Raw genomic sequence first — 72,089 nt, forward strand, 5'->3', positions numbered from 1 at the left:
ATTGGTGATGGGAATGTTACACTGGTGATGGGGGGTGTCATCTTATATGACTGAAACCCAACCACAATCATGTTTGTAACCAAGGTGTTTAAATAAAAAATATTAAAACAAAAGAAAAAGAAAAAATAATCTCCCTAGTGTTACTAGGTATCACTCTGGCTCCAGCATATCAGAATGGTACAAAGAGGGTCAAAAGATGCCTATGTCCAACCATTTGGAGGAATAATACCTCTGTTGACCCATCAATGGACTGAGTTTCTGTCAGTAACAGTGTAAAATCCTATGGATTTTAGCTATGATAAGTGAGTGATGCCACTCAAGAAAGCAGAAGTGTCAGCAGCAAAGAGAATCCTCTTCATTTGTTTAGCATTTCTATTTTTAAGAGAAAGAGAAGAGCCAAATGTTCTGACTCACCCCTACTGCTGGGCATCTCACATCTCCTGGACTCTGTCAGTTAAAAGAAACTGCCAATAGAAGCCAGAGTGGAAAGGCATCATTTTGGCAGCTCTCAGTTAGTAGCTCGTAGGTTGATGGTATCTGTTCTGTTCTGTTCTGAACCAATACTTTAAGCTAGCAGTTTCTCAATTTGACAATCCCCAAAGTAGTTGCCAAATGTTTTGTGCCATACCACAGATTGGAAGAGTTTGCTCAGCATCTTCTATTCTAAAATCTCCAAAATTTACTGTTTCCTCCAGCCAGTACCCATGGACTTTTTTCCTCAACCATGCCCAAGGCAAGGTGGAATCCTCTTTTTCCTCTCATTCTTTGTTCTCTGGATCATGTGAACATGTCAGGAATTGGAAGAGATGAGGCATTTCCAAAACTCAAACTCCTGTTTGGTTTGACTTAAGGGTCTACACATGACTAAACTCTAAGTAAAATAAATTTAAGGAAGAGTAGTAGTTGCTTAAAGCTCTGTTCCAGTTCAGTGTAGAAATATCATCACTCCTATTTTACATGTAAAAAAAACCCCCAATATCTTATAAATTAATCAATTTGCTAAACTAATTTCTAACTGAAGCTTAAAAGCTAATAAACTTGCTAACGCAGTTTTGTGCATATCCTAATCTTCCACAGTGGGGCTTTTTCAGAGTTTATTCATCACATTGATTTCAGTGGTAATTTTATCAGAAAGTGAGGTAAGTCCCTTTTTCATTTCTTTTTTTGTTTGAATATGGATAATTCAACTATGTAAAGGCTGAAACTTGATTTGTCCTTTTGAACATAATGATACCACACATGGCACCTTTTACCTCTTTTTTTTTTTTTTGGTAACAAGTTACTAACAAGATAAAAAAATGTTAACATTATTCCAGGTATGCAAAATGATTATACTTGTCAATTTAAACTGGAACTTTCTTCTCCTGCAAGTTTGAAAGAATACTTTTAGATCTGAGTGATCCCCAGAGAAGTAAATAAGTGTCAGTCAGTACAGTGAAAGCCTAATACTTTCAGAATGATTCCAAATATGTAAAGTCTCCCTGGAATAAGATGGAAATCAAAGAAAATGAGCATATTTACAAATGTGAGACTAGGAATTTGGTCTCTTAAAAATATTAACTATATCTCCTCTTTTACTCTAGAATAAAATGAGTCTCAGGAACTGTTTAAGGTCATATAAGTATAAAATACATGCAATTCACTTTGTTCTCAGAGAACAAAAATGCATTTCATGATAAATAATGCAATATATTTTATTAGTCAATACTACTAGTCTGTAATATTTGTGTAGCTACATATGGCTATGAAGTAATTAAATAATAGAAGCCCGTTGTAACTGGAAATAAAATTGATAAATCAGAGAAGAAAATAGATTCTCTGCAAAGAACCATTTAAAAAAAACTTTAAAATATTTTGAACACTCTAGAAAATTTTCTTACTCTTTTTGAAAAGAGTAAAATACTATTTTTGACACTAGTAATAATAATCTCACTGAAAGACATGTAGGCATGAATAAAATAAGTTTATTTTTATGCAGAGTAATATGATTCAGATAGCATTTTGAAGAACCTCTCAAGCAAGAACAATTCATTTTATAAATTATGTGTTTGTGTGGAGGAAGGTGGGGCATGGAATACAGGGCCACAACCTGCATTGCTGGGGTGGGTCAGGAGGGTACATAGTGCCGAGACCTTGTCAAACAATCAAGGCATATGTTTTACCACTTGAGTGACATCCCTGCTAACTAAATAAAATGTTTATTGATTTATAATTAGTTTATAATAGGATATAAGTTTTGGAGTCAGCATCATACCTCAATATGTTTTTGTACTCAACCATTCTCACCATCATATTTCCAGAACTGTTCCTATTATCAGAATGATCCCCTTTCTACGTAGCCCTCCTTCTCCTTTTTGTCTTAGTCTAGGGGTTTATTTTGTTTTTGTTTCTTGTTAGTTTACTTGTTTTGTTTATTCATATTTCAAATAGGAAAATATGAGTAGGACCATGTGTTTTTTGTCTTTCACCTTCTGACTTGTATTTCTTAGCAAAATTGTTTCATGGTTGTTCTGAGTTGTTCCAGAAGACAAGATCTCACCTTTTTAAACAATTGAGTTGTATTCCACTGACTATATATACCATAGCTCCTTTACCCACTCATCTGTTGTGAGATACTTAGGTAAAAGAGCAATTCTTAGAATTCATCATTTAATATTTCCATACAGTGGCTATAATAGGAACATTTAATTTCTCAGACCACTATTCTTGAAGTGTGACCCTTTTACAAAAAGCAATATGTGGTGGATTCACAGACCTCAAAAGAGATCAATGGTATAGGACACAGAAGAAAAATCAACTTACTACAAAAGTAGCAAATGAAGTGGTACATCCAAAAAGAAACATGAAGGACCAGAAGGACTGGCTCACTATCTGAAGCTCACCACAAAGAGTGGTGAATGCTGTTAGGGAAATAACTACTCTATATAATAATTACTACAGCTAACATGACAATGTTAAAGAATGAGAGAAGTAGAATGCCTGTCGTGAATACAGGCTGGGGTTAGGGAAGAGGGGGGGCATTGGTGGTGGGAATGTTGTACTGGTGAAGGGGGGTATTCTGTTTATGACTGAAACCCAACTACGAAGTTGCTTGTAATCATGGTGCTTAAAGATTTATATATTAAAAAATTTCACCACATTTCCCTATACTTACTTCATAAATATATATTTTTGTAATTGCTAAAATTGTAATTCTGTATGTAATAAAATATTTTATTTTTTAGAATAAATGATCATATTTAATCAACATTATAATTTTTCTTATATCATATTTGTATCATAAAAATAAATAAATGACTTCCTCAGTCACACACACACACACACACACACAAAGAAACATGAGGGCCAGGAATAGAACATGAGGGCCAGTAGAGCATGTGTCGCATATGTGAGTTCCTGGTTCATTCTCCAGCACTATGAGAAATTGGGAAAAGCAAATTGAAAGAGTCATGAGATAAGGTAATTAGGTACAAAGTGGGAGAGTCACAGCAGTAGTAAGCAGATAAGACTTAATTATCTACTATAAAAGAAAGGGGATGTTTGTACAAAAGAGTTACAACAGAAATCAAAGTTTATAAGAAAATTATAGACATTAAAAATAGAGAATCTGAAATGAAGAAATCATTTTATGACTTCAGTAAAAGTAGACCATACAATATAGAATTTATATACTTAGGGGTCAGGGAAACAGTACCGGAGATAGGACACTTGTCTTGTATGTGTTAAACCACTTTTCTCTTGGGGTTGTGCCTTAGGCTCTGACAATTCCCAGCATCCATATGGTCCTCTAAGCTTGTCAGGAGTGATTCTAGTGCCCTGAGCACCACCAGATGTGGTTCCCAAACCAAATAAGAATAAGAATAAGAATAAGAATAAGAATATGAAAACAATAATAAAGCTAATGGACATGAAATCAAATGATAAAAAGCCAATTTAGTGGACTGGCTAGCTGCTTCAATAAGCTGAGCACATGATTTGTAGGAAACTAGATTTGCTTCCTATCACTACATGATGCTCCACACACACTAAGACAGACAATATTTAGCACTGAATTGGGAGTAGTCCCAGAACATTCTGGATGTTGTCCCACTAAGATTTTAAAAATCTGAATCTAGTAATTTAAAACATTATGGATCAAATTCTTGTTCATATCTTGGTTGTTGAGTGAAAATAATTTAACATTCAAATCAAGGATATATTATTTTACATGATAGTAGGGATAATGTTCTGTTGGAACATCTATCTACAGCTCTTACTTACAAAGAACAAAAAATTACTTTTTATTTGATTAAAAGCATTACCCCTTCAGCCCCTCCTAGGTCCAACCCACTGGAAAGGGACCCCAGACAAAACCTGATAGCAAATGCTATCCTCTCAGCCCATTCTGTGTATGTTACAAACAAAGATACCTTCTCCTAAACCAATTAAAGGGGTGTTACATGGAGGGTGTTACACAAGAGAATTCCACTGAGCTAGTACCAACAGAGGAGAGGGGAGTTTAGTACCCAGGCTCTAGTTAGTTTAACTGATTTTATGAAAATAAAATAAAAATAATGATTTTATAAAAAATACTGATTTTTTCTTAATACAAGGAAACAAAAAACTAAAGAAAAAAGAACTTTTTCACTTAACAATGTAAAATATTTTTGTTCAAATTAATAGCCAATTAAAATATTCAATTAAAAAAAGAAAAGAAAACAGAGAACTTTTAGTTTGGAATTTTTGAGTTATTTTACTATCTATTTTAGCATCTACTTTATTGTATCTTGATTTCCTTTATCATGTCATCTGTATGAGCCCACAAGGCTCATACATTCAATTGAATGAAACCCTGATGGGCATTAGTTTCCACCACCTTCTTAATTCACAGGCAACGTTTTGCAATCAAAGTTTATAGTTGAAGACTAGTCAGTATGCAACATAGCCAGAGAGATCAGCTCAAAAAGAAAAGGGCCAGCACACAGGTTATTATTTTTCACGAAAGTATATCCTATGTCTTCTATGTACCATCAGAAAATATGTATGAACTTAAGATATGCAAAAGAACCCTCTAAAAAGCAATTTTGATTGAGGTACTCTCGGGAGATAGTATAGGAATTTCTATTAAAATCCAATTCTCTACTTCTCATTCTTCATTCATCTTTCATTTCTGACTTTATTTTGAGGTTTTAGATTTTGTTTTAAGATATGAAAACCTCTCTTCCGAGCTACACTATTGTGTCTTTTTTTTGGGGGGGTGTCACACACGAGGACGGTCAGGGATTACTCCTGGCCATGTGCTCAGAAATCGTTCCTGGCTTGGGGGACCTTACTGGATGCTGGGGATTAAACCGAGGTCCATTCTGGATCAGCAGCGTGCAAGGCAAGTGCCCTACCACTGTGCTACAGCTCCAGCCCCTGCATCTTTTTTATTTTTAGCACAAACAGAAAAGTATCTACCTAGGGTTGGGAGATAGTAAAAGGGGTGAATCATATATAGGCTAGCATGTGGTACTAAGTCCTGAGTTTGGCTCCTGGCACTACATGACCCTTAGAGTTCTACCAGGCATGGTAAACATTGCTGTGCTGAGTATCACTGGTCTGGGCCATGAACTATCATCAAACCTGCACCACTAACCAGACATCAGCACTGAGATTGATCCTGAGACCCTGAGCATCACCGAAGAGGCCCCTACTAAAATACTTCTTTAACTGCTGAAAATGTGTCCAGGTGAAATGCCCTACTTTCTTAGAAGCACATGTCCTGTCACAGTGTTGGGCAAACAATGGCTTTCCCTTAAGAGAGCTGACTTAGAGTCCTAGTTGGTTGGGTTAAGAAATAAGTATGACTGTAGACAGGGTGGCTTGGCTACATTCATAAGCAGGGAACTCAGGGATTCCTAAACAAACAGGGTTTTCTGAGAACAATTGTTTTCCCATCTATTTTCATATTTGCTGTAAGATTTCAAGACTTGTAAGATAGTCAAGTAGCCAGTGGGCTTTTCTATGACTTTATCTGGCTTTCCAAGCAGGGAGATTCTCAGAACTTATCATTATTTCAGGTTTAGGTTCAAGTTCTATTTTTCTGCTTTCATGAACCTCCAAAAATAAAGTCTAAAGGGAATGGCTAATTCCCTAAGGCAAGAGTTGGGAAGATACAATCCTTCTTAAATTACTATGATGAAAAGGGGCATCTAGACAGGTGAAGAAGCAGTTGTGAGATTTGCATAATAATGAAGTATCTTTCTCTTCCAGTTCTCCTTGTTCATCTTTCCATAGACTCAGTGCAGTTTCTGAGCATTTGGTGTTCAATATTGAGCAAACTCATGCCTGTTCTGGGCCACCAAGGAGCACCCCAACAGTTGTCAAATCAGAAGACCTCCCTCTAACAAATCAGCCTGTAGACTGGGAGCTCTAAGGCTGTTCACCTGTAGGTCTTAGTTAAGGCAACTTGTCAACATCTAGCCACATACCAAACTGAAAAAGATGCAACTCATACTTAACCTTGTGCCAGAGTTCCAGGTCATTCAAAAGAACCAGAGACCCCTTTCTAGGCAATGAGGCAGCTGATCTGCCTCTGTGAAGCAATAGCACCATCTACAGAGCAATGTGTGTGTGGTGAGGTTGGGTGGGAGGAATGACAAGAGCTTGACACTAAGAAGTCAAACTTAAGAACATCGACAAATTTTTAATTATTGATAGTGAATATTTCTCCATATTAAAATAATAAAAGGGAAATATGAAAATGAAAGAAGGGAGAGAATAAATTCCAAATAATAAAACAATCTGTGTGTGTGTGTGTGTGTGTGTGTGTGTGTGTGTGTGTGTGTGTGTGTGTGTGTGTGTGGATCCTAAGTGATCTGGGCTGTGAAGCTGCCAGTAAATAAGGGTGATTTTTTGATTCCTCATCTTTCAGACTTCAGGAGAGGAAACAGATTCCAGTCTGGCCTCATCCACTTACTGAGGTGAAGTTCTGAGAAGGCTGCCTAGAACCTAATCCTCTGGGATGCCCACAAATATTGGGAATCACCCCCAGATTACTGAGGAGCCTCCTCTTCTGCCAGACATTGGATTTGGACTTGAGATTAATGTAATTCAATTCTGTGACAAAGAAGTGGAGTACATGGCTGGTGGATGCACATTACTTATGTGGGGTCTGATGCTGCAGCTTCCACAAAAAAAAAAAATAAATAAATGTATTCTTGGCCCAGCTGCTCTATAGAGGCAGCGCCAGGAATAGGAAAGCCTCCTCTCATCCTTTATTTACCGTATTAAATGGACATATAATGCCAAGTATAATGACAGATAGAAAAACAGAGAAAATTAATCTCTTGGCTGATGCCAGGTCATGGTAAAGTATATCATGTATATCATGGAGTATACCATGTATAGTATATAGATACTACTATAAACTTTCAGAAATAGAAAATTATGTAAAACTTAAATCATTTAGATGGAAATAATCCATATCTTTAATACTAAAAACCACGGAAACCAATTTCAAGAGAAATAAAAAATTAAATAGGCCTATAATGAAAGATTGAATAACAGATTATTCAGTGTTCAGAATTCTAAGGTGACCAAGGTTATTTTGGGGTAGATGGCAAACCAGAATGATTTTTATCTAAGCCAGAACAGTGACAACTCTTCTCCTGAGAGACAGCCCCACTCTGGAAAATCACTGACAGGGCACAAGCCCTGGATTTCCTGTCTAAACTCCCTGGATATGACTAATCATGATCTCTAATTCTTTCAGAGGAATCTGGGCCTGCAGGAAAATGAGTGATCTGAAGAGCACAGCTGCTATTAAAAGAAGGTGAGAGAGAGTGAAGGGTGAAAATAGCTGTGCAAAACAAATGCGGGGAAGAGATGAAAAACTTAAAATGTGCTTAATATTCTTCAAGAAATGCTAGTAATTTTAGTGATATGAAAAGAAAATAAGCACTCAGTATAGAAAATCATAAAATTTGAAGTAGAAATATTTAAAAAATTGGAATCCAAAAGGCAAAGGAAACACATTTTTGATCAAGAATATTAGATGAAATGGCCAGAGTGATAAGACAGAGGTAGAACATTTTCCTTGCAGGCAGCTGACCAGGGTTTCATTTCTGGCACCCCAAATGGTCCTGTGAAACCTTTAGGAGTGATCCTGAGTATAGAACCAGGAGTAAACTCTGAGAGCTATACGATGTTACTTCCCAACCTCCCCTAAATAGGTTAAGAAATTATTTCAGGAAAAGAGATAGATTGTCAAAGGATTACATCAGTATGTAAAGGAGTGGTGCAGCAAAATATCCAAATCAGAGTCAATATACTGTAAACAAGAGATCAAACTTCAACAACCAAAACTTACAATGTGCCAGGTGTCAGGCTGGGGATGGGGGTGGGGGAGGGAACATTGCAGCTCTGGTGAAGGGAAGAAGACACTGGTGGTGGGATCGGTGCTCGAACATAGCATGTCCAAAACCCAAATATGAATAACTTTGTTATTGCTTTAATTAAAACTGTTTAAAGAAAAGCAATTCTTTCCGAAGACACGGGAGGAACTTAAAAGGATGAAAAGCATCCTTTACCACTGAGAGACGCAAAGAGACTAAGACACACATGGCTGATTCTGGTTGATTCTCAGCACCTCATGTTTCACCCCAGTATCACCAAATATAGCCTGGAAGCTGTCAGCATCACAGTGTAGCCTTGAGGGACTTTTATCACTGTTGGGATGGCCCTAGGTAATCTCCAGCACCCCAAGACCAGAGCTCTAGCATGAAACTGCTGCCCAGTTAGCTGAGAATTGTCAAAATGGACCTCTGGGTCTCAAGAGCACTTTTTTAGGAATTTCCTTGTCATCAAAAATGAAAAAGACCAAAATTCACCACTAAAAATTTGAATGAAATGGAGGCAAGTTGAGCAAATCTAAGGGCTACCAATCTGGAAGAAAAGAATAATTAGAGAGAAGAAAATGCTTGAAGCAATAATACAATTTTTTTAAATACAAGATTTAACAATCTCAGCATGAAAACAATCTCAGCATCCAAACAAGCCAAAAGGGAAAATAAAAAAGTCAAATCAAAATGCATAGTAGAAAATGTCTAAGGCAAAGAGCAATTTTGAAAGAGAAAGAAACCAGCTCATAGAGATGTCAGAATTATAAACAGCCACACTTGCATGTTTTCATGGATAAAACATTACAGATGTAGAAGTACTGAAGGAAGTGAACTTGCAGCAGAAATTCTTCTGCCCTGACATCACTCTTTCACCATAAAATCTTGATTGACATGTTTAGCAAACACACAGCACTAGATATTCTTTGCCCCTCCAGAATCACTTACTCTGCTCTGTTCAGGGACTCATTTGCATTTGGGGAATGAAGAATCTGAGCAGAGCAAACATATAAGCAAAGGCTCCTGACATAAGGAACCCATTTAGATTCCCCTCCTAACCTGTGCACAGAAGTAGGCTTTCCACCATTGTTCCGAAAGACAGGTGCTGCCCTAGACACAAACACACTGTCCAGGTCCCAGAATTGCTTCCCCCAACCCTGATTATTCATTTGGAACCACAATTCAGTTTCATCATTAAAACAAGCTTATTCTGGGACCAGAGTGGTAGTGCAACAGTAGGGCTCTTGCCTTGCATGTGGATGACCCAGGACGGACCTGGGTTCGATCCCCAGTGCCCCATATGGTTCCCCCAAGCCAGGAGCGATTCCTGAGCACATAGCCAGGAGTAACTTCTGAGCGTCACCGGGTGTAGCCCCAAAACAAAACAACAACAACAAAAAAAAACAACCCACCTCCAAACACACACACACACACACACACACACACACACACACACACACACAACAAGCTTATTCTGCTTTCTTGACTGCTTTGCTGACCATAGCTTCTCCAGCTTCTGTGATAAAAATCCCTGTTTGGCCTCTTTGAATGTTCCCAATTTGACATTCCTTACAGTAGGCATAAGGTGATGGGTTAAATATGTGGCCAAAGCACACTCCATGACTGTAAAGGATAGTCCAGAATGGCTTTGTGCCTTTCCACAAAGTCCTGACTTCCATCTCTTGTTTGTTTGGGGGCAGGGGCTACTACATACTGTATTCAGGGTTTACTTAAGAACCTTATGTGGTGCAGTATGCAAAGCAAAGGTCCTACCTGCTGTACTATCTCTCTAGCCCCAATTCCCATCTCTTTCTCAGCATGCACACACACACACACACACACACACACACACACACACACACACACACACACACACACACTTTCTCTTTTGCTATCCTTCCCTCTTTTTTCTCTCTGCCTCTTTCTCTCCTCTCTTTTATCCTCTCTTCTCCCCTTTCTCCCATATCTTCTTGTCTCCCTTTCTTCCTCAGAGATGGAGGGGTGCCCTGCTATGATTAATAGCAGCCACTGCACCAAACCTTTATCAGTTCTTTCTCTTGCAGTCTGATCACTCCTTTTAACTGGTCCCCTTACCAATTTCACCTTAATTTACTCCATTTGAAGTTGACATCTGTCTCCAGCTAGCACTCTGATTTATAAAACCTCCTCAAGCATTTTTTCATGAAACATACTTTAGTAAGTACTTTGCAAAAACATTTTATAAAGGTTTTCTATTAAGTAGTTAGGAAATGGGGGGGTAGTAAAGTATTTCATTTCCATTTCTGCAGTCTATTTTTAATGCATGGATTCCTTCTGCTACCTTTTGCTACCATGCAAAAAGATTTGCTTTATGGTAGAAAAATAAAATCTTGAATGTCTGTGTGAATCCAAGATAGCTCTTCTGTAAATGGGTTATCAATTACTTCTTTCCATTTCAACCTTCTCTCTCACTCTCTAATGCACAGAGCAGTGAAATAATCCAAAATTTGTAGGCTTCTGCTAAAAAGATCAAAAGTCCCATCTCCTACTGTATTCTACTTTGGTTGTACTAGGATGGAACCCCAGGGCCTATAATTAACCATCACAACCCATTCTCAGCCCACTGAAGATGGATTCTAATCTTTGCCTTTTGCTTTGTTTCATGATTATAATCTTCATAATCAACACTTTAATTTTTACTTTCAAGAAATGTGTTGCAGGACCAGCGAGCTGTACAGAGGCTGTGGAAAGGCTTTGTATGCAGCCAATCTGAGTTAAGTTCTTGGCAGTACAGGTTCCTTTGAGCATCCCCAGGATGAGACCAATATGGCTTTGCTGTCCTTGGGCACTATCAGACCCTCAAAGCACCACATCAATACCCTCATATTGACCAAAAAATCTCGAAGTGATCCCTGGACCTTACTAAACAGTGTTTGGGAGGTCTCTCTACAAGGGGAAAAAGAAAAAGAAATGTATTGAAAACTCTTCCCCATTTGGGCGGGGGTGGGGGAGATTGGGCCACACCTGGAGGTGCTCAGGGGTTACTCAGGGCTCTGTGCTCAGAAATCGCTCCTGGCTCAGGAACCATATGGAATGCAGGGGATTGAACCCACATTCGCCCTGGGTCAACCATGTGCAAGGCAAACTCCCTACCATTGTGCTACCACTACAGCCCCCTGTTCCCCATTTTTAATGTGACTCCTTTTCCCTTTTCTTCCTTATGGTGGGCCCATCATTCTGGTTGCTCCTTTATTATCATCCTGGCCAGATCTCCAAGGAGAGGAAAATATGTTTTTAGTTTGCCATCCTAAACAAGAAATGATTTCTTAATTACTTTTGATCCTGCTCAGATGGTGGAGTTTTGACAACTGTTATATTTGAAAAACCAATTTCCTGCAGAGAAGAGATATAATCGTAGGTTTCTCAGATACCCTTTTCTTTAAAACAAATTGCCTTTTCCAGTTCATTAAATATTTTTATTTTTTCTATCTATCTTTTCAGAAGCTAATTAGACATTTTGTCAATAGAGTGGTGTCCAGTCAAGGAACATGAAATCTAAGTTCATTAACTTTATTCTTTTAATTCTAATGATTTATGTAGGAACATCTTGATATCATTTTATCTGTTCCTTTCTGGGTCCTTCCCCTTTTTTGATTTCTGGGTCATAGCAGCACTCAGGGGTTACTCCTGGCAGGCTCAGGGACCATTTGGGTTGCTGGGGACCGAACTTGGGTTGGCCACATGCAAGACAAATGCTCTATCTACTATGCTATTGCTGGGACCCCATTTCTCCCCCTTTTATAGCTTCATCATAATCTCATTCTAGAAAAGAAAGCTTTCGATGATCAGGAGAAAGATGGCTTGAAAGCTAAGCCAGGAAATATGTAACTTTTTAATACTTAATTCTTAATAAGGTTGTAATTTTTTTTGCCTTAAAGGTTTTACTTCTATTTTTCTAATACCCTATTTTTCTAATGTTCTTTCCCATTCTTTCATTTACCAGAGAACCCTATTCAGATTATTCTGGTTTAGTGTTGAAAGGATTTTCTTGGTGTTGAAAGAAAGGTGTCTAGGTTTGACATATAGTGGAGGCTTGAAATGTATTTGAGGAATCACTGAGCTAGCATATTTCTTATCTACACTCTAACAGGTAGGTCTGTTTTTGAACATTTTTAAAGAACTCATGTTCATCTTATAAAATTTATATTTACTACATTTGAAAAGTAGCTGCTTTCTTCACTGTCCACTTGTAGCTGAAAAATTTTTCCATGCCTTATTTATAGTTTTACAGATAATGGAATTAAATGGCCTCACCTTGAATTTGAGCGCAATAAAACAGAAAATCATGTTAAGGTTTCTTTGGGAAACTATAGAAATAACTGTGATTATGTGATAAAGGAATTTTACAGAGTCAAAGGGGGGTTCTAAGAGGTCAGATTGAGTATAACGAGGAATTTTTCTAATTGGCCCTTTACATGTTGTTGGCATGATTTCATCTGCTAACTGTACAAGCAATAAATGTTCCTTGAAAATAGAGCCTGTAGCTATAATGTTAAATTTAGGGATCTTCCTCTCCCAGTGTCACTCTACATTTTTCATCTCTCTATTTCTCTCTCAAGTTAATATTTCTATGGCTAAGCAACACCTTATTTCAAACCGTCTTAAATATAGTAAAAACTATCTTTTAATAATGTATTTCTTGTCTTTAACAATGTCCTGTTTGCTACTACAGGTTAAAGGGAAGATTTTGGAGCTGAAGTGGTGGCACAAGCGATAGGACATCTGCCATGCATGTGCTAACCTAGGACGGACTGCGGCACAATTCCCCCATGTCCCATATGGTACCCCAAGCCAGGAGCAATTTCTGAACACGTTGCCAGAAGTAACCCCTGAGTGTCACCGGGTATGACCCAAAAAGCAAAAAAAAAAAAAAAAAGAGGAAGAATTTATTTTTTTGCATGAGTTAGTGTAAGTCCTGAAACAAAGTTCTTTTTAAAATTGTTTTGAAATAGAATAATGAAAGCCAAGTTCATCTTTGTTCTGGGGAAATAGTTTCTATGGAAGCCATCCTTTGAACTCAATCTCCACTACCTCACAGCACCCATCACTATGGTTTTCCCCAGCACCACTGAATGTGAATAATCATTAGGAATGTCCTGCACCCCAAAGACCACTGGGAAAGCCCCTTAAAATATGAGCCTGTCTAGAGTACAGGTGGGGGGGTGGGGATGGGGGAGATTTGGGACATTGGTTGTGGGAATGTTGCACCGGTGAAGGAAGATGTTTTTTACATGACTGAAACCCAACTACAATCATATTTGTAATCAAGGTGTTTAAATAAAGATATCAAAATATAATTTAAAAAAAGAAGAAATACAACCTCTTTTTTAAGAAAAAAAAAGTGTGCCTTCAAGGGCCAAATCAATGCAAAGTGAAGAGGGCTTGCCTTCTTGCTTTGTACTCAGCCAACCTGGGTTCAATCTCTGGCATCACTGATGGACCTCTGAGCCCTCCAAGAGTGATTCCTGACATTAGAATCAGGAATGATCTCTAGAGCACCACTGGGTAACTCAAACTGCACCTGTACAAAACTACTTAAGAGAAGGTAAAGTGTTCTTTGGTCAAGGGAGCAGACACAGAACTCTTGGTGCTTAATCATTAAACCAAGGGCTCAGTGTTCTAAGCATGTCTCTCCCACTTAGCTCTCACTAGCTTCATACACAATTCACACTGATACTAGCAAATGGGTGATAAATTATTCGATATCCCTTATTCCCCTCACTGCCTCTGGGAATCCAGATACCTTTTCAGTTCTCACTTTAAGCATCCAAGAAGGAAAAATGAGGCAAAACAGAATTAGAAGCCTAGGGCAGAGAAACAAAGAAAATTATATCTGAGTGTGAGGCAATGGAGTTAGGAGATCCAGGGAGCACAGACATTAGGGAAAAGAGAGAATTAGGTCTTCCCAGAGGTCCCAGGGTGCCAAGATGCATCCTCTTTGGCAGCTACTTTTGTATTATTCTTAGGAGTCAGGGGCCAGGCTGCACTCAGAGATATTTTTTATGACCTTAGTAGTAATTTTTCCAATAGGTGAGACCACAAATTCTCTTCTAAAACCTTAATTATAGAGCAAAAGGACAATAGTTTAAAGGATAAAAAAAATTAGGTTGTAACGATTTTGTTTTCTCAACAACATTAAGGAAAAGGGAGTAAAAGAAGAAAAAGGAAAACTTTTATGGTCTGTCTGCACATTTTGTGGTAAATATTTAAAAACATTTCACATCTAAATTCTTTCAATCAAGAAGTTCCAGGTTTAGAAATTTTTTTAAACTCTAATTTTTGGTGGTCAGAGTGTTTATGGATCTGTTTTTCTCTTCAATCATATTTAAAGTCTTAAACCTCTATTTTAAGAAGAGTCCATAAATCTTTGATAATTAAGTAAGTATAATCAAAACCAGTGACACTGAATATTTTCCAATGATTTAATGATGAAATTTTTATCACTGATTTGCTACAGAATAACTAGCCAGGACAGTGGGTTAGAGAACATAAGTAACCCAAAATTTCAACACAACTACAATGTTCTTGCCTTGACTCATTTTTCTGTGTGAAGATAATTTATTTATTTATTTATTTATTTTGCAATTACAAGCACTGTTTTTCATTTTTGATTTTTAGTCCATGGTTATATTAGCACATTTACATAATAAAATGTTTCTCTCTTCAGAGATACAAATGGTCTGAATTCTCTATGGATCCCAACCTTAAAGTATTTTACAAGTGAAATACCCTGAAAATTCTTGAAAATTCTCTTCCTTTCAGTAGCCTGGCTAAAAACATCAATGCTGGAAAATCAGTGGCAGACCCACACTTGGGCCATGGGGCTATGGCTGGACTTTATAGATCTCAGCTGTTGACAAGAAGTGAGAAGACACTAGGATGGGGGTCAATGAGAGTGATGTTTGGGGTTAAGATGAGAAGACTGAAAAGAGAGAGAATAAGTTTAAAGGGAACTTTAAGGTAAGGAATAATATATATCTATAGATATAGATATAGAAATAGATAAGAGGAATCCCTTTTTTCCTAATGGATACCATAAAAGTCTATGATTCCAAAAGTGTTTTTCTCTAGCTATTCTACTTCTTAAAAGCCTTTCACATTAAAAAAAAAATCCTTTCATTGCACTAAAGGAAATAAAGAGTCTGAATACATCAATGATTTAAAAGGTTATATAGGTCAAATTATAATTGAGGTCCCAGATACATTTAATTTGGGGGGTTGCAACACCTTGCAATACTCAGAGAGTACTCAGAGCTTACTCTTGATTCTGTACTCAGGAATTACTCTTGGTTAGGCTCTGGGATAGTGAAGATCAATCCTGGGTGGATCCTACTCAAGGCAAATACCTTACCCATTGTAGGTTCCACTCTGACCCCCCAGGAAAAAAATTTGATACTAGAAATCAGTTAGAAAACCAGTAAAAGGAGAAAATTGAACTAAAGTATGGTAAGTTTCTGATAGGAAATGGAAACCAAAAAAGGGAGCTGTGAGACATGAAGAGCTAAAATCATGTTTCATATGTTGAGGATGCCTGAGAGAAAGAAATGAGCAGTGCTTGCTTTTCTAGTCTCATCCTTTTCTGGTTGGCACTTCATGGAGGAAAGAAAGTTCATCCCCACTGTCACAGGAACTGGGGAGACAGGCAGAGTTTCAGCGAGTTGCTTGTAGTCACAGCAATGGTAGCTAATGGTAGCGAGCAGTTTAGGCCAGACACCTGCATCTCAGTTGCATTTTCGTGTCATTCCCATCTTCTTCAACCTTGTGACTATTAGGATAACTTCATTTACAGGAGACTTAAATAACTGAACTTCAACAGGAAACTAAAGCTTATCTGACAGGGTTCAACTTTTCATTGTGGGCCAGAAAAAAAGGTATAATTTTTTTAAAACAATTTTTTTCCTCATCGAGTTTGGCAATAAACAGAAAACCACATTACATTAACTGCAAGCAGAAGAAAGTTATAGTCAAGAGCATTTATTTCTGCACATGATTTTAAAATTCATTTTAATTATCTGCAAAAATTGTGCATTCGCTTTTTTTTTCAAAATGTGTTTTTGTATAGATTTGTCATCATCTTTGTGGAGAAATGGTATAAGGTTCCTTCTTTTCACCATACTAAGACTTGAAAAAACAACAGCTTGATCTTTGTGCAAAATAATTTCTTTCCATGTTAAGACATGAATAATGAAGCTGGTATAATTACTAATGCCCACTGCTTAAAGCAGAATTTTCAGAATGTTCAGAATTAAACAGGCTAAGATGTCTCTTGGGATGCTTTTTCTCCACTGACTGTTCACACAATTTGACTTCAATAGTGCCATCACTGAATGCTTCTCCTTTGGTCTCTTCTACATGATTTTCTCTCCTGGAAAATGCTGCTCTCTTTTGCATCAGAGTTATACCTGAATTTCCATGCCTTCTAGCTGGAGAGAAGTTTTCTCTCATCAGGCAGTAACAAACTGCAGATAAAAAATTTTTCTTGAAATTTTCATTCATAAATGCATAGACAATAGGATTACAGATGGAATTGGAAAATCCAATTATTTGCACAATAGCAAAAATCATCTTGATGGTAACATCATCATATTCCTGTTCAAAATTACCTGAAATGAAAGCAGTACTTTAGAATTCATAGTTTATCAGGGCTGGAGAGATGGTATGGCAGGTAAGGCACTTGCCTTGCCTGTGGGTGAAATGGATTTGATCAACACCACACAAATGGTTCTCTGAGCTGTTAGAAATATTCCTGAATGGACAGCCAAGAGTAAGCCCTGAGAATGACAAGATGTGACCCCAAACCAAAAAAATAATCCATATTTGTGTTAGTGAGCATAAAATAAAATATTGCCCTCTCATTGGCTTCTACCATTCACAAGTGAACAAAAAATTAATGGTGTGACAAATTCTAAAGGTTGTTTTGAAAAAAATCATTGATGCATTAAAATTTAAAATACTCTGGGCAATAATATCTGGCTCACCAGTTCAATTCTGGCACTCCTATAATCTCACTGAGCCTGGCAAGGAGTAATCCCTAAGCAATACCCTGTGGAGGGAATGGGGAAGATAGGGAAGGGGGGAGGGGAGAAGGAGGAACAGAAGGAAATAAGGAAGGAATGGAGAAGAAGAAAAGGAACAAAGGAAGGAAGAAAGGGGGAGAAAGGAGGTAGAAAAGAGGAAAAGAGAGAAGAAAGAAAGATGGAAAGAAGGAAGAAATGAAGATGAAAGGAGAAAGGGAAGGGAAGAAGGAAGTCTAGAAGAAATTAGGGAAGAAAGGGAAGTAGGAGGAAAAGAAGGAAGTAGGGAAAGAAGGAAGGAAAAAAAGTAAGGAAGGAGTGGAAGAAGAAAGGAAAAAAAGAATGAGGAAAGAAAGAAAGGAAGAAGGGGAAGAAGGAAGTTAGGAGGGAAAGAAGGAAGGAGGGAGGGGGAGAAGGTGGAAAGGAAGGGAGGATAGAGGGGGAAGGACAAAAAGAAGGAAAGAAGAAAGGAAGGAAGCAGAGAAGGAAGGAGGGAAGGAATCTAGGTGAGAAAGCTTTGAATTCTGACCAAAATACAAGAGGGTTGTAAAATGGTGGGAAGCAGGCCTCAGGTATAATTGGGGGACACTTTCTTTTCTCTTATGGCTCCAGCCCCAAATAAAGTAGATGTTTAAGAGAGTGCCACATAATTTTTCTGAAAAAGAGGCAATAGACCAAATCTGATTTAGAATCAAAACTATTGTCTCATGTCCACAATGGATTAGGAGACTCAGTACATTCCAAACTTCTTGTAGACTGGATGCAGCAGTTACTTTTCAAATATTCATTTGTGGACTAGAAATTCAAACACCTGAGAACCATTTAAGTCTCTGGTTATCAGATAATTTTAGAGACTGAATGAAACTTTGGGTGTGTTGACACTCGTGGGGCTCAAAACAGAGTTCTAAATAGGGAGCTGGCAGAGCTTGTCTCACCTCCCAAAGCATAGCAAGAAGAAAAGGTGAAGCCTGAACTAAATAGCAAAAGAATTTATCTTCTATAATTACTATAGTAAAATTTAACACTGCTTTACTATAGTGATTAGAACAGTAATTACTATCATTGTGATTCTTGATTACCTAAACACCAGGTGGTAGTCTTGAAATCTCAAATTTCATCACATAAAATTGTTATAGACTTTGTGCCAAATTTTAGGATGTTTCATTGTGTGAGGCTGTTGGGAAAAAATGTTCCTAAATACTTAAAAATTGACTGCTATGGCCAGAATAATAGCAAATAGGGTGTTTTTCTTTCATACAGTGGAATTAAGTTCAATCCCTGATATTCCATATGGTTCCCCAAGCCTGCTAGGAGTAATTCTGAGTGCAGAGTAGGGAATAACCCCTGAGCATTGCCAGAAATGCCCCCCCCAAAAAAAATCCCAAAAATAATTTGTAAAGGTTCAGCAAATATTTTCCAAATATTTGGAACGAATAAACACATTATTTGTTATGGATTTGTTCATTCCACTTGAGAAAATTCACTAGAGTGCAATAAAGTATGAACTTAAAAAAAGTTAATCTCTGTATCCAAAGATTATGTGCCCCTATCCTTGGTTGCTGCTCTGTTTACCTTTTAAGCAACATGATGAACAGAATTACACTATGAGAAGCTTACTAGATGAAAGTTTATAAATACATTTTTGGACTAAAATAAAAACCCAAGGTGCAATGTTCATGCAATAACACATGATCTTAATTGTCCGATGTTTTGCCATCCAGGTGAATGGCAAGACATTTCAATGATTTCTCATCCACCCTAGTAGCAGGAAATGAGCTAGAACTGCCACCACCACTCACTGTATTCAACCATCATGTGGACGGTGTGGAAAGGTGCCCAGCACACAGCAAAGAGAGCTACCACGGTCACCATCATAATGACAGCCCGCTTCTTATTCCTGGACAAAAGGATTCATTGTGTTAGTCACCATGGCAACTAAATATAAAGTCACTGTAAAAAAGTTTGAACCTAGACCACTCTCGACCTTAGTTTTTCTAAATACAAATGAAAGTCAGGAGAGATTTGTATGGACTGTGTCTCATGCTTTCCCATTGCTAGTCTCCTCATTCATATATTTCTTGCTCATAAATATTCATAGGCTCCTGACTGGCTCTTGAGGCCAATGAAATTCTGGTACCTCATTGGCATGAATTAACTCTTCCCCAAAAGTCATTGGACAGATGTGGAAACTGAAGCCCAGAAAATATTCAATCTCTTGCCCAGTCAAATGGCCAATAAAGGAATGAAAATTCATAAGCGCGAATTTGGGTGCAGTCTGCTTCAGTGCCCTATTAATCATCACAATTATTATTAATCATTTGTTATTTTTATTTAAGTTATTTTTATAATTATTAATAATATTCAGTGCCCTTAATCATTATTTTTGGCCACACCCGGTGACGATCAGGAGTTACTCTTGGCTCTGCGCTCAGAAATTGCTCCTGGCTTGGGGGACTATATGAGACGCAGGGGATCGAACCCAGGTCCGTCCTGGGTCTACCGCATGCAAGGCAAACGTCCTATCGCTGCGCTATAGCTCCAGCCCCAATCATTATGTTTTTAACAGTGTTCATGCTGGTGAAAGATATATTTCAATGGTTATCGATTATAAGAAGCCCTTAAGGTAGAATTCAAATTTTTATGTATCCGAATACTAGGAGTAAAATTCAACCCAATTTTTTACATCATTTCTGTCTCGGAGACTAACATATAAAGAGATATAACCATTTTCAGGACATGTGAAGTTCATGAGAGGTCATATTTGTCTTTTCTTATTTCAGCATGATAACCTTTTCTTACAAGAAAGGTGGAGACAGCAGAAAGTGCTGAAAGGTCTAGGACCCTGAAGGGTGAGACAATTATTTCTACAACTGGGCACTAGAGGGAGCTATCCACTTATAGAAATGATAGACTTCCTGGAGGTTTAGTTGGTTTTGTTTCACATTATTTTCAATCCTTAAGAGATTTCATTTTAAATTGAGTTTAGGTAATATTATTAAAATGGTAATAGATTAGCTTCCATGGTTTTGATATGCAAAAATTCTGTACCCGCTCTATCACCAAAATGCCCAGGCTTATCTGTGCTTATTTATCACAGAACCAATTCTACTCCACCTCTTCTCTCTTCCAACTCCCCCTACTGCTTACCTACCTCACTGCTGCAATCAGAGGCCAAGGGTTTGACCTCGTCACATCAGGCTCTTTCCTTTAGTTTTGTTTTGAAAGAGTGATCTAGTGGAAATCATACGAGCTACAAGTACGAGCAAAAAATTGTGTGTCAAGAAGTTCTGAACATCCTGCTCAGCCAACAAAAGCCACTGGGTAAAAGTATATTGCTGATAATGAAGTTAAGAATAGATCCTCTGGCTAGAGCAATGAGTCCAATGACCATTTTCTAAAGGCCCATATCCATAGTGGTGGTTTCCTCTTTGATTTGGAATCTAGTGGTCTTATTTTGGTTTCCTGCCATGCAGCCATGGGGCTGCAGAGATAGCACAGCAGGGAGGGCATTTGTCTTGCATGAGGATGAGCGAGATTCAATCCCCAGCATCCCAGATGGTCTCCTGAGCCTGCCAAGAGTAATTTCTAAGCTTAGACCCAGCAGTAACCACTGAGCACCACCAGGCATAGCCCACAACAAAATAAAATGAAAACAAGCAAACAAAATCCACAGTTTAAAGTCAGCCTTTACCCAAAACTTGAGATTTCAAGTGATATTTTGACTAGCTGGCCTGAAGATTCTGATAAATATCTCTTTCCACACAACCAAGAATAAAACAATCTTGAAATAGAAATAAATATATCCTGCAACAGACCTGGCTATTTTGGACATTTCCTTTCCATGAATAGTTCGAAGCACAGAGCCATCCCCCACTCTTTTCTTAATCCACAGCTCATAACCAATCTTACTGTACAGGACAAGCATCAGCATAAGAGGCAGGAGGAAGAGGATGACAAGGATAAAGGTTGTGTAGACTTTCTGGTGCACAGGGCTGGCCCATTCCTCCAAGCAGCAGACATGTTCTTTTTCATATAAGAAGTCATACTTAATCTTTAAAAGAAGGACAATGAGTTAGGAGAGCCCAAAGTTTGTATCTGGAAACAAAAAGCCAAGAATTTCTAGGTGATACACTTTTCAGTTCTTTATTTTCCTTGGGCATGTCATATTTCTAATAGGATGTGATTTTAATTGTCTTCTGTGGTAAATTAATAATGTCCCCTTCGTTGCCTACACTCTTTCAAGTTTTTTACTTTCCTTTCAATTTATGAGGTTTCACACCAAGCAGTTCTCAGGGATCACTCCAGAGAGGCGGGGTTCAGAAGACCAAAGTTGGTATTTTAGATCAATGTTTAATTGGTGTTTTTAGATTGACTGCCTACAGAGCAAGTGCTTTGCCCTCTGTATTATCACTCAGCCATCTTTTCTAATGAAACAGAAAATTAATTTCTATTTTAAATAGCATATGGTTCTTTTTTTTTCTTTCTTAACTTTTTTACTTTTATTTTTGGCTATACCTGGTAGCACTCAGAAGTTACTTTTGTCTCCGCAGTCAGAAATTATTCCTGGTAGGCTCAGAGATGCTGAGGATTGAACTTGGGTCAGCCATATGCAAAGCAAATGCCCTCCCTGCTATACTATCACATGAACCCTTCTTTCTTAATGTTTGAACCATAGACATAATGGGGTGAAGTAATTCAATGCAAAATATGTATGAGAAAAATACTCTAATGCAGACATGCCAGTTACTTTTATGTTACTTTATTTTTGCTCCAGTGCCTTTTGTCATTGCATCAGCTATTTTTGAACTCATGATGCTGAAAATCCCAATTTTGTTACTGACTATTGCTATTTTATATTTTGATAATTGGGATACTTGTTAAGAGACTAAAAATAGTGATTGGCATTATCAGGAGATATTTCTGAGCATAGAGCCAGGAGTAACCCCTGAGCGTCACAGGGTGTGGCCCAAAAACCAAAAAAATAAAAGTGATTGTCATCTTTTAGATTCTGAAAGACAATTTATGAGTCAAATGGATGCCCACCTACAACTACATAGACTCATTCATAAGACTTGGTCGTTGATATTCTACAGAAAACAAGTCTGTGTCTTAATATGATTCCTAACAGATGCATGACTTTACCTATATCATCAATAGTAATAGTAATCATCTATGCTTAAATGGGGCATATGAAACACTTCAAGCATATTACGAAGTCATTTATCTGGATAACAGGAATGAAAGTTAGAGAATGTATCAAGATAATTGGAGCTTTGCATTTAATCCTTAGATCTTAGATATTGTTCTTGCTCTATTTCCAGAATATTCTATCTCCAGTCATTAATGTCAACAGAAGGGGAATCAAAAAGCTTTTTGAATTTTGGTGTGTTCATCCAAGCTGAGAATATTCAAGTCCAAGTGAGTAGGATATTGAAGAACCATTTACTCTGATTCCATCTAGGCAGTGCCCTCAAGGACAACCAGACACCAGAGCAGCCATATGTAGCCAAGTCCTAAAATTGGACTTGTCCATTGGGTTCATGTTATCCTGGGGACAATTAAAGGCATCCTAAAGGCATGGTTGAGGAGATGAATGAAAACTAGAATCAGTCCTTTCTTTTTCAAATGTACATTGTCCTCAAACTCCATTGCCCTGTCAGGTTGAGAAATCCTGTGCTGTCAGCTTAGGTCTTACCCTCTCCTAGTTACTGTCTGATCATATCCTTCCCACTGACTCAAGTCTTTTCCCCAAAATATATTCTTGGTAGAGTGTAACCACGACAAGATGGTTTAGATTCCTGAGATTAGGAACCAGAGCTTAAACAAAGCATTGCACAGGACTGATTTTTGTTCAATCCTATCAACCCATATTGTCCTTTGAGTATTGCCAGGAGTGATCCCTAAGCACAGAGTCAGGAGTAAGCCATGACCCCTCCAATCCCCCAAATTACTGAGATCATTGTATCCCCCCAGACTAAGGCCCATACTTACCTTCCTCATAGGACTCTGTATTTTTCCACAGGTTAAATATTTTTTCATTTAGAGCAAAGCTGGGCATTGGAAAAGAAGGTATTTTGACAGATGTGGAGCTGTGGTACACTCACATTTTTCAGATGTGAAGGGGAAGGAGTGATGAGAAATCGAACCTAACTACCCCCAGGCTGCATTCATCGAGAACTGTCAAAATAGCATCACTCCTGAAAACCAGCCTGCCAGGGCACAGCAGAGGGGTGCACTGGGGAGAAATGAGAAAGTCAGTGGTCTCTTTATCCTCCAGGTGAGAACTATAGGCTCTGTGTCACCTCACACTTTCTCACTCAAAGTTTGGGAGTGATAGGCTGCTTGGAATGCCTATTCATCCAGTTATTTAATGTGAAATTGATACAGTATTCAGGACAGAAATCTAATTTTGTTGAATTGACTGACAGTTTTGCCAATTAGATTATATACTTTTTTTTCTTACCAACCAAACAGGGTTAGAATGTATTTAGCACCTATGATAAAAAAATAGGTGGAATAACTGGACAGAAGTTTCTGGGTTCTATAGGCAAAAAATGGACCATCCCAAAGGTGAAATATGTTTGGGAGAACCCCAAATGTTCCCATATAGCTGTGCCCTGCTGAAAGTAAAGCAGGCCTTGGAGATAGGAGCTGACAACTACAGGGTCTTGGGGTATGTGGAAGGGTCTTTATGAGCAGCTCACTTATAAAGGATAACTGGTAGCCTAGATGCTAAGATCTCTGGAAAGTTCACAAAGGAAAGCATCATGATGGGCAGCCAGCCTATGCAGAGAGTACTGATTCCAGAAGGTTCTGCTCATATTGACTCCAAGCAGCCAGTAGAGAAGAGTATGATAAAAAGAAGTGCAAAGCAGCAGAGCTAGGGGCTTGTCCCCACCTCAAACTGTAGAATTCTAGGCCTAAATATGCCCAAGATGAATATACATATATATATTTGGGGTGTGTGGGTGGAAGCATATCTCTTGGTGTTTGGGGCTTACTCCTGACTCTGTCATCAAGGATCAATCTCAGAGGGACTGGAGAACCAAATAGATATCAATGATTGAACCAGGTAGTCCACGTTCAAGGCAAACACCTTACCTACTGTGCTATAAATCCAGCCCTAAGGAGTTGTTCTGAAGTGACTGAGATTTTGGACAAGGATGATGGTGCCATTGGATCATCATGTGCCAGGACATGTTAGGATCAGCTCTGACATTTTTCTTGTGACTGAATGTGGCAGAGGGGGTACCACTGGCTGAATAACTAGAAGAGAGTTCCTCCCTCCACATATTTTCAACAAGCATAGGAACTATTTAAGACCCATTTTGAAATTTAAAAGCAAATTTTCACAATGGGTAGAGCAATTGCTTTACCTGCAGCCTACCTCGGTTCAGTTCGCAGCATCCTTTACAGTCCCTCGAGCCTACCAGGTGTGATTCATGAGAATAGAACCAGAAGTAATCCCTGAGTAACCTGGGTGTGCCTCCCCACCAAAAAACCAACCAACCAACCATACAAACAAAAACAAATCCCACTTCTCTCCACTTTGTTGTTTCTGAGGTGACTAGGATTGTCACATACCTAGTTGGGGTGCTTATTGACTTACTTATGCTACTTGCATGATTAATGCTTGATGTGTATTGTGATGGTGTGTGGAGGAAATACCTTTTTATTGTGTTGCTCAGTCACTTGGTCATGATGTGCCATCAATCAAACAATTTTTGTGGTTCCTGGGACTTCAAGTAGCAGTACTGCTTAATTGTACTTGACATGAGAAAGAGGTCTCTGCTGGGTAAAATTATAGACTTTGTGTTCACAAGCTAGAGGCTATGTCATTGAGCCTTCCTCCCCATCACATTTTATAGGCAGCCAGGGAGAGAATAGAATTAGAACAGAGTTACTTTGTCCTTTAATCCATGGAGTTCAAGTCACTCAACATAGCAATTCCAAAAAAAAAAAATGCAACAGGATTTTTATATCCTTGCCAACAGACATGGAATACCCAGTAGTATTACATTTGTCCATGCTGATTAAAGGATGTACAAAAAATCTGTAATTTTAATCCCACTTTTACTGGGAATGTGAGCAAGCAACCTTTACTGTCTTTGAAGAGAACCAATGATTTAGATCACTGGGCAGGTCATGTTGATGTATATCCTAATGGGTGGTCAGGCTCCTTAAAAAACACATGGTGCTCCCTTCACTTCAAGGCCAAGACCAAGGCTGGATCTAAAGATTTTTTGTATCAGGTGATTTCTCCACAAGGTTTCAAATGGAGATGCAATTTACTGATAAGCAGGATAGAGAAAAGAAAGTACTTGTGGAGTCTGGAGAGAGCACAAGAATCAGGTATACATGGGATAGGTCCTGATTTGATCACTGGAACCACATGGTCCCTAAACATTGCTGTATGAACCCCCGAAAATCACCAGGGTGTGTCCTGTTCCATCCTCAGTGCTGCAGAACCTGATAGCACCACTTCCTGAACTCCCAGCCTCACTGGCTAAGAATCATCAGGTGGGCCTCCCTTGAAAAGCACCAAACCCTCCCAAGAAAAAGAAAGGACTTAAAAAAGATTACTAATGAGTAGAAATTGATGACAGGTTTGTCATATGATTTAAAAGAAAATATAGAGTGACAGGACTGGAGAGAAAGTACAGTGGATAAGGAGGTTGCCTTGTAGGCTACTGACCCAGATTTAATCCCCAGCATCCTATATGGTCCCCTGAGCAGTGCCAGAAGAAATTCTTGAGTGCATTGCCAGAAGTAAGTCCTGAGCATTTCCAGGTGTAGCACCCAAACAAAAAAAATGAATACATATATAGAGAAAAGAAAAATGCAGAGTGATCATCAGGCTTGATATATACAACAAGTTATCCTCCCAAGTGATGCTTCAGAAGTACAGGGTCAGGGCTGGCGGCCTATAGAAGAAGGAGGTGTCTTCAGGGACAGGGATTCAATTCAATATCACTTTTTTAACTAGTTTCCAAATTGACTTAAACTGGATCAAGATACACAAAGCTATGTGTGGCTGGTAGGGAAAATATTAAAAAGGACCCAATCAATTTGATTCTTAGTGAAGTTATAACCACATAAGATCAAGGCTGAACTTGATAAAAACAAGTATTTATCAACATGGATTATTTTTGCTCCACCTAAACAGGCTCCAGAGAAAAGCTGAAACCCTACAATTGATGGGAATGCTTTTGCAAGGAGAAAATGATTCTCAGTAAGAAAGCGGACATCAGCAAAGCTTATCTACCTCCAGGCGCTGCACATGCCACATGGGTGAACCCACAATGACCGCCACCAGCCAGACCACACCTGTGAAAAGGAGAGAGTCATCAGAATCCAGCTCAGCCCCCAACACTCCCTCCTGGACTCACATTATCATTATCACCATAAACCCTCCTCCAGAGATCCATGCCCCTCACCTCTACCCTGGTGCCAGAAAATGGCCCCCTCTAACATCCTACCTTCCCTCATCACTGCTGCTGGAATGATTGTTTGGAATCATGTTTTAAGTGTTGGGAACTCTGTGTGTGGGCCCCAATCCTAAAAAAATCCAAAGCCCAGTTAATATGATCCATGAGGCTCCCACTAATCTCACATGCTTCTCTGTCCTCTCTGACCATATCCTTCCCATCAGAGTCCTCTGATTAATCTTCCACCCAGCTGGCTTACGTATCTGTATCCAAAAATGCATTCCAGTGCTGACATCCCAGAATGCATTAGGCCACTCAAGACTTGCAGGTAGCTGGAACTCATCTTCAGGGAGTTGACTCAAAGGTCCCCTTTCCCAGGGAAATCTGAAGTTCACAGCAATTCCAGAGATAAGTGAACACTGATTGCTTGTTTACAAGTACCCACTTGCAGGCCGGAGAGATAGCACAGCGGTAAGACGTTTGCCTTAGATGCAGAAGGACAGTGGTTTGAATCCCGGCATCCCATATAGTCCCCTGAGCCTGACAGGAGCAATTTCTGAGCATAGAGCCAGGAGTAACCCCTGAGCGCTGCCGGGTGTGACCCAAAAACCAAAACAAAACAAAACAAAAAATAACAAAAAACCAAGTACCCACTTGCCTCACATCATGGTTGCTCTTATTCATTCTTCTCTATTCCTGAGGGGTTTTTGGTTTGTTTGTTTGTTTTGGTAGACAGCACCTCACAGTACCTTTGCATATTTTCTTTTTTGTTTTCCTAAAAAAAGATTTCACGGAAAACTTCCTTTGCTCAGTAGGACTTGTTTGTGGACTGAATGAGTAACTGAAATATGACTGATCATCTTCTATAGTATCTTTATTCAAATTGAAAAACATCATAATAGAGCTTCTGATCTAATTTTTTTTTAACAAAACATGTACTAACTGGAAACCAAAGCACGTTGTGAGTGAGTTGCTTTAACTAATGATGTTTTCTGGGTCAGAAATGAAAGAGCATCTAAACAGAATAGATCAGAACCAAGACCTAAACAGATTTTGAGGAGATTTCTCAGAATTTCAGATGAGTGGGAGTACTTTCAGGTTGGTGTGGCTGATGATAAATTTCCCAGAATTTCAGATTCTGTGAGTTCTGGCTATTGGAGAAAAATCATTAAAAAAAATAAAACAACAGTGTATTGTCTTGTATGTTAAGGGACTTGGCCTAATTGAGGTTTATTATAGAGCAGCTTCTTAATCATCATGGTCTTCAGAAAGTCAGGATTCAGTGATTTGACCTTCTTCATCTTTTCTAATCCTTATCCATTATATTTTCTTACCAGCATCATTTCCCCCATCTATAGTAGAAATTGAGGAGAAATGTAGTCTACCAGGCTTAGTTCACTGCCAATTCTTGGGATACTTTGCCTGCTTGGGAAGAGGAGGTTTCAGTGGACATTATGACTGTGATCTCTCTGTTCTCTGGACTGAGAAGTGAAGCAAGTCTCAGTTTGCTGAGGCTTTTACCTCCAGGAAGAAGTGAAGGGCAGATGTGAATAGCTGGATAAAGCCCCAGGATATAAATATAAGTGAAAATCTTCTCTTTGCCTCTGGCATTTTTTTGAAAGTAGAACTGCTCATTTTTCTGATTCCCAGCTTTGTTTTTAGCAGGTTACAATTCTCTCTCTCTCTCTCTCTATCTCTCTCTATCTCTCTATCTCTCTCTATCTCTCTATCTCTATCTCTCTCTCTATCTCTCTTTCTCTCTCTCTCAGTCTCTGATGTCAGAAAGACGCCAATTGTTAGGAGTCAAGAGATCTTTCAATTCTTTGCAAGGAGGCTCTGATATAAATTTGAAACAAACAGAAATGAATGAAACAATGGGCTATGGGCTCCTATTGATTCACCTCAGACCTTGTCAAAGGAGTTGGGGCATTGCATAACCTTCAGGAGTCATTGGGAAATTTTATTTTCCCCAATAGGCTCTATGCTTACAGCAGGAATCAAGCATTTTTACTTTCCCTTGAGGGTGATGTTAGTATAACTTTCTCTCTTGGGTGATCATGTTAATTGCTTCTTATTCCTGTTTATTCAGCTCTAATACCATCAAGCCACTGAGATGTGCATTCAACTTATAAAGGGCTCAAGTAGAGAAGTTCTGGGGAATCTTTGGGATATTGCCTTGCGGTTTCCTTGGATCACCTGGAGAAACATGCTCTGTATGACCTGCTGGCTCAAATAAGCTGCAGTGAGCAAGCCAGAAGCTCGGGACACTTGAAGCCAAGTTCTGAAGTGAAGGGATGGGTCTTTTCCAGGAACCTCACACTTGGTACCCAATTTTCTCCTGCAACCCTGGACCATCTGCAGTGGGGACCCAAATATCTGCACCACTTCTGGCCACCTCTCTCTTCTCTCCTGCCTCCTCTCAGAGGAGTTTGGAGACATCTCAGTTTGGAGACATATTATTTTGGTATGAGAGTTGCCTAGTGTAAGGAATGTTGTTTTCCCAGGAAGCCAGAGACTAGCTATTTCAGGCCAATGGAAAGTAAATCAAGGCTTCATCTGAAAAAGTCCATGGAAATGGGAGCTTTCCAGGGTGAAGCAAGGCCTAAAGTGTGTGTGTTGGGGGTGGGGGGGAAGGCATAAGAAACCTGAAAACCCTCATATAACTGCCCACTAGACAGGACACTTTTCTTGTCAGACAAATATTGTTGGCTCAAGTGAAGTTTTTTTGTGTTCTCTGGAGTGGAAGGCACAGCCTCACCAAGCATACTGAAGGCTCTGCGCTGTGTGTACTGTCCCTTCATCTTGAACGGGTGCACCAGCCCCTGGTGCCTTTCCACAGCGATGCAGGTCAGCGTGAGAATCTCAGTCACAATGGCGGTGGACTGGACAAATGGCACCATCTTGCAAATAAAAGCACCTGCAGCAGGACAAGAACTGAGTTAGATGGTGGCAAGAATGAAAGTCAAGGCTGAATCTGGCATTGCCTTTGCTAATGTGGAAGTTGGAGCTCAAACCGTGGGATATTATACAGATGATCACGAAAAGATGGACAAGGTTGCCAATATTTTCTCCTCTGTACTGAAGACTGAGTTTCTAAATTTCATGTGAACTTGTCCTCTCAGAGAAGGGAAGAGCAGGGAGGTGTTTGGTATTGAGGAAAAAACAAAGAAAGAAAGAAAGAAAGAAAGAAAGAAAGAAAGAAAGAAAGAAAGAAAGAAAGAAAGAAAGAAAGAAAGAAAGAAAGAAAGAAAGAAAGAAAGAAAGAAAGAAAGAAAGAAAGAAAGAAAGAAAGAAAGAAAGAAAGAAAGAAAGAAAGAAAGAAAGAAAGAAAGAAAGAAAGAAAAGAAAGAAAGAAAGAAAGAAAGAAAGAAAGAAAGAAAGAAAGAAAGAAAGAAAGAAAGAAAGAAAGAAAGAAAGAAAGAAAGAAAGAAAGAAAGAAAGAACAGCATGTGTTCTGTGTTCATATGGCTGGTCTTTTTTGGTGGTCTAATCCACAATTGCCTTTGATCCTTTTTCCCTTTTGCTTTTCTTTCAAATGAGAATAAAGGGTTAACTTTATCAAAAGCTCTCAGAGATCTCTTATTCTCCTCTGACACTTTGTCCAAGACTTTGTATCTCAGCCACACTGATGTGTTTTCCCTACTGTGTCATCATGTTTAACTTTAACAAAATATGGTGCCTCTGCACTCATAACTGATTTCACTGCAGTGCTGACTGATCTCATGAGCCCCTTGAATAATATCACTACACTCATGAATGATCTTACTGCCTTTGGACTAATCTCACTGTACTCATGACTGATTTTTGCTTGAATAATACAAAGGTTTCACATTGGTGGCCTTTTGGTCAGTTTTGGTCCATAAATATGCTTTGTTTGATTTAATACTTGGTCAGGGGTAATGAATCTCTCAAGCAATTTTGGGCCACTGTTGCTAGTATAGTAGCTGATTATGTGGATCTAGTTGGATCCAGTAATTCTGGAACCACTAATGCAAGCTACTTCTAATGGTGTTTGAGTGGCTCATGTGGTACTAAGGATCAAAATTAAGACCTCACATATTGAACCTATACATCCCTTTGATCAGTTGGCCTGGTATTCTACCTAATATTTGAAAGCATTACCAGTATTTCAAATCATTTAAATCACTTCTCTGTTTTTCATATTGACAAGCGCTGATATGTCTTTTTTTTTAGTTTTTGACTTTGGGACACAGTCAGTGATGCTCAGGGTTTGTTCCTGACTCTGCTCAAGGATCATTCCTATCAGGGTTTAGGGGACCATGCTGGGATCAAACCCAAATCAGTTCTGTGCATTCAAGTGCCTTACCTATTGTACAATTTCTCTGGCTCTGGTATGACATCTTTTAAATCTGTTCTCTCCATTACCACCAATTTAATTATCCCAAACCACATAAATTCAGAGAATATTAGAAATTATAAAGATCCCAGAGATAATGTAGCCCAGTTACTCTTCAAAAGATGAATCATCTAGTTCTTGCTCAGCTGGAGCACTTTCCAGGACTTCTGGGCTGGTACCTCCCATCAGATCATCTCCTTCCACTGGTCTTAATTCAGAACCTCCTCAATACTTGACTAAAGTCGCTTCTTCCTTGTCACTTCTCCCTTATTCCTGCAAACCACCCCCCATCTCCTTCACCTCTTCTCCCACATTCTTTCTCCATAACTCTTCATCTTCCAACTCTCTTGGGATTTCTTCATTTGTTTTGTTTATTAAACCTTTTCTCATGGCAATTAGAAAGCAGATCCTCCAAGAACTGGGAATTTTCCTCTCGGATATTATTAGCAGTGTTAGGACAGCTCATAGAGAATCTTCCAGAAGCATCCAAGAAACTGAAGAGCACGTGTAAGAAGGAGGGTCTTAACCTTGGAAGGTGCCTCCTTTCTGGAGTTCTCTGGAGATACTTCTCTAGAAAAAGTGTTTCTCACTCATTTCACTTACTTATAGATGTGTTTGCAGAAGCATTCAAAACCAGAGTTCTAAAGAGCATCCTTTCACATATTTGAGGGAGCTTTTGTTCTCTCCTGTATCTTTCTCCTGCTCCACTGCACCATGTTCAGGTTAGACTATGGTCATGGAAGAAGCTGAGGGCCTGCTTTCAGCATCTCCTCTCCTCTGAAAATGTTCTTCTGTCTCTGAAACTAAAATTTATACCTCAAATGTTTGATTTTTATTGAACTAGAAATCTAGAAATCAACCTGAAATAAATCAGGTCCATTAAAAAGAAATTTCCTGTTATCCAGGTTTCATATTTGCTGGCCAATGACTAAAGGTTAAAAATGCATCTAGATGTTAATCTAGTTACTCTACTTCTTCTCTTTTTAGAAGCTTCAAGTGGCAAGTCAGGTACCAGCTGATTGCACCTACTTGCACCATCATTCCAGCTCCCCATATCCCAATCTATTCCAAGTCATTACACTGCCTTAACCATCAAGAGAGTTTAGATGTTAAGTATAGGAATGCACTTTCAATACTAATATATTTCAGGGTTTGAATGAATACTGATTACACAGCATATGAATTAGCTTACCTCAAGTCTCATTTTTGGATATGCTTCCAGCATAAATGAATATTTGAACAAATAATTCATCTGGATATTTGTACTGCTTTTTAAAATGCATTTTATCAGAATCACTATAATTCTTTCAATTGAATTGTTTATTATAAAAGTCATACCAAGACCAGTAATCAAATGAATACTTTGCATGCATAAAAATTAGATTTTGATCACTGATATTGAAAAATTTTTCTAACAGATAAAATGTTCAATTATCCAGTTCATGGAACCCCAGGAAAAATTAGCTGTGAAATGTGTAAGGATCCGTTATCAACACATTATAGGTCTTACTCAAACTGCAGTAGTTACTGAAATTTCTCTTTGCAGTGTTTTCGTCCCAAACAAATTAATCACATGGACCCTAAGAACTTGGAAGATTGTTAACTGATATCCATCATAATCCATTCTAATTCACAAAACCAATTAAATCCTCACCTGACACTTTCATGACATCATTCATCAAAAGGAATTCGACTGGCCAAAGGACCGAGGTGAGAAGCCCCAGTACAGGCTGTGCTGTCTCATAAGTAGCATCACCCCTCTTCAGACCAGCTGATGAGAGAACTGAGATAAACACATTTGTGCCCAGAGGCTCTTGGCAGTAGGACATGGAGCTCTATAACCTGATTTTGCAGAACAAGATTCTGCAGTACAAATGAATGAAGTAATGTGCTCTGTCCAAGCAGCTGTTTATTGACAGAAAGAGGGCATGAGTCTCACTCCTCGATTCAGTTCTTCCCACACATCACCCCCACTTAGCTGAGGGTGCCCACACTGTGGGCCTTTTTCAATGCTCTATGCTCACAAATAACCTCTTAAGAAAGACACTGAGAGATAGAGACAGAAAAGAAATATGTCTGCCTCAGAGCTAGGCAAGTGGCTCAAAGGGTACGGGGAAAGCAGGATGGAAGCTGGAGACATTGAGGCAGGAAATGTGTACTGGTAAAGGATTCTGGACATTTTATGACTAAAACATATCATCAGCAACTTTGTAACTGTGTATCTCATAGTGATTCAATTAAAGGTTTATTTATTAGAAAATTAAAAATTAAAACAATCCACAAAATTTCTTTAAGGAATCAATTGAGGTGAGGGCTGGAGCAATAGCACAGTGCATAGGGCCTTTGCCTTGCACACAGTCAACCCAGGTTCAATCGCTGGGTTGACACATATGGGTTCAATCTTATATGGTCCAACCTGCCAGAAGTGACTCCTGAGTGCAGGAGTAACCCCTGAGAAGTACAGGATGGGGCCTGAAACAACAACAACAACAACAACAAAATCCACTTGAGAATTCTGCATCAAACAACAGTTCCTGGCTGTCATCTCACCATTTTTATGAATACAGACAAGCACTGGTCTGAACTCATCACTTTTGAAATTTCCCCAATTTTCTGGCCCATTACTGACAACCTTTCCTGTATCCCATTTCTAAGATTTCTCAATGTTCCAGCCTGCAAGTCACTGGAGCTTCACTGGGCTTCACATTCTTTAAAAACGAAATAGAATCGCCTTTGATCACTCCCACATCTAATATCTTTAGCATCATGGTTACTTTGCCCTTTGTTATTCAAGTATCCTTTGTGAGATTTAGAAGACTGACACACAATAGGCATTAAAGAACATATCCTTGGTGACATTTCTCCCCCTCCACAGAAATTTTAAATGCTGATTATCTTAGACATCCTGGCTAGGGCACTGTTTTCTTGGCTTGTCCTTCCCTGTAGTTCCTCCAGCAGTGAAACTACCATACCAGAGCAGAGCTCAGTAGACCTGCCATGAGCAGCCAGGGCTCCAGTGCTGCTTACTCAGCATCCACTAACATTTGCTACCAGCAGTTTCTTTCTGCCACCATTTAACTCTGCCACATGGTGAGGTCAGTAATACCTGCTATTGGGGGAGATGAGGCCAGCAGCTCCTGAAAACTGAAAGGGAAAAGGAGGGAGAGAGATAGTATAGGATTGAGGTGTTTTCCCTGCATCATGCTGACCCCAGTCAATCCCCAGCTGTGTGGTCCCTGAGCACAGAAGGAATGACCCAACCTTTCCCCACAATGCTAACCCAGGAGGACTGACTTGAACTTTGTGCTCCTGCCTACTCTCCTCCTCCACTCTGTGCTCCCTTTGTAGTTTCACATGAAAAAGGACTCACTGTCCTTTGTTCTGATACAATATTTGTTCTGAGATAACTCCTAGTATCTAAGTGGCAGTATTGGCCACTTTTGATCAGAATTTTCCAAAAGAAAAAATGGAATTTTGATGTCCTATACAGCCAAAGCCTAGGAATAAAATGGGTTGAAACAAATTTCGAAACATAACTCAACCAGCTTAGTATGTAACTGGGACTCAGAGATCTCTCACAGAGTATTTTTTCTGTTAAAGATTCCTAAAGATTAGGGCATTGTTGGGATCAGATTCTGGGTTTCATACAGGTGTTACATGTATGCCAGCCCCTAAGCCACACTTATGACCCCCTCCTTAAGATCATTGATGGAGAGTAATCATGTTCCATCTCCTATCTTCAGCTCATCTCTCAGGAAAGTTTATATCAATCTGGCAGTAATAGAAAATGGTGGGTGTTTTTTTTATTCCCAGGTTACTCTTTTAAAAATGTGTTTTTGAATATATTTATTTCTTTAGAAGAGGGAGAAAGTTACTCTTCCAATTGGCTTTGCCTATAGAGAAAGTATTTCTTGAGTCAGATCACTACCATAAAATTTTAACTGAAGTTGGCAGGGATCAGAAAGTAAATCTAATTTAGATAACTAAGTTTCTGAAATATCAGATAAAAATTTTGTTACCGTCATTGGCTAATTTTGCAAACAGACTGCGGAGAGCTGTTCTGCAAACCTGATAAAGTAAGATTTTAGAGAGAGTTCGCATAGCTGGAATCTGCCCATTAATTAACACATTTTGCGTCTGCAGATTCTAGGAATATCCTGCAGAGGGCGCTACCAACGCCCTGGCTCACTTGGAGCATCTTGGGCACAGGGTCATAAGTCAGTCACATGACCCGACCCCTACTGCCCTTCTTGCCATGGCTTGCCCTATGCCTCAGACCCAAGGAAGCCAGTGAAGTTTGAGTGGGAGAAGGACATGCAGCAAAAGAACGAGTGTGCACTTCTTGGAAAGATGCATTATTGCGAGGCGGGCAGATGGGGACGGGCAGCTGCTTCCCCAGAATCAAGGTATCCAGGAGTCAGTTTCAGGTACGAAACTATGGGAAAATCCTGGATTGGTTTTGTTTTTGTTTTCAGCTCAGTTTCTTCAGTAGATCCGAAATAAAACCCGAGGGGCTCTGTCTGGCCCAGCTGTGTTAGCAGCGCCCAGGGTTCAGCTTATTGATGCACAGATGGGCTGAAGCTGGAGAGGGGGCGGAATGCGCAGCAGGAAAATCCCTGCTCTTTCCATGGTTTCAATGCCCACAGGGACGCTTCTTTATATCTAAGATTTTGCTTTTCTCCATTTCTCCATCGCTCTCTGCAAGAGCCCCTCTATCTCTAGTCCCTACCTCATGCCCTTTGCTATGTATGTAACTTTGCTGCTTTCAAGCACAGAAAGGATCTATTTTCTAACTCACTGAATCAGGGCCTAGAAATGTAACTTGGATAGTTTCTTTCTTCTTTTCCCTGATAAACAGGCTTCACGATGCATTGCTCTTGACACACTTAGAGATTTTAAAACTCCAGTTCATGAATTTACAACCTTGCAACACAGACCAATAAGTACTTTCCTGGTAATGAAAACCAAAAACGAGACTAGAAATGGACATAATTTATAGTTGTTTTGTATCATACTTGGGGACATATTTGAGTTATTACTGATGTACAATTGGAGCTTCTATTTGTATGCCTTTTATGCATTGAACACAAATCTGATTGAACAAAAATCTAGTTTTGTATTGAACACAAAAACACAAATATATCTCAAATTTATTTCTGTTAGGTTTTTTGTTTTTTGGGTCACACCCGATGATGCACAGGGGTTACTCCTGGCTATGCGTTCAGAAATAGTTCCTGGCTTGGGGGACCATATGGGAAGCTGAGGGATTGAACTGCAATCCTTCCTAGGTCAGCCACTTGCAAGGCCACTTGCAAGCCCTACCGCTGGACTACAGCTCCAGCCCCTATCTCACATTTTAATAGAAAGACTTAGTAGACCCACTTCTACTGATTCCTTTCATCAGGGAGTTGATCATTCCCCCTGCATCCAGACAGAGGTGTTCTGTTCCCAGTATTTCAGATGAACAACTACAGCAAGGATAAATGACAGCATTGTCCTAGCATCAAACACTGTTTTCCCCAACCTACAACATGGGCAGATTAAATGCACCTTAATATCACAAACTTTTTTAAATTAATGTTTCATACATAATTAAAAGAGAGTTTTACATCTTAAAGGTTAATGTATTTATAGGAGGAAATGTTGGAATCATAAATTTTTTGCACTGTTATCCCCAGGAAGTCAGAGAAAGATAGATAATAATAATAATAATACTTTTGTTTAAAGAGCAAAACATGTGATTTGCATCTAGGCTGTAGTTGCTGATGCTGAATTGACCACTTGAGGCAGCAGCATCTATTATTTGAACATTTCTCAGCTTCAGAAGCACAGTCAGAATGGAAGGGAAAATCATTGAAAATCATTATAAATTATTGTAAATCTACACGATTTACAGTCTGAAATGAATGGAACACAATCCAAGATAGTCTGACTCTAAAACATATAGTCATTCTCACTGCAAAAATAATATCTGTCTCTACCAGTTAATTGGGATACAGTATCTTTTAAAATATAGGGGCACATCTCTTGGTGCAGAGTGTGGCTGTAGGGAGAAGGACCATTACCAGGTCATCTGGTCAGGTGCACAGGCCTGGTGAAAAAAAAAGTACTTGGGCTCTGCAGTATTTAGGAACCACTAGGTAGTACTATACTAGAGAATCATGTAGTAATGAGGGTGGAACTTAGAATCTCACATGCTGGGGCTGTATTCTAACAGTTGAAGTAATCATCTCCTTGTCCCTGATCATTTTTTTGTTTGTGTTTTTTTTTTCTTTTGGGAAATACTTGGTAATGCTCCAGGGTTAATCCTGGCTCTGCAATAAAGAATTACTCCTTGGTTTGCTTTAGGGGACCATATGGGATGCTGGGGATTGAACCTTGGTCTGCTGCTTGCAAGGCCAGCATCTGTACCACTATACTATCTATCCAGATTCTAGATTTTTAAGAAAAGTTTCATGTGTATTTAACTTGGATCACTTTTCTGGTATACCAGGTGATTTCTCTCAGAAAATCAGTCACAACAAGAAAAATAATAGATGAAGATCACTAGCCACTAATCACTGAACACTTGTGTGCTTGAGAATTTATTCAGAAACACATGGTTTCTGAAGCAAGAAATCAAATCCTGTTAAAGCGATTCAAATCCTGTTGAATTTTGTTCAGAGATAGACTGAGGGACCTGAGCAATAGCACAGTGGTAGGGCTTGTGCCTTGCAAGCGGCCAACCCAGGACAGACCTGATTCAATCCCCTGCATCCCATATGGTACCCATATCCAGGAGCGATTTCTGAGCACATAGCCAGGAGCAACTCCTGAATGCTGCTGGGTGTGGCCCAAAAACAAACAAACAACAACAGCAAATCAGAGACAGACTGAGAGATAATGACCAAATGACATATCTTGGCTCCACTGATGGTCTCAGCAGAGGAGAAGGCCTGATTCTGGAACAGACCAAGCTTGGAAGTTCTTTAGGAAGGAGGAGTTGGTGGTTCTCAGTATAGCAAAACCTCCCCTCACCCCTCCTTGACCAGGGAAGTAGGCATGAGAAAAGAGCCCAACTCTGGCTTAACTTGAGCCGAGCAATTGGAAAGCAGGATCTGGGCCCTGTGGCAAGATGGTTCAGGAATCAAGGGCAGAGTTCGGACGTATGTATCTGCCCTCCCATCCTCCCTCCCTTCCTCCCTTCCTCCGGTATTCCTGTACTCCCTCCCTTCTTTCCTTAAAAACTTTTTGTTAGGCGAGCAATTTAAGCCCATTTTTGATGTGTACAATTCAGTGACACTAATGATATCTCTCCTGCAGCCATCACATTGTCCCACACAGAGACTCTGTAGAGCAGTGACTTCCCATTCCTCTTCCCTTCACCTTGGGCTTATATTTCATCTTCTTGCTGCCTTGATTAATTTGCCTGTGCTATATAGTGCAAGTGGAAACCTTAAAACGTGTCTGCCTGCTTTCACTGAGCTATATGCTATGGTTATACAAACTCTGTTTTGTTTCTCCATTGACAAAAACAGTCAAGCTAGGTTTTTGCCTACAACACCCCATCCTTCTCAAAACATCCAAGAATATAACCATGATAGCAAAATAAGTAAAACTATATGCAGAGAAGAAGAATGAGCTAGATAATCTGTAATTGAGACATCACCTAGATCCAACTGTGTCTAAGCTCAAAGAACCCTAATACCTTCTGTATCAGAAGACAGAATCCTCTAGGCCCCTCCTTTCCTTAAGTTTGTTGAAGTTGAACATCTCCACTTGCAAACCATAATCCTCATACAATCACACTGGGCAAAGAGTAGGCCAGGCTCAATTCTTCAAAAAGCAAATTCAACTGTAGACATTTTTTTTAAAACCTCTGCCCTATCCAATAAAATATTTCGAACATTCTCATAGCCAAAGCGTTTCCTATTTTATGCTAACTGTAAAATGTTCATCTTCAGAAAGTTAATGTCTTCCTACCTCCTATTGGTGTTATCAGCACTCTGCCCATCTCCTGAGAAAAGTGATTTTCATGAAGCCTAGTAAGTTCTGTCCTTACGTGTGCACATGATTGCTTGCAAGCAGGAATACCCAGAGGCTAACCCTATGGTAAGATTTTAATTTGAATGAGTAATTTCCAAAGCAGGGTAGCTGATAAAACTCTGATTTTTTAAAAACACTTATACTGCTTTTACAATTTTATATTTTAAAAAATAATTTATATTTAGAAAATTATTTATATTTAGAAGAATAATAATTCAAATAAATGACTTTATTTTTCCAAAAGATCAAAAACAATTGGTTTTTGTTGCAAAGTAAAATAAGGTGTGAAGATGTATATTGTGAGAAAAATAGATAGCTCTACTTTAATGCAGCCCCTCTTCTATAGTTTATTCCATTCCTGATCAACATTTTTGAAAAAGTCCAATAAGATTATTGACTTAACATAAAGTTTACGTATATTTAAATTCCCAGGGAATGTCAATATTCCCTAAATGTCAACACAAAGAGAACATTATTCAAACACATATAAGTGGATTTTTTTGCCATACCCAGCTGCACTTAGGGGTTACTTCTGGCTCTGTGCTCAGAAATTGTTCTGGCTTGGCAGAATATATGGGATGCCAGGGATCAAACCCAAATCTGTCCTGGGTCAGCTGCGTGCAAGACAAACCCTCTGCTGCTGTACTACCACTCTGGCCCATAAGTGGATATTTTTACCAAATTTTTAACTGAAAAGTAACAAAATGGACCCAAGAAGCTCCCTTCTAAGAATTCAAATCTGAAGGAGCCCCCAAAAGGAAGATCTTTTCAACAAATGAAAGTTCCACAATATCTTTTTTTATTCTTTTTGTTTGTTTGTTTTGGGGAACCACACCCCAAAAATGCTTAGGGGTTACTCCTGACTATGCGCGCAGAAATTGCTCCTGGCTTGGGGAACCATATGAGATGCTGGGGGAATTGAACTGCGATCCATCCTAGGTTAGCGTGTGCAAGGCAAACACCTTATTATTTGTGACACTGCTCTGGCACACCCCTCCACAATATCTTTTAATCATGCTATAAAATGAGACCGCTGGAAACTTTTAAGATGTCAATTAAATGTTGTGCTATTTCATGTCAGGTCCCTTTATTCCTGCAGCCCTTCCTTTCTTCCTTGTAGCAAAGTCCTTGCTTTTTTCTTTTATGAGACTTTACATAAAACCCTTCAGAGAATGACTGAAGACTGATTTCCCATATATATTCTACACTAAGTCTGTGGCAATAAGGAACCTGAAATTTTATTGTGATCATTTAGAGCTTGAGTTAAATTCTCTAGGAAAGAGAGTGCTTCTTTTAGACTTTTGTATGACTTATAGCTCAACCAGTCTATCAATTGTGACTTCTTGAAAGTTTGCAAAAATAGATGCAATGAAAGACTTTCACAAAGAAGTTAGTGGCTGCATATACCACAGAAGGTTGCCTTCAAATTCCACCATAGTCTCTGTTTTATGCAGAGTCCCACCTTCCCAAACAGTATGAATCTGATTTCTATTATAAAGTAAATAAATGAAAGATAGTACAGAGGTTAAGATGCTTCCTTTATACACAGCAGGCACCACATAGGGTCTGACTAGCACAGAGCCAGAAGTAGGCCCTGAGCACTAGTAGGACTTCTAAACATAAATTAATAATATTCAATGGCACAGGAACACAAAATAGGCACTGAGTTTTCTTTTCCTTCACAGCTTAAGTCGTGGTGCTGTTCACAAGACAATATCAGAAATTTTCAACCTTGGCTGCAAATGAGAATTTTCTTTAGGGATAATATCTAAATTTGGGTTCTTTACACTGAGGCAGGTGGGATCATAAATTCTATTGGGGAGCACAAGGACTTGTTTAAGAAACTTTGGAAATATTTCCCTTTTTTTTTCTTTTTTATTTTATTTAAACAACTTTATTACATACATAATTGTGTTTGGGTATCAGTCAAGTAAAGTACACCACCCATCAACAGTGCAACATTCTCATCACCAATGTCCCAAATCTCCCTCCTCCCACCCAACCCCCACCTGTAATCTAGACAAGCTTTCTATTAACCCTCATACATTCTCATTTTTAGGATGGTTCAAAACGTAGTTATTTCTCTAACTAAACTCATCCCTGTTTGTGGTAAGCTTCATGAGGTGAGCTGTAACTTCCAGATCTTTTCTCTTTTGTGTCTGAAAGTTATTATTGCAAGAATGTCTTTCATTTTTCTTAAAACCAATAGATGAGTGAGAGCATACTGCGTCTTTCTCTCTCTCTCTCTCTCTCTCTCTCTCTCTCTCTCTCTCTGACTTATTTCACTCAGCATAATAGATTCCATGTACATCCATGTATAGGAAAATTTCAAGACTTCATCTCTCCTGACAGCTGCATAATATTCCATTGTGTATATGTACCACAGTTTCTTTAGCCATTCATCTGTTGAAGGGTATCTTGGCTGTTTCCAGAGTCTTGTTATGGTAAATAGTGCTGCAATGAATAGAGGTGTAAGGAAGGGGTTTTTGTATTGTATTTTTGTGTTCCTAGGGTATATCCCTAGGAGTGGTATAGCTGGTTCATATGGGAGCTTGATTTCCAGTTTTCGGAGGAATCTCCATATTGCTTTCCATAAAGGTTGAACTAGACGGCATTCCCACCAGCAGTGGATAAGAGTTCCTTTCTCTCCACATCCCCGCCAACACTGCTTGTTCTCATTCTTTGTGATGTGTGCCAATCTCTGGGGTGTGAGGTGGTACCTCATGGTTGTTTTGATTTGCATCTCCCTGATTAGTGATGTGGAGCATTTTTTCATGTGTCTTTTGGCCATTTGTATTTCTTCTTTGTCAAAGTGTCTATCCATTTCTTCTCTCCATTTTTGATGGGATTAGATGTTTTTTTCTTGTAAAATTATGTCAGTGCCTTGTATATTTTAGAGATTAGCCCCTTATCTGATGGGTATTGGGTGAATAGTTTCTCCCACTCAGAGGGGGGCTCTTGTATCCTGGGTGATATTTCTTTTGAGGTGCAGAAGCCTCTCAGTTTAATATATTCCCATCTGTTAATCTCTGCTTTCACTTCCTTGGAGAGTGCAGTTTCCTCTTTGAAGATACCTTTAGTCTCAATGTCCTGGAGTGTTTTACCTATGTGTTGTTCTATATATCTTATGGTTTCGGGTCTGATATGGAGGTCTTTCATCCATTTGGATTTAACCTTCATACATGATGTTAGCTGGGGGTCTAAGTTCAATCTTTTGCAAGTGGCTAGCCAGTTATGCCAACAGCAGTTGTTGAAGAGGCTTTCTTTGCTCCATTTAGGATTTCTTGCTCCTATATCAAAAATTAGGTGACTGTATGTCTGTGGAACATTTTCTGAGTATTCAAGCCTATTCCACTGATCTGAGGGCCTGTCCTTATTCCAATACCATGCTGTTTTGATAACTATTGATTTGTAGTACAGTTTAAAGTTGTGGAAAGTAATTCCTCCCATATTCTTTTTCCCAATGATTGCTTTAGCTATTCGAGGGTGTTTATTGTTCCAAATGAATTTCAAAAGTGCCTGATCCACTTCTTTGAAGAATGTCATGGTTATCTTTAGAGGGATAGCATTAAATCTGTATAATGCCTTGGGGATTATTGCCATTTTGATGATATTAATCCTGCCAATCCACGAGCAGGGTATGCGTTTCTATTTCTGCGTGTCCTCTCTTATTTCTTGGAGCAGAGTTTTATAGTTTTCTTTGTATAGGTCCTTCACATTTTTAGTCAAGTTGATTCCAAGATATTTGAGTTTGTGTGGCACTATTGTGAATGGGGTTGTTTTCTTAATGTCCATTTCTTCCTTATTACTATTGGTGTATAGAAAGGCTATTGATTTTTGCGTGTTAATTTTGTAGCCTGCCACCTTGCTTTATGAGTCTATTATTTCTAGAAGCTTTTTCGTAGAGACTTTAGGGTTATCTAGGTAGAGTATCATGTCATCTGAAAACAACGAGCTTGACTTCTTCCTTTCCTATCTGGATTCTCTTGATATCTTTTTCTTGCCTAATTGCTATAGCAAGAACTTCCAGTGCCATGTTGAATAGGAGTGGTGAGAGAGGACAACCTTGTCTTGTGCCAGAATTTAGAGGAAAGGCTTTCAGTTTTTCTCCATTGAGGACAATATTTACCTCTGGCATGTGGCAGATGGCCTAAACTAGATTGAGAAAGGTTCCTTTCATTCCCATCTTGCTGAGAGTTTTGATCAAGAATGGTTGTTGGACCTTATCAAATGCTTTCTCTGCATCTATTGATATGATCATGTGATTTTTATTTTTCTTGTTGTTGATGTTGTGTATTATGTTGATAAATTTACGGATGTTAAACCATACTTGTATTCCTGGAATGAAACCTACTTGATCGTAGTGGATGATCTTCTTAATGAGGCATTGAATCCTATTTGCCAGGATTTTGTTTAGGATTTTTGCATGTGTATTCATCAGCGATATTGGTCTGTAATTTTCTTTTTTGGTAGCATCTCTGTCTTGTTTAGGTATCAAGGTGATGTTGGCTTCATAAAAGCTATTTGGAAGTGTTCCTGTTTTTTTGATTTCATGAAAGAGTCTTGCCAAGAGTGGTAGTAGTTCCTCTTGAAAGGTTTGAAAGAATTCATTATTAAATCCATTTGGGCCTGGGCTTTTGTTTTTCGGCAGACATTTGATTACTGTCTTAATTTCCTCAATAGTGATGTGTGTGTTTAGATATGCTACATCTTCTTCATTCAACCGTGGAAGATTATGAGTCCAAAAATTTATCCATTTCTTCCAGGTTTTCATTTTTAGTGGCATAGTGTTTCTCAAAGTAGTTTCTGATTACCCTTTGAATCTCTGTCATATCAGTAGTGATCTCTCCTTTTTCATTCCTAATACGAGTTATCAAGTTTCTCTCTCTCTCTCCATCTTTGTTAGTTTTGCCAGTGGTCTATCAATATTGTTTATTTTTTCAAAGAACTAACTTCTGCTTTCGTTGATCTTTTGAATTGTTTTTCCGGTTTCCACTTCATTGATTTCTGCTCTCAGCTTTGTTATTTCCTTCTGTCTCCCTATTTTTGGGTCCTTTTGCTACGTACTTTCTAATTCTATGAGCTGTGTCATTAAGCTATTCAGGTATGTCCCTTCTTTCTTTCCTTATGTGTGCTTGCAAAGCTATAAATTTTCCTCTCAGTACCACTTTTGCTGTGTCCCATAGGTTCTGATAGTTTGTGTCTCCATTGACATTTGTTTTCAGGAAGGTTTTGGTTTCCTTTTTGATTTCATCTCAGACCCACTTGTTATTCAGTATTAAGCTGATTAACTTCCAGGTATTAAAGTTTTTCTTCTGTGTCCCTTTGTAGTTCACATATAATTTCAGGACCTTGTGGTCAGCCAGGGTAGCCTGCAAAATATATATCCTCTTGATATTATGGAGGTATGTTTTATGTGCTAGCATGTAGTCTATCCTGGAGAATGTTCCATGTACATTAGAGAAGTATGTGTATCCGGGATTCTGGGGGTGGAGTGTCCTGTATATATCTACCTGGCCTCTTTCTTCCATTTCTCTTTTCAGGTCTAGTATATTCTTGTTGGGTTTCAGTCTGGTTGACCTGTCAAGTGTTGACAATGCCATGTTGAGGTCTCCCACAATTATTGTGTTGTTATTGATATTATTTTTAAGATTTGTCAACAATTTTATTAAATATTTTGCTGGCCCTTCATTCAGTGCATATATATATTTAGGAGAGTGATTTCTTCCTGCTGTACGTATCCCTTGATTAATACAAAATGTCCAGCTTTGTCCCTTACAACTTTCCTAAGTATAAAGTTTGCATCATCTGATATTAGTATGGCCACTCCAGCTGTTTTATGGGTGTTGTTTGCTTGGATAATTTTCCTCCAGCCTTTTATTTTTAGTCTATGCTTGTTCTGATTATTCAGGTGAGTTTCTTATAGGCAGTAGAAGGTTGGATTGAGTTTTTTGATACATTTAGCCATCTGTCTCTCTTAAGTGATGCATTTAGTCCATTGACATTGAGAGAAAGAATTGTCCTGAGAGCTATTGCCATCTTTATATCGAAGTTTGGTGTGTCTATTGGTCAGTCTTGTCTTAAAGTAGGCCATTCAGTTTTTCTTTTAAGAATGGTTTTAAGTCTGTAAAGTTTCTGAGCTGTTGTTTGTCTGTGAAACCATGTATTGTTCCTTCAAACCTGAAAGTGAGTTTTGCTGGGTGCAGTATTCTAGGCGAAGCATTTATTTCATTGATTTTTGTCACTATGTCCCACCACTACCTTCTGGCCTTGAGGGTCTCTGGTGACAGGTCTGCAGTAAATCTCAAGGATGTTCCCTTGAATGTAATTTCTCTTTTCGATCTTGCTGCTTTCAGAATTCTGTATCTATCTGTGGAATTCATCTTTTTGACTAGGATGTGTCTTGGGGTGTTTTTTCTGGGGTATCTTTTAGTTGGTACTCTTCGGGCATGCAGGATTTGATCACATGTATTCTTTAGCTCTGGTAATTTCTCTTTAATGATGTTCTTGACCGTTGATTCTTCCTGGAGATTTTCTTCCTGGGTCTCTGGGACTCCAATTATTCTTAAGTTGTTTCTGTTTAGCTTATTATAGACGTCTCTTTTCATCTGTTTCCATTCTTTGAGTAATTTTTCCATTGTTTGATCATTTGCTTTAAGGCTTTCTTCCAATTTCTTCTGCTGTATGGAATTTTTATTCATCTCATCTTCCAGTGTACGACTTCTATCCTCAGCTGCTGTTAACCTGTGGAAAAGCTCAACCATGTTTTTCTTTAATTTATCTACATAGTTTTTCAGACATGATATTTGACCTGAAATTTCAGTTTGGAGTTTTCTGATTTCTATCTTTATATTCTCTTGATTCTTATTAGTGTTCTCTTCTATACTTTCTTTGAGTTCTTTGAACATCTTCCATATTGCGACTCTAAACTCCTTATCTGAGAGGCTGACTAGTTGGTTGGTCATGTTAAAGTCATCCGAGTTGCCATCGTGATTCTCTATGTCTGGCGCTGGCTTGTGTTGTTCCCCATTGTCACACTTGTATTGTGGGTTTTTCTAAGTGTTGTGGTTGTATTCATTGGCTAAATGATGTGCACAGCTGCAAAGCAAAGCGGAGCGGCCATGCTCCCTGGCTCCTCCCTTTCTGGGCGTGTAAACTCACCTCCAGGGAAGGCTCTAGGGAAGGCGAGCCGTCTGCAGATGAGCCACACACAGGATGAAATCAGGCCAGAAATGCAGCACAGCACAGAAGACAGGCAGATGGGGGTGCTGGCATCTGAGTTCCCAGAAATCCTTTAGAACTTTAATCCTAGTCTGAAATGGGTAATCCCCTCAGATGGTTGGGGCTTCCCATCCTCTTACTGACAAAGGTGAAAGAGCTTGAAGCCTCCAAAACCTTCACTATAGTCTCCAGGTTCACCCAGAAAATTGACATTCATCTCTGAAGCAGGCAGGATCGCCGGCAGGAAAGCTGATGAAATCCAGTCTCCGGTAGCAGGAAATCGCGTGGCCCAAGATGACTTCTGCACCCTTCTGACTTCCGACAGAAATCAGCAGGAATCAGTGTGTGTACATCCCGACCCAACTCTGAAGCAGGCAGGATCACTGGCAGGAACATTGATGAAATCTAGTCTCAGGCAGGTGAAAACAGCATGACCCAAGATGGCTTCTGCACCCTTCTCAACTTTGGGGACATTTTCACAGTGTCAATTATCTTATGAGCCACTAAAGATTGAATGTAAAGACCTGGACAAGCTGGTTTAGGGGTAGCAAACAAACTTACTCCTGTGAAGTCTCCTAGTGCCATTGCCATGCCTGCAGATCCTGGGTATTCCCGACTTTTAGGCATCTTCCTACTTCCTTAAAAATCTCTAAGAAATATTTAACCAGAAGGCAATCTGTGAAAGATTTTACCCCTGCATGGATCACTGAAAATATTTCTGAGATTCATGTTATGGTACTGACATTATATTCCCTTCATATTATTCAGCTTAAAATTAATTTTTCCTTCTGCTGATATTCACAGGCAAAATATAGCCTTGATTAAAACCCCTTTACCTGGATAATTTTTAGCACCAAATCAAAGACAATTTTTTTCTCTCTCTCTTTAAAGTGCCCTTGCAGCATTGGCTTCTGAGATGTAAGGGCTTGCAAGGGCTTGGCCAGAATGCAGAATTTTGGGCTATTGACTTTTCCCAAAATATGAGAGCACACCTTGGTGGATTTAGCTCTTTCTTTCACTTGACCTCTAAAATAATAGAGCCCATCCCAGTGAAGATAAGATTTCCTAGATTTTTCTTTTACTTTTCAGTAATCCCTTATTTTGCATCTGAGGCTAGCTGCCACAAATCGATTTGTGTTGTAAAACTTAACCTTTTCCTTTGTAACTCAGAACTCTAATTTCTTACACCCATAACTTGATGTATTGTTTTATTGTTAAGCTCTGCTTTGTAATTGTAAACATTCTTCTCAATACATGTGACTACCAGTCATGCCTCATAAAAATTCCTAACTGGAAAATTAAAGTTCAAAATTTATTTAAAGTTATTAAAGTTAGAAAATTAAAGTTAGAAGTTATTAGCTTCATATTTTGCCACCTGTGTATCCATTCTCCTCAAAAGGACTCAAAAGAAGCCCTCTAATTCAAACTGGACTCCAAGAGCTAGTCTGCGAGAATGAAATATGAGAACCTGGAAGAAATGGGGGAAAATATAAGAAAAGAAATAATTGTAATAATACCCAGAGACAATATATTTGAGGATCAGAATGACCAGTTCACAATATAAAGCTAACCTCAAAGAGTGGTAAATGCAGTTAGAGAAATGACTACACTAAGAACTATCACAACAATGTTAATGCATTAGAGAAGAATACCTGTTTTGAATGAATACAGGTAGGGGAGGGGAGAGGATGGGGGCATTGATGATGGGAAAATTGCAGTGGTAAATGGGGTTGTTCTTTATATGACTGAAACCCAACTACAATTACATCTGTAATCAAGGTGAGTAATTAAAGATTTAAAAAAAAAGAAATCTCTACCATTGCCCAGTCTGAGAGTTGGCAAGAAGGCCTGATGATTATTAGTCAGGGCACCATCTTGTACTCACCCAACTCTCATTCTTCTCATGATTCAGAGATAATGAATAAACACTGAAGAGGTAGAGGTGGAGCCTAGCTGCAGGGGGGAGAGTTTTCATTGCTCATTTCTCATACCCTAAGTCCTCACTTGCCACAGCCTACTATTCACCTCAACTGTCCTTTACCCTGAAAGTTGAGCTGGGGTTTTAAGCAATTCTCCATTAGACTCAAGTCTCTATCTCCCCAACCCTTACCATACATTCTCGAATATCCACAAAACCACTGCATTCTCCAATTTTCCTTAGGTTTGGGAATTTATCCTGTTTTGTGTGGTATTGGCAAATTCTCTATTGCAAATCCAGGCCCCTCCCATGGTCCCTCTTCCTTATGGTGTTTCCTGTCCTACTTGTTCTAATGTTAACCTGACTGGTATTCAGAGACACTGTAATCTCAAAACCTACAATATCCCAGGACACTGAAATCACAAACTGTAAGTGCCAGAAGAAGCTATAGAGTGATGTTAGATGACACCCAGTTATTGCCCAAAACAAAGGCATCTCCCCAATTCCTCTTCCCTTGTCACCTAGCCCTTTGATATGCAAAAGCACACTCAAATTTCACTCCACCCTCCTTAACCAGTTGAATTTGTACTGAGAATAAAGAAAAGTCAGTTTGACGTGGTGCGTGGAGAGACCATGAGGCGAGAAGCCACTGACTCTCTTCTGACTGGTTTGGCTTATTAATTCTTTGCTGCTACCCTTCTTCAGACCTGTCTGTTGGGGTTGAAAATATGATGTGGAGATTTATTTTACATCTAATTAGTATGAGTTTACAGCCAAGACAGATAGAGGAAATTGAATGAGAGAACTCTTGAAGTGAGAGAACTCTGTGTTGACTGAATACCCTGGTGAAGAGTTTGGCTCAGGAGAAAGATTAAATACTGATTGCAGAGTCATTAGAATCATTTAAAGTCTTGCAGCAGCCTCTCCATAGACATGAAGGGTAAAAGGCAAGAGAAAGCACTAACAACTTCAAGAAAATACCACCTCAGAGAAGCCAACCAAGTAAGAAATCTAGCAAAAGCAGAAGATGGAGGCAAGGAGAGAGTTCAAAGAATAGGAGAGTAGCCTTGAATGCTGAGGCCCCAAGTTCCAATGCTGGTGCCATATGGACCCGAATACTGCCTGTGTGGTCCAAGTGAAGCATCCCTGGACCATGACAATGAACCTTAAGATTCACACAACTGGGTCAGGTGTCACTACGAGTAATAAACACCCCCAGATTTCCTGACTGCTGGAGAAGGGCTCATCTTCACCACCACCAAAAAAAGATAAAACAGGGGCTGGAGTGATAGAAGTGAGTAGGGAATTTGCCTTGCTCATGGGTTCAAGGTCCAGCAATCCATATGGTCCTCTAAGCCTTCCAGGAATGACTTCTGATCATAGAGCAAGGAGTAACCCCTGAGCCACACAAGAAGTGGCCCAAAACCAAACAACAAAAAATGATAAAACAGAGACAGGGTACATAAAGAAAGAGAAGAGATACTTTAGGAAGTTAAAGATAGAAAAGCCCTTGGGAATATTGGCCAGAAACAAAATATGCAGAATTTAGCTGGGAAACACAGATCATGTCTGAGAATTTGGAAGAACATTCACATATTCCAAGAAAAAGACAAAAGCAGGAGTAAGAATGAGGCCAAATGTGGAGGAACATGCACAGGAAGAAAAGGTAAATCCTGTAGTCACAAGGGCAAAGTAGGTAAATCCTTAAAATTGGCCAAAGAGATCAGAGAATAAGATCGGACAGTTGTCCAAAACCCAACCCCTAATTTCTATGGTAACACAAACCCTTTCTCACACAGGTATAAAAGAAAGCCACACCAAAATCTTATATGATACTCAACACACACACACTTCCTGCTCATTCTTCTTTGATAAGTTTCTGAAACAGGTGTGGAAGAGCATTGATAGTTGGTATTAAATGGCTTTGCTGTCTAGTTACTCATAAATACTGAGAACCCACTAGCTTTACTTCTGCCTCATGTAAGTATAAAATACTAACCAATAAACTGTCTCACCCGTCATTCGTGGCTTCATCTTAGTTCACAAGTAAATTCATGGCCACACAACAGGTAGGGCTCTTGGCTGGCATACAGCCAACATAGGTTTAATCTCCGGCATCCCATCTGGTTTACTAAGTACCACCAGGAGTGAAGCCTTAACTTAGAGCCAGGAGTAAGCCCTGAGCCAAATAACTGGTGTGCCCTTCCACCCCCAGAAAAAATAAAATCAGTATTAGTGCTCAGTGGTTTTCTGGAAAATAATGTGTATACATGTGGATTGGCCTATTTGTATTATGCTTCATTTTCAGCTGGTTTACACAGTATGAATAACTTGTCCCCTAATTTGAAGTCCCTGAGCCTAGGTAGAGAGAGATGCAGAATGTCAGATACAGCAGGTGTGGCAGGGGCTGAGAGAGAGCAAGCAAGGCCAAAGGATCCTTGGAGATTTGGTGTGTGGCCAAGTGTAAAGTTATTTCCTTAAAGAAATTTAAATGGATGTTTCTGGCATTTTCTTGTGCAAACCTGGGACTCAGCGGGTCACAGCTCTGACTCAGCAGGTACTGTGGGGTTCTTTCTGCAGGGAGGTTAAGAAGGAATAAAAAGGTCTTTGTTCCCCTGGACTGACCACTTAGTCCCGGGGACCAGAACCCCCCATGCCAGAATGGCCTTTATGGCCAGATCTGGTAACCTGGGCCCTGGGGGGATGGGTGGAGAGGAAAACTCCACCCATCTGCATCCACAAATGGCAGAGGCGAGAGCTGGGCTCAGAGACCCCACATACCAGGACAGCTAGTCAAAGGAAAATTCCCTTATCCATACCAGACACCCTGCAGTGGTGTCTTTTCTTACTGATAACCATTTTCTTTTTTTTTTGTTTGTTTTTTTTTGTTTTGTTTTGTTTTGTTTTGTTTTTTGGTGTTTGGGCCACACCCGGCAGTGCTCAGGGGTTACTCCTGGCTGTCTGCTCAGAAATAGCTCCTGGCAGGCACGGGGGACCATATGGGACACCGGGATTTGAACCAACCACCTTTGGTCCTGGATTGGCTGCTTGCAAGGTAAATGCCGCTGTGCTATCTCTCTGGCCCACTGATAACCATTTTCAAATACCCTTTTTAACATCATCCAAAAATATTCCAATTCTTCACTATTTATAGGAAAGCAAATGGAAAACTCTATATATGGAAGATAGCACTCAAAGAGATCTCTGAATCCAGTGTATATGTGAACATTACTTCCTATATAGTGGTCCTCTCTGACTGCCAAGCCAATTCATCTATACAATGTATATAGCCCCTCTTATATATTGTCCCTCCCCCACCCAGAGACCCTTCTACTCCCTTATCTCCCAACTTGGATTTGTTATCTTCCCCTCTTTTAACCCTCTTTACCCTCAGTTCTTAACTTGTTAGGTACCAAGACCAACCTCCTGCCCCAATAGACCACCATCCAGCTCCACAATGAAAGACACCGTCTCTATCCCCCATCTCATGTCTCAGCAAGAAAGCACAACCAACATGCCTGCTGATTCAAGTTTTGTGGTCCCTCTCACCCCCATCAAATCATGGACTGTTGCATGATACCGGAATCAGTTTCAGCAAAACCCCAGCTCAAGGACACTACAGGACTCTGAAATGCTGCAAATCATATCTCAAACTCTAGACCAAGGTCTGTGATACGAAAAAATGCCTTGGCTTTCACTTCCCACAAGAATATCTCAGAAGACCTAATTGGGAGGCCTGTATTGCCTATGTAAGCTTAATACCTTTATAATAATGCATCTTAAGATATGTATTCCTAAACATACATATAGCCTCCCCCATCACTTGCTTTCTTCAAATACCTTTTGTTTTTTTCCCTTTTTTTAATTTACTTTTTTATCTCAGTTTTATCTATTTATTCTATTTTTATATATACATATTTTCTCTATCCTTACCAGTTTTGGTGCTGCTTGGTACAATAACCAAGAAAACGTTTTGCCTGGGATAAAAGCTCAGACCACACCACAGATACTGTGTGTGTAACCTGTCATCCTTACCTAGAATAGCACCAGCAATACAAAAGGACACCGTATATTTTTGTATAGGTACAATAAATAAGGGGAAATCATAGACACAGATAAGACAAGAGAAGATCTTATCTTCTAAGGATAAGAGCTCACACTTTTTATACAAGGGTGCCTCCCATCCTGGAAATATGTCATGTGGATACAACTCAGTCTCCATGAGATTGGACAGTGTTAATTAATTCTCAAACTCCAGATCCCAGACGTAGAACTAAAACAACTCCCTGCAACAACACCAGGAACTAAGCTCCATTGGGATATTTATTTGTGCCAGTGTTATTATGATAACGAGGACAGCGAAGAAATGACAACTTGACCTAAGACCAGGAAGTCCTATCACATCACCTAAAACTAAGTGGAAATCAGAAGATGTATCGTCCTTTGAACTATGAAAAATAAGAGCACTAACTACAGAAAACTGACTTTGACAACTGTGACTGGGCAGAACTTACCTTGAGACCTATAAGGAAAACCCTACCCTAGGCTGTAGCCCAGGACTCTTACTGCAATCAAGATTTCTTAATACAGAGGCCCAATTTTTGACAACAGAGATTGAGCAGAACCTTTGGAACTATAATTTCCTAGACTTCGGCTTAGGGAATGAGCAAAAACATGGAGCACATAATACAGAAAACTGAACACACCAACAATAATGGAACAGAACCTCTAGAACTATAAAGACTCTATCCTAGGCCTTGTCCTAGGACCTGCGCAAATACCAAGATTGTTAGCTACAGTGACCTGATTTTCTCATCCACAATCGATAGGAAAGTTTTCTGACACCACAAAAAAAAAAACAAAAAAAAAAAAAAACCAACCCTGGGATATGGCAATGAGTATGTATGGAGCCAGTGGTTGTTCCCATGACAATATGCTTCAAGGGTGGAGAAACCCTGAATCTCTTAGGCCACGGAAATTTCCTTCCTTCCCCAATACTTACTGTGCCTATGCAAAAAAAAAAAAAAAAAAAAAAAAAAAAAAAGTGGGGGGAACACCAAACCCTGCCACTCCAGCATTCCTTTTTCTGGTTTTGTTTTGTTTTGTTTTGTTTATTTTTTATATTATTTTCCTTCTTTTTCTTCCACTTTTTTCTTTCTCTTTCACTCTTGTGGATATTATTTGGTGTTTATTTTTAATAGTTGATACCAAATTTTTCTTCTCTTTTCCTTAACCTTTTTTTAAATTTTTTTATTTTTAATTATGAGAACAAAGATGCAAAGAAAAAGGACAAGGTAAAGTTACAGTGGAAAGACCATCACCCATAAACAGAATTCTCAGAAGTCCCCTTGCTGATATCTTAACTTTGAACTTTCAGCCAAAGAACATTAAGAAAAATAAAACAGAACTCATGTACAATTTACTTTGTCCCTCAAGTCCCCAGATTGTAATACATATTTCTTAGCAGTACACAAAGCAATGTAAAGCCATAAAACTTATGTAACTCCTTAAACATTGAAGGCAAAGTACTTTTTTACATTTCCATGCACATGCATATTAGTTTAAGTTAACCTCAAAAGTTTAAGTGGGTTGTTTTTCTTAAGGATTATAGTCAAAGGAGTACAGTAAAAAACAATGTTACAGTGGCAATTATTGTTTGCATAGGCCCACCAAAATATGAGGGACATGGAAAGGAAAAGCCTTGGCCTAAATAGAAGGAGACCCTACCCCTGAAGTTTCCTGGCATAAGACCAACTCTAGGCTCCAGGCAAACTAGTTTGTCCAATCCAAGTCATTGTCTGTAGTGCCAATACAGTTTTATTTTTCACACAGTCTCTGTTGTTGGTATCATGTTTCTGTATTAAAGATCCTGGAATCTGCATATCCTACATTGCAGTCAGAATGGTGCGGAGCATCCTCTCGTTTTACCTCACAATTAAAGGGCAATGCAGAGAGCCGTGTCCTGTAAGCAGGTCGTTGTTGTTGTCAAGTCTTCTTAGTGCTAAGAGAAGTCTCTTTTGAACAGGTCAATGTCAGAGCCGTGATAGTGTCTTCCCTGGTAGAGGATTGCTTCCAGGTGTTGTTATAAAAAACTTTGGATGATTCATAGATAGCTTTCCTGGTTCAGGGGTGAATGGAGGATGCCCATTCTTCTGAGGCCTGTGCCAGGTCATTATATCAATGTTCAGGGTGTAAGGTCTCATTGCACTACAAGATTTGTGTGTTCCAATCTCTATTAGATAAGAACTTATTTGTATGTATAGTATTTTCCCATTTTAATGTGCCTATGCAAACAAGGAACAATGCCATGTGGCATTATCTGGGCATATCAGGGCCGTAAGAACAAGTCCAACAATCCCCATGACATGGTTCAATCATAAACATTAAACTGAGGGACTCTTTCACCAAAATTCCTTAGAGAAAAGCTCACAAAGAAAAGAAAAGATAAAATATGGGTAGAATCATCACTGTAAAAGAATATTTAGTAAGAGTTATAGCTGTCAAAGAAAATACACTGACCACTTAGTCCAGGGGGCTGAGATCCTCCCATGCCAGACTGGTTTTCAGGGCCAGGCCTGGTAAATTGGGCCCTGGGGGGAAAGTGGGGGAGAAAAACTCCTCCCCAATGTATTCCTTATCCTTTTTATCTCCAACAGAATAGCATAACTTGAATCATTCAGCCTCATAAATTGAGGGGGGGAAATGATGATATCAGGACCAGTCATATGAACATGTAGTGCAAATAAAAAATGACAAAAATGGAACTCCAAACCCAAAGTCAATGACAGAATAAATACCCAATCTACAACAAGCTGTAAAATGGAGACCAGTTACACTAGTATTCTGGGGGATAAAGGAGGGAGATATGGGAGACATGCTAGGAATAGGAGTGGAGGGAGGACAACATTGGTGATGGAAATGCCCTTCATTCATTGTCACTATGTACTGTAAATAATAAAAAAAATATTAAAAAGGGTCTTTGCAGCCATCCAGATCAGCAGACAGGGCTCAGCAGGGCAGTCATCTCTGAGTCTGAGACTCACAGAATAGAAGCACGTGAGTGACTCAGGGGGCAAACCTACCCCCAAGTTTTACTTTTACAGTTTGGGTTCACTACCATCACCCTGAATAGTTGTATGTGCAGCTTTCCTGAAAATGAAAATTAGAGCCATGACAATGGCCAGATTGCAGCATTCCTTGATCTCTAGGGGAACTGCCAAATCTGTCTCCTGTCATTACTGGGGGCACTCCATGCTTTCTTTGTGTTTCCAGGCTCAGCCTGAAGATAATGGAAGAGTATTCAGAAGCTAGGTTTTCTATAACTTCATAAATTCTCCTCTGTGCCTTTCTGCTTCATTTTACTCCATTTTCCACATATAAGTGATCTATTCTAGAGATGCTACACATAATATTATGGGAATCCAGAATTCTTTCCTGCAAACTTTGGGTTCATACCTGCTCCAACTATACACTGCATCTTCCTGTCTCTGCTGGAAAAAGGCGAAATTATCCCTTAAAATCCCTCTCAAACACTGCTGCCTGCTGAGCAGGCTGCCCTGTCCCTGAGTTCTCACAACATTAGATCTTTAATCAAATCCTATTTGTGCTCATTGAGGTTTTATTTCCCTTCCTAATCCCTCAGGCCTCCAAAGCCATAAATGATCTATATTCCTTTTGGCACCCCCCTAAGGGAGACTGCTTTGCCTTCAAGGAAGTACTCAATAGCAATCATAAATTGTGAACTGATTTTCTGCTTTTAGATTGCATTACCTGAATCTTTTGCTAATTTGCCAAGGGAGTTTGGCAATTATTGCCTGATCTCTGCATATATATCTCCAGGACCTCTGTGGACTTTCTCTTGCTCTCTCTCTCTCCCTTTCTCTCTTTCTGTCTCTGTCTTTTTCTCTCTCTCCCTATCTATATTTTTCTCCTTCAAATCTCTATCTGGCCATTGCTTGCATATATATATATATATATATATATGTATATATGTATATATACACATATATATGGGCCACACCCAGTGATGTTCAAGGGTTACTCTTGATTATGCACTCAGAAATCGCTCCTGGCTTGAGGGACCATAGAATAAATGCCTCATATTTCCAAGGAATGACTCTTTCTGTCCTTTCAGTGTGCTTCAGTGAATGCTCTTGATCCTGGCACTCAGACTATATATACCTGAGCAACTTACACAGGATATGATCAACACTGGGAAGATAGTGTATAATGTCTTCTATGAACAAGGAAGCAAGGACAAGGGAGCTAAACCTTTGCATTCATCTTTCCTCTGGAAACACCTCCTGCAGGTTCTCCAGGTACCAAGTTGCCTCCTTCCACAGCCAAGCCTCTACAATTCTGAATGTTTTATCAAAACACAAAGAGCCAGAAAAATATGCATTTTTGAAAATCAAGGTACCAGATTCAAATTATCATCTAGTCCTTTGATTCTCAGAAGAAGATTCTACTTTGCTTCATTGTTTACATTTAATCCTTTATAAATGTAACTACAACCATCCTGATAGACCAGTACAGTTTTCCAAAACATCTCAAAGAATGGTCCTGAAACTTCTTCTTTAAGACGTTCTATATGATGATTCCAAATTTTCTTTTTTTATTGACCTATTTATTTTGTGTTTGGGGGCCATACTTAACAGTGGTCAGGGTTTCCTTTGTCTCAGTGCTTGGTCACCCCTGATTTTGTCTGGGAGACCATTTGAGGTGCCAAGATGGAATTTCGGCTTCCTGTGTCTCCAGGGCCTGAATTTTCCCCCTTGACTTCATGGAGTAAGTTGCATTAGGCAAATCTGAAAAATTGTTCAGTGGTCAAGTCTAGAAAACAATTCACACCTTCCTATATATTTTCTCTGAGCAGTACTAGAGACCCTGGTACCTAATGCATCTTGAAGAATATTTACACTAGAGATGAAATGGGAAAGAAATGCTTTTTGCACGCTGACCCACTCCCACTAATTGAATTCTATACAAGTGAATGAAGAAGCCATGCCAGAGCGATTTATGAGGGTTCTCAATTGGGCAATGCGATGGGGAGAGGAAAACTCTTCAGGACATGAATGGGGATTTAGCAAACAAATGTTTGGACACTTCAGGGTTTGAAGGAACAAAAGTCTATTTCTCTCTCACCTGTACTTTCTATTTCCAAGCTCTTCCCAAGAACAATGGGGGAAGTTTGGAGGCCCCCAGAAAGCGGGGGTCACAGTGCTTTCTCTCTAAGAAATACCAGAGTGCTAGAAAGGATGAAAGGCACCAGTTTAATTAGGTGATAAGGACACTCCCCAGCTTTGCTTCTTTGGGAGAAGCTGGGTTTCTTGAGAAAATGCAATGACTTGCTTTTTCCAAACCTGCACACAGTCCAGTGACCCCCAAACGGCTTTTGGGACACGTTACCTCCCCACTAAGGAACATGAAATTCATCTCTCCTCCTTAATCATTCTGGAGTGTGCTTTCTATTTTCTTCCTTTCCGAGATTCTCTCTGTGCAGTGCTTACAAACAAGGAACAACCCAAGGCAATATTTCTACAAATGTTGCTAAAAGTTTGGAGGCTGTAAATAAAAGGGGGGTTGGGGTTACAGACAACCTGCCCAGAAGTTCCACAGACAGCTGGGGAGAAATATGGAGATGGAAGACAAGAAGACCTATAGGGGAGGTTGTAATGTGTTACAGCTTTACTTGTATTGATTAGGAAAAGGGGGGGGGAGATACACCACTTTCTGAGAAAGTGAATTACAACTCCTAGCTGCCGGTATGACACCCTATTTCAGGGATCCTTCCTGAACACTTCCTTCCCTCATTGAAGCCACAAGGAGAAAACACAAACAAAAGGCCCCAGAAGGACGACCCAAACGCGTCCCAATCTGCAACAACTTCTTCCCAAGTCTTGGAAGGGAAGAAGTTCTCCCAGACATGGACTGGTCCTTGTGGTAGAGAGGACAGAACTGTAAGACCAGTGCGGGGAGGCGAAGGGTATCTCGGGGAAGGCTATGGGGCTGGGAAGCCGGGTGGGCAGCACACACTCACCTCCCCGCCAGTGGTCGGAGATGTTCTGCAGCATGGTGACGGGGACGCAGAAGAAGGCGATGAGCAGGTCGCTGAGGGCCAGCGAGCAGATGAAGATGTTGGTGACGGTGCGCATAGCCTTGCTGCGGGTCACCACGTAGAGCACCAGCGCGTTGCCGAAGAGCGCCAGCGCGAAGAGGAGCCCGCCCGTGAGTGCCAGGGCCACCTTGGCTCTCGCGGGCAGCTCCGGGGTGTAGATGAGCGGGCGCAGGCGGTAGCGGGCGATGAACTGCTCCCGCGTCAGGTTGTGGTCCCGCAGCAGCCTGGAGAACTGCTCGGGGGTGATGTTGAGCGCCTGCATGCTGCACCCCGGCGCCTCGCACCCAGCGCTCTGCCGAGCCGCGCGCGCTTGGCTCCAGAGCCCGGCGCACGGGGCTCCAGCGGCTGCTCCCCGCTCCAAGGGCGGGAGAATGAATGAAGCCGCCCCGCAACAGGGATCCACCGCTGTCCAAGGTGGAGAAGTCAGGGGGCAGAGATTCTGCTTCGTGCACCCCGAAGTCCTGGCGGCTCGGACAAAGTTCCCCTGCTCTACGCCTGAGCGCTTCCTAGCTTCTGGCGCTGGGGCGCGGCCACCACTCAGCTCTGGCGTCGAAGAGGTAGGACGGACTGGAAATCCGCGGCGCGCCGCTCACCACCCCCTTCCGGGGTGCGGACACCGCCTGCGCACCCCGGGTCAGACTAAACCCGCGCCTCACTCTAGCACTTGTGCGGGGAAGCGCATTCCTGGGCTGAGGAAAGGGCGCAACCGCTGAGAGTTTTCCACCTTCTTCCCTTTCCCCCACCTAGGAAACAGTCTGTGCAAACTGACACCTATTAGACCTGTTTTGCTCCCGCAATTTTCCAAGCACAAAGGAAAGTGCAGAGATGCTGCAGAGGATCCGCTGCTCCCGCGGATGCAGTCCCCCGCTTAACAGGGTGAGAGCAGGAATTGGACCCATTCTGAGTGCTCGGTTCTGAAGTCTGGGTCTTTGCATCACAATGATGGGTACTTGCCACCGCCCAAGAAAATCTAAGACACCACATGCGGCTACCCTTTCACAATCACCCACAATTCCTACACCTTCTTCCCTCATTCATTCATTCATTCATTCATTCATTCTCATAGTCCTTCACTCATTCTTTCTCCCTGTCCATGCCGGAATGGAAGGTGGTCCAGGGAGACTGCAGGGCTGTAGGCAGTTGGCCCAGACTGTGCAAAGCAAGGAGACATCTTCGGGGGGGGGGGGGGGATTGGCTGCTGGCAGTAGAAAGACCAAATCTGTAGCATTATAGAAAAACTGGGAGGTTGGATTTGTCTAAGGGAGTCTGTAAACTATGAGGCAGGCCTGAGCTCAGGGAGAATCCAAGCCCAAGGGATCAGAGGTGTTGTAGAGGCTTTAAAGGTCATCCCACCCACCTTCTGAACTACGTGTTACAAGCATGCATAGATCATCACAGAAGAGATTTACAGTTGTCCTTGGGAAGACGGGGTGAAAGGTAGTAAAACAAGGTAGCCTGGCAAACTGAATCCCACTTCAGGCTTCGAATCGCCAGCTTGGCAAGGTACCAGCCAGGTGCCTTGTTTTCAGTTGTCAGACAAGCTTATAAAAGTCAGTTCCCACCAACTGTTTATATGTGCCTTGCCTTGAACCCTGAATAGTGCTTCACAGTGCTACAAAACACACAGTAAAGTAAATCTTGGTCATGTCTCAGATTGGAAATGCTCCTTCTGACCGTGTTTAGAAGTGCCTGGATCAGGTACAGCCTATGTAATTAAGTAAGGAGTGAGGTTAAATAAGACAAGCAGAATGTTTTTCTCAAACATTTTTGGTCACAGTTTTTGTACCAACATGAGGACTTCATTTCTGCAGTCGCACAATAGCTAAGGAAGACAGCAATGTTATTGAAGAATAGGAGGGCTATGCTTTGCTTGATATTCTCCCTCCAAGAAAGGGATCATAAATCATCTCCTGTGGATTTCCAGAGTCCCATTGGTGTCTAAAACTCACCCTTTCGTATCAGAAACTTGATCATGTGTTTGTGTCTGTTTGGAAGCATGTAGTTTTGCTTATCTGGGTTTTGTGCTCACCATTTGACCTTTTTCAGTCTGGAGAAGAGATATACACAGATAAATCACTAAGGTTTCAGAACTGATGCTCACCCCTCCTTTTTTTTTTTTTAATCTCCATTTGACAATGCTTGGGGCAGAGTATTCTGGAATTGATTATGTGTTCCCAGGTGAAGTGAGTTGTGACTAGGACCACAACATCCTTGAGGACTTCTCCGTGCAGAAACCTAAATTCAGCATAGTTGCTGTTTGGGTGCGTCTATGGGTTCTTGGAGTGTCTTATGGCCTCTTGCCCTCAAGTGTTCTGGTTTACTGGCTATTGGTGTTATCTCTAAGTCAGGGGGATTTGCAGTGAGGCTGGTGACAAGACACCCTGTACATTACATTTCTAGCAACTGAGGACACTGTCGCCCACCTTTCATAGGTGCAGGGAAGGGATGGCAGATAGCCACAGGCTCTGATCATGGTGAATGACCCTCTGTCTGCTCCTCTGGGGTTTGTAGTGAAACTATATACTTTTGAATGCATTAGTGTCAGGAATCTAAAACAACATGAACCCCATGATTTCTAGGGGCTCTGCAGAGGAGGGTTTCACTAGGGGCCTGCTGCTCCAGAATGGACCCTGATTTTTCCCATTACTCTTCCTTTGTAGCCAGATTTGCAGGGCAGATTTGTGGTAGAACAGTCACTCAGCACAGTATTTTTCAGCCTGTCTCCCATCATGACCCCCTTTCATCCTTATTTTCTTCCTTGTTCCACCCTCTCCCACTGGTTGACTCCCTAGTCTGGTGGTCCCCAATTATTATATTCCCTTGGAAAATTGTAGAAACTAAAGGGAGTTATAGGTTCTCAGTTGAGAAAGGCTAATTTAACAAATGAAGTCTGCATATAAGAAGTCCATCAAAAACCTAATCATATTTTGAAAAACAAAATAAGAATCCTTGTGTCTGGGCTGTAAATAGAGACACAGGTTGGGCTTGGGGTTATCTGTGCTCAATGTCCCTCTGACTTTTAACCCAGAATTGTCCTAGAATTTATAAAATCAGGTCTGTTGAGAGCTGTGCTAATTAAATCAAAAACCCATGTCATGAGATCATTATTTAAGGACATAACTTTCCCTTTCAGAATTGAACATTACTTATATGAAGGGGGCCTCTATAAATATTAAGGATAACTGGGACTATATCTAGTGAGACTTTGACAACCAAATCAGTGGTCCAATAAGAGGGCCCAATGAATGGTGTTACTCTGGAGCACTCAGGGGACCCTAAGTTATCCAGGGTTGAATCAGAACTGGCCACATGCAAAGCAAGTGCTTTGCCCTCTGTACTATCTCTCCGGCTCATTTTCTGCTTTCTTGTCTGTGATGGCTTCTGGGTACACACACCACTTGGAGCATGATTGCAACATGTAACATTCTTCTTTCTGTTCCTTGTCTTGCATTTTAATTCCAAACATATCTCTCCTTTTCTCAATGAACTGACTCCAGTTCTTCAAAAAGGACAGCCTCTTTGTGTGAATGAAAGCAACAGGGAAGCATACTGGTAAGTCTTGGGTGTTTTTATCCTTTATATTTCACTTAATTTTACAAAGAAATCCATACTCTCTTACCTGAGACATGAATAAAAAGTATGTTATAAAATGAAATGGCATTATTAGTTTCTTGGCTTTGTGCTTTAGGTGCATGCATAAATGTAATTAAAATACATCCGCCAGTTGAAATATCAAACATTAATTATTGCTTTCTCAGAATATGTCAGAACACAGTGATAAAATATAGCTCCTATCTTCAGTGGTCATGGAAATATCTACTTCCAGGCAGGTTTACGTAATACTACTTGATTGTCTTGCTTTCATTATGCTTTTATTATTTCCTATATGGAGCAACCAAGACTTCTCTGCTTACTCCTGCATAGCCAGGAAGGACATGGAGCTCCTTTGCCTAATTTTATTTGCTGTAAAATGAAAGCAATTCATCTGTCTTTCTCTTCTCCTTATCAAATGGAGAGAGTGATAACATCAGCTGCATGAGCTACTGAACTATCTCATACGTAGTATTTGTTCATTCTGATGGCATTAAAAATGTTTAACACATGCTAGCTGCTCGTATTTAAAATTGTGGAAATGAAGATGTAGAGATTTCATTTGTTAGAAATGGTGTTATCTAATGAAAGTGCATGTTGAGCAAAGTCCAGCATGCCTTTCCCAATTTTTTTTCCTTTTTGACCACATTTGGTGATGCTTAGGGGTTAATCCTTGTGGTACATGGGAGACCCTCTGGGTCGCTGGAGATCAAATCCAGGTTGGCCATGTGTGAAGCAAGCATCCTACCCACAATATTATTGCTCTGATTATTTTTTCCAGGTTTATTTATTATTTCCATTCCCAGTGTGAAAAAGCTATTTTTATATCTATTATTTTTAAATTTTTAACTCCTGAGATATACACTTGGAATTTTAAAAGACTTTACAGAGTTATAGCTATAGCTATGATATTTTTGGTTAAATTTTAATGTGCTACTTGGGAAAAAATAAAACCATACATAGCACCTTTATCCACAAAATGTCAGTTACAGCTTAGAAGGAATAAGCAGTAAAGAAATAAGAAGAAAAAGAAAAATGTTCACTTGGAAACTGAGAAGAGTTTGTACATTGTTACAAACTTATAATTACAATGATTAAGTTATATTATTACATTAAATGGAAAGATATTATTTTTTAGTTCTTGAAAATTGCCAAAGCAGCAGATATTTCTGGAAGATTGGAGCCACTATCATTTCAGTCACACACACACACACACACACACACACACACACACACACACACACACACACTCATTCTCCCTGAAACTAGGACACATACCCCTGGGTGCAAGACCTTTATCTGCACCTGGGAAGTCTGCTTCTCTCCCCAAGATAGGTCTTTGAATTTTCAGCAAATCTGAAAGATAAAGCACACCATTAGTAGATTCTTACTGCCCAGTCTGGATAGTTATAGCAGAGGCAGGGGGAGATACTTGACACACCTTGGATTCTCTTCTCTTCTTCTCCTCCTTCTGCTCTTTTTCATCCTCCTTCACCTCTACCCCTTCTCTTTTTCTTCTCTTCTTTTTCTTCTATTTTCTCTCTTTCTATTCTTTTGTCTCTTTTTCTCTTGTCTTTTTCTATTTTTCTCTTATTTTCTCTTCTCTTTCTTCTCTTTTCTTCCCTTTTCTTTTCCTCCCCTTTTTATTTCTCAGCACAGAAAGAATTGAAGATCTCTTCACTCTATTGAGGACAGCTTGTGTATGATATTTGTGATGTTCTTAGTTTGCCCTTTTGTAAGTGCCCCCAATGTGTGTTGGCCATCCCATTGTGCTGATGAGAGTTGGATTCTTGGGGGCCGGGTGGGATGTGCAGGATGAATCAACCCAAGTAACCTGCAGGCCACGGAGATGGCAGCTGGGCTGAATTTTGTTGGCCCTCCAATGCCTTTAGAGGCTGGTGGATCCTTGAAACTGACACAGGGTTAGTTTCTAATTGGGGAAGATTTGGGGTCCCTGGGTGAGTGAGCACGAGGGGACAAGTGACTCCCTGCAGACAGCCAGAGCTTTTCAAACATGTTCTCCATTTCTAAGCCATGTCAGAAAACCCACTCGGTGGACCCTGCTGGTCCCTGGGAGAGTTGCAGAGGACTATGGCTTGGGCTCTCCTATCACCAGGAGGCAGCGCCCCCTTGTGGAAGGAGCCGGGTGTGGGACAGCTGGAACGTTGCTTTTTCCCGAGTTCTGGTACTGCAGCTTCTGCACAGATGGAGCCTTCCCACCGCTCACACAATTCCCAAAGGTATTGCAGCAAGCAGTTTGTATTATTCCTTTTACCTGTCCATCTGAGTGTAGACAAAACTTCAGTTATTTCCCAAAAGGGGCAAAAACGATCCGGGAGAGCCAGTGGCATGGAATACTCCAAATAATCCACACAATGCAATTGTTTGGGGGAAGGAGCTCGTCCTTTCTCTCTCTCAAAAGAACCAAATTGCTTTGTAAGAAACAAAATGTCAGGCCGTGATGGTTACCTTGGCCTTCGTTTTCAAGATGTTGTTCGGATAGCAACGTTCTCTATGCTGTTACGGTTTTTCCTTCTCATGAGAGGGAAACTGCTTTTGCCCTCTGTTCAGAAGCCTCAGAGTTTACTCGTTAACTCTACATTCTAGGAACCTAGAGCAGTTTCTGGTCAAACTCTAATGTCCTCTGCTCTCTCAGAAGTATAATTCACGTTTGCGTTGAGTGAACGTATTTCTTAACCAAATTCGAAGCTTCTAACTAAACCTGTTGGCAACAGCAATCGTTTAAATAGCGCTGGAAGTTACTAGATTGAAGATCTTACTCAGAGGGCACAAGTTTTGCATGCAGGGAGTTTGGGTTCAATCCCTGGACATTAACTAAACACTAATTGAAGTGACCCTCAAACAAAAAACAATACCAGCCCCCCCATAAACAAAACCCAAACCAGCCAAATAAAACACTGGAAGATACCGTATTAAAAAAGTGTTTTACTTTTTAGACCAGCAAGTGTTTAGATCCTGCTTTGCTGGAGATCAAGCTTCTGGCTCCCACATGAACAGTTGCACATACTACTTACAATAACTTTTCTGTAACCCAAAGCGAAGAATCTTTTAAAGACAGCTTAAAAATGCCTTTTTTGTTATGGCATGATGAAATTTTCATTAACAGCTTCTAGGTCTTTTATTATCTTTGCTAGGAGGGAAAAAAAGATGCAATTCTTTCAAATTGTATAGAGACTATTCACACTTGGTCTTAGCTGAAAGGTCCAAAAGTGACTAAACACTGCTCAGAGCGAAGTGCTTGGACTATGAATTGTATTCTTTTGTGAGTTATCCAAGTGTGAAATATGTGTAAACATTCATTTTAAAAGGAAAACTAAATGTAAGTGTGAATATTCAAGCAAGAACTACACCTTTTTCTAATTACGCTTTCTGAAGAATTGCACGTATGTGAATTGAGAGTATCATGGGACTGCCAAGTAACCAAAAGTATTCTTTGCAGAAATGAAAAGTTTCACTGTTCAGTGTTCTAGCTAGTTCCTTTTTAGCTTCTTTCTAAAGTTGAAATCTAACAAAGACTTTTTTTTTTTTTTTGGGCGGGGGGCCACACCCAGTGACGCTCAGGGGTTACTCCTGGCTATATGCTCAGAAATCATTCCTGGCTTAGGGGAATATATGGGATGCCGGGGGATCGAACCGGGGTCTGTCCTGGATCAGCTGTGTGCAAGGCAAACCACCCTATTGCTGTAGCATTGCTCCTGCCCTTTTATCTTGACTTTTAAGTAACATAACATTTAAGATTATTTTATAAATGATATATTTTTCTGTTATATCAAAGTGTTATATATCTTGGTTAGTGATATATATCTTGGTTTCTTATATATATCTTGGTTCATGATAGTTTAAAGTACTAGCAGTGCATAGGCTTTTTTTAAATAAAAAAATTATTCCTTCTGTGTTAATTAACAATTATTAACAATATGCTAAACGTATATATTTTGATTTTTTCAAAAAATATTCCATTGGGTAATCTTTGTTCATTCATCTATCAGCAAAAATATGCTTTTCAATATTTCTGTTTTCTTTAACTTGATGATGTTGGATATTGTTATATAGACAAACTTTATTTATTCTTTTTTAATTTGATCTTTTTTGGGGTTTCTTTTTTTTTCTTTTTGAGGCTCACATCTGGAAATGCTCCATGCCTACTCCTGTCTCTGTGCTCATGGGTCATTCCTGACAGGGCTCAAGGTATCCTAAAGATGTCAGAGATTGAATCTAGATCACTCTTGTGCAAGACAAGGGTTCAACCTTCAGTACTATTTCTAGATATTAAAAAAAAAGACAGTATTGGCCTATTTTATCTTTTAGTAAAGATGCTCCCAATTTAGTTTTTAGTAATATTCTTATACTGTTCATATGCCAGCTTACTAATATATAAAAATGAATATTCAATGTATTCAAAATATCTTCTAAGTTGGGTTGATCTTTTGATCTAGTACTACAATAGACTATGTTAGATCATAAACTCTTTCATGTATCAAAGATGCTACTTGGTCCGTGATAGTTTAAAGCACTAGCAGTGGATAGGTTTTTTTTTTTTAATAAATATTTATAAAGTAGGTCTTATCGGATCTTTATTGGGCTTAGCTAGGTATCAAAGTTAAACTTAATTCATAAAATAACATTCAACTTTGCTATAGACAAATTTAAATTTGTATTTGTATTGTTTTGTGAGTTTAAAAGGGTGTTTTGGGGAGATTTGGTCCAACTCAGCTGTTCTCAAAGCTTACTCCTGTCTTTGAGCTCAAGGATTCCTCCCTGGCCTTTTTGATCCTTCATTTCTGGTAGCACTGGGGGCCTAACTGGACTTGGTTACATACAACACAAGTTTTTTAACTCTGCACTGTTTCTCCTCTCTAAAGATTCTATTTTTGCTCCTGTCTATGTTGAAACCTGTTGCCCTTTCACCTCAGTGTGAAGTTATTGAGAGGTGATAACCTTAGGAAATGATTAGATTATGCAGGTGCAGCTCTCTTTACTGGGTTCAGTGACTATAAAAGAGATGCCAGAAAACTACTTCATCATTTTTGCCAAGTTAAGTCAAAATGAGAAAAGTACACCTCTGGGCTAGAAAGTATATTTTCCTGCCACAAACTTGGCAATCCTAAATATCATTGTCTCCTGTGTTTGTTATAGAAACCTTGATGGGGGGCCGGGCGGTGGCGCAAGAGATAAGGTGCCTGCCTTACCTGCGCTAGCCTTGGACAGGACCGCGGTTCGATCCCCCGGCGTCCCATATGGTCCCCCAAGCCAGGAGCGACTTCTGAGCACATAGCCAGGAGTAACCCCTGAGCGTCACCGGGTGTGGCCCAAAAACAAAACAAAACAAAACAAAACAAAAAAAAAAAAAAAGAAACCTTGATGGACTAAGACATCCTGTTTAATTAGTCATGAAAACTCACTAACTTAAACTTACATTCAAGATATGTATTCTGGAAATATTCTGTAGAATTCCTCGTTAAAAATATTTTCTTTCCATATGCTACGGAAACTTGCTTTTAAATTTTTTTATTAATGACATAATTTTATTTATTATTTAAATTAATCATACACATACACACATATTTTATTAACAAATATTTATGTTAACAACAAACTTATTAACATTTATGTAAAATTATTTTTTCTAAATTTCTAGTAGATATAATTTTACCAAGTTGACTATATCATATAGATGACACTCAAGTCTTATAAAATTAAAATAATTTGGACAGCAATTCAAACTCAAATGCATCTAACACCAAACAAAATATGTTTCCTTTGATTTAAGAACTTTGTTTTATTATGTTTTAATTTATTTTTATTTTATTAAATTCATAATTTTCCTCAAATCACCATGAGATAAAGTTACAAAGTTTTTCATTATTGAATTTCAGTCATACAATGTCCAAGATCCTTCACCAGTGCATATTTTCCACCACCAATGTCTCCAGTTTCTCTCTAGCCCCTCCCATTCCACATCTATACTTGCTCTTTTGACAGTTTTCTTCTCTTTTTCTTTTTTCATTTTTTCAGCACTGTGGTTTTCAATATTGTTACTAAAGGGGTATCATGCATATAATTTTACCTGGCTCAGATACATTTTTTATAGTTTTTTATTATTAATTTTTATTTTGACCATATTGGCTTACATATCTTTCACAGTAGTATGTTAGGTACATATTAACATTGAATCAGGGGAATACCCATCACCAAATTTGTCCTCCCCCACCACCTGTTCCCTTCCTGCAACCCATATCCACCACCATCACCTCCCAGGCTGCTAGAGTAAGTGGTCCCCTCTGTGTCTAGCATACTAATAGTGATCATATATCTGTTTGGTCCTGATTCCCTCCCTTGTTTCCCCCTATATTTGAGAGGTGGAGCTAGATAGTTCAAGTTATGTGGTTTTGTTTGAAGGAAAGAAAAGCAATAGAATGGGGTAAAAAATAAATAAATAAAGTAAAAATAATAAATAATAAAAATAAAAAATAAAAAAATGAGCTGAAAATGGGTGGAGTCCTTCTAAAGGCTTTCAATCTCAGTTTGAGAGAGGACAGGAAAAAGGTTACTGAAACACCACAACAGTACAGAAAGCAATATCAAATAAAATAGCCAGTGAGCTCTACAGCAATAAAGACAAGCACCACACAATAGTCTCAATCCTGAAATCACACCATGCCAGAGTGCAAAAAGGAAGAGAAAGATAAAATAAAACAAAATAAAATAAAATAAAATTGGAAACATCAACTTCAATATCTACACCAAAATAAAGAAGTCAGGGGCCGGGCGGTGGCGCTCGAGGTAAGGTGCCTGCCTTACCTGCGCTAGCCTAGGAGACGGACCGCGGTTCGATCCCCCGGCGTCCCATATGGTCCCCCAAGCCAGGAGCGACTTCTGAGCGCATAGCCAGGAGTAACCCCTGAGCGTCACCGGGTGTGGCCCAAAAACCAAAAAAATAAAAAAAATAAAGAAGTCAAAATATTCAATATATATATATATATATATATATATATATATATATATATATATATGAATTAAAGAATTATTTTGAGTTTTTTTCCCCCTGCATAGGCACAGTAACTATTGGGGCATTATAGAGGGAGTTCCCTTGGCTTAGGAGATACAGGTTTTCTCCACCCCTGAAGTATACTGTCATGGGATTAACTATAGACTCCTAGCATATTCATTTACTCTCCCCTGGGTGCTTTTGTGGTGTATGGAAGACTTCTGCTTCATCACGGATGGTAAAATCGGACCTCTGTATCTAGAGATATTGGTGTCTGTACAGCTCAAGAAATGGAGCTTATGATGAAGTCTTTCTTTGTGATTCTAGCAGTTCTGCTTCATCAGTGTTGTTTTCATTCATCTTCTGTAGTTGGTGGTCTTGGTCAATATGCTGCTCCTAGGATGGAGCCTGGGATAGAATCTTTTGTTATGTTTCCGGAAGACACATTCAGTTGCGATTGTCTCAGTCAGACCTCTGGAATTGGAGATCTTGTTTGTTGAACAGATCGTAGACCAAAACCTAGGCTAGAGCTTTTTGTTGTTGTTGTTGTTGTTGTTGTTGTTGCTGCTGCTGCTGCTGTTGTTGGTCCCGGGATGCATACTGTCCAGTCCTGGTTGTAACAACCAGTCATCTGTAGATAGCAATTTTGGCTTTTGCACAGATCAAAGGGTGACATGTCTTCTGATTTTGTCTTATCGTTTGCTGGTGAGGAAGGACAACTTGCTCTTAAATCAAGTTGTTCCCATTTCCTTGTTGTCAGGCTATCAATTTAGAACTGGCGAATGTTGGTATCAGAGCAGCATTATGGATGCCCCGGAGGGGATTTGGTTCCCGGAGCTGTTGTGGAGAACTCTGTCACTTCTATGTCTGGGATCCAGGAGTCAAGGTTGGACGGTTGGTGCCTAATTCCCTGGGGTCTAAGTAGGTTCCACATGACATACATTCAAGGTGGGAGATGCCCCTATGTTGTAAAAAAAAATATGAGTTCATATCCCTAGTAGATAAGAGCTTGTAAAATTTTCCCCTTTTTTAATATGCCTTTGCAGGAAGAAGTGGTGCTACATTATATTGCTGGTGGATTTGGGGGTGGAGAGAGAAGAAAACAGACACACGACAAAAGCTAAAAATATATATGCTCACACATATCTAAAAACAAGTTTCTTTTTTAAAAAAAGATTAAATAAAAGATGTAATTAAAGGAATAAAGTGGGGATGGAGATATAGCATGGAGGCCAGGCATCTGTCCTTCCTGCAGAAAGATGGTGGCTCAAATCCCAGCATCCCACATGGTTCCCCATACTCGTCAGGGGCAACCTCCGAGCATAGAGCCAGGAGCACCCTCCAAGAGCCACCAGGTGTGACCCAAAAGAAGCAAAAACAAATCAAATCAAAAAACAAAAACTAGCTCCTCAGAGCCCTGGGAAGCGAACCCCAAAGAAACTATATTCGGGAGCTACCCAGCGAGCCAGTGAGTGAGTGAGAAATGGCTGCATGTGGGGGTTTCCAGGCAGAGTGCTGATTGCTCTACCTGCAAAGTCTCCACCGGGCTGTGCTTCTTCTGAGGAACTGAGCACCGGAAGGGAGTCCTGTCCTACCCTTCTCTGTCTTTCCTGAACTCTGGAAGCTCTCCTCAGAGCCCTGGGAAGTGAACCCCAAAGAAACTACATTCGGGAGCTACCCAGTGAGCCAGTGAGTGAGTGAGAAATGGCTGGATGTGGGGGTTTCCAGGCAGAGTGCTGATTGCTCTACCTGCAAAGTCTCCACCGGGCTGTACTTCTTCTGAGGAACTGAGCACCGGAAGGGAGCCCTGTCCTACCCTTCTCTGTCTTTCCTGAACTCTGGAAGCTCTCCTCAGAGCCCTGGGAAGCGAACCCCAAAGAAACTACATTCGGAAGCTACCCAGCGAACCAGAAACTGAGCACCTGAAGGGAGCCCTGTCCTACTCTTCTCTGTCTTTCCTGAACTCTGGAAGCTCTCCTCAGAGCCCTGGGAAGCGAACCCCAAAGAAACTACATTCGGGAGCTACCCAGCGAGCCAGTGAGTGAGTGAGAAATGGCTGCATGTGGGGGTTTCCAGGCAGAGTGCTGATTGCTCTACCTGCAGAGTCTCCACCCGGCTGTGCTTCTTCTGAGGAAACTGAGCACCGAAAGGGAGCCCTGTCCTACCCTTCTCTGTCTTTCCTGAACTCTGGAAGCTCTCCTCAGAGCCCTGGGAAGCGAACCCCAAAGAAACTACATTCGGAAGCTACCCAGCGAGCCAGTGAGTGAGTGAGAAATGGCTGCATGTGGGGGTTTCCAGGCAGAGTGCTGATTGCTCTACCTGCAAAGTCTCCACCGGGCTGTGCTTCTTCTGAGGAACTGAGCACCGGAAGGGAGTCCTGTCCTACCCTTCTCTGTCTTTCCTGAACTCTGGAAGCTCTCCTCAGAGCCCTGGGAAGCGAACCCCAAAGAAACTACATTCGGAAGCTACCCAGCGAACCAGAAACTGAGCACCTGAAGGGAGCCCTGTCCTACTCTTCTCTGTCTTTCCTGAACTCTGGAAGCTCTCCTCAGAGCCCTGGGAAGCGAACCCCAAAGAAACTACATTCGGGAGCTACCCAGCGAGCCAGTGAGTGAGTGAGAAATGGCTGCATGTGGGGGTTTTCAGGCAGAGTGCTGATTGCTCTACCTGCAAAGTCTCCACCGGGCTGTGCTTCTTCTTCTGAGGAACTGAGCACCAGAAGGGAGCCCTGTCCTACCCTTCTCTGTCTTTCCTGAACTCTGGAAGCTCTCCTCAGAGCCCTGGGAAGCGAACCCCAAAGAAACTACATTCGGAAGCTACCCAGCGAGCCAGTGAGTGAGTGAGAAATGGCTGCATGTGGGGGTTTCCAGGCAGAGTGCTGATTGCTCTACCTGCAAAGTCTCCACCGGGCTGTGCTTCTTCTGAGGAACTGAGCACCGGAAGGGAGTCCTGTCCTACCCTTCTCTGTCTTTCCTGAACTCTGGAAGCTCTCCTCAGAGCCCTGGGAAGT

The 72,089-nt window shown here is 40.0% G+C and overlaps 1 protein-coding gene across 1 annotated transcript; it reads right to left on the reverse strand.

Moving 5' to 3' along the window:
• Positions 1-16,487: 16,487 nt before the first annotated feature.
• Positions 16,488-58,869, reverse strand: QRFPR (pyroglutamylated RFamide peptide receptor). Its single transcript, XM_049786930.1, has 6 exons — positions 58,402-58,869; positions 29,600-29,758; positions 26,679-26,740; positions 21,229-21,464; positions 19,213-19,310; positions 16,488-17,002 (listed from the first exon to the last, which is right to left on the reverse strand). Exons 1-6 carry the CDS (start codon positions 58,739-58,741, stop codon positions 16,602-16,604), a joined length of 1,296 nt encoding a protein of 431 aa, XP_049642887.1. The 5' UTR covers positions 58,742-58,869; the 3' UTR covers positions 16,488-16,601.
• Between the last annotated feature and the right edge of the window lie 13,220 nt (positions 58,870-72,089).

The sequence above is a fragment of the Suncus etruscus genome, chromosome 14 (genome assembly GCF_024139225.1).
Source record: "Suncus etruscus isolate mSunEtr1 chromosome 14, mSunEtr1.pri.cur, whole genome shotgun sequence".
NCBI lineage: Eukaryota > Metazoa > Chordata > Mammalia > Eulipotyphla > Soricidae > Suncus > Suncus etruscus.

Excerpts from the sequence above, each read along its gene's own strand:
- QRFPR (XM_049786930.1), bottom strand. The coding sequence starts at position 58,741 with ATGCAGGCGCTCAACATCACCCCCGAGCAGTTCTCCAGGCTGCTGCGG. Across the intron at positions 29,759-58,401 it reads CTCCGACCACTGGCGGGGAG|GTGCTTTTATTTGCAAGATG; the intron begins GTGAGTGTGTGC and ends GTCCTGCTGCAG. Across the intron at positions 26,741-29,599 it reads CAGAGCCTTCAGTATGCTTG|GTGTGGTCTGGCTGGTGGCG; the intron begins GTGAGGCTGTGC and ends TCCTTTTCACAG.